The 72,089-nt window shown below is 35.5% G+C and overlaps 2 protein-coding genes and 1 long non-coding RNA gene across 4 annotated transcripts in view; 2 read left to right on the top strand and 1 right to left on the bottom strand.

The window, feature by feature from the left end:
- LOC129232472 (ADP/ATP translocase 3) overlaps positions 1 to 13,633 on the bottom strand; it is a 52,707-nt gene extending 39,074 nt beyond the window's left edge. Inside the window, exons 1-2 of one of the 2 annotated variants that reach the window (XM_054866617.1) lie at positions 13,409 to 13,633; positions 1,675 to 1,930 (exon numbers count right to left, since the gene is read on the bottom strand). In XM_054866617.1, coding sequence (XP_054722592.1) covers positions 1,675 to 1,930; positions 13,409 to 13,559 — 407 coding nt within the window. In that variant the 5' untranslated portion in view covers positions 13,560 to 13,633. The remainder of the gene's footprint in view (positions 1 to 1,674; positions 1,931 to 13,408) is intronic. The other variant, XM_054866618.1, reaches the window with a different exon arrangement.
- A 13,675-nt stretch (positions 13,634 to 27,308) lies between these two features.
- LOC129232358 (uncharacterized) lies at positions 27,309 to 37,339 on the top strand. Its single transcript, XR_008581342.1, has 3 exons — positions 27,309 to 27,539; positions 32,993 to 33,060; positions 37,253 to 37,339. It is a non-coding gene; the product is annotated as an uncharacterized LOC129232358 (long non-coding RNA).
- A 719-nt stretch (positions 37,340 to 38,058) lies between these two features.
- Positions 38,059 to 50,530, top strand: LOC129232440 (ankyrin repeat domain-containing protein 65-like). The gene is made up of 2 exons (XM_054866586.1): positions 38,059 to 38,134; positions 49,708 to 50,530. The coding sequence occupies exon 2, from the start codon at positions 49,751 to 49,753 to the stop codon at positions 50,528 to 50,530; it is 780 nt and encodes a 259-aa protein (XP_054722561.1). The 5' UTR covers positions 38,059 to 38,134; positions 49,708 to 49,750.
- The last annotated feature ends 21,559 nt before the right edge of the window (positions 50,531 to 72,089 follow it).

Raw genomic sequence — 72,089 nt, 5'->3', positions numbered from 1 at the left:
AAAGAATGATTTGAGGATGCATTTACTATTTTGAAGACTTCAATTTATGCTAATTGAAAATATTGGACACATCAAAATATCGGATATTTTTGAACAATGATCGAGAGTTCACCGTATTTGGTGCATCTCTAGCTTTAATCAAGGGGTACAAACATTCTTTAAGGGGTCTAAGGACCTTTAACCTTCAAAATTTGACTTTTTGGAAAAAATATGTTATGCATATTTTAATTCTGAACAATTTGATACCTTATTTATTACTATACACAAAAAACTGAGTTATCCTAAAAATGCGTAACCTCTCCCCGTAGAGATTTATGTTAACAGCAGCTCTTTAAGCATCTTTTTCTCAGGTGCCGGTTTTTTTCGTTTTGCGTGCATGATATCTCAAAAAGTTTTACATATTTCTGTAAATCTTTTAATGTATGTTCATCTGGTTTATATTTATGACCTGAACCTAAGCTTAGTTACTTTTTTAAAAGTTATTTTTTTGAAATTTTATAAGTTAATATTGAAAATTTCTACAATTTTGGGCAAAAATATTTTTTAAAATATTAACTTTCATTTTTAGTTAAAATTTAGGTTCAGATCATAAATATGAACTAGACAAACATGCATAAAAAGTTTCATGGAAATATATAAGAAACTTTCTGAGATATCATGCGCGCAAAACGAGAAAACCGGCACCTGAGAAAAAGAGGCCTCAACAGCTGCTGTTAACATAAATCTCTATGGGGAAAGTTTATGCATTTTACGATAACTTGAAAAGTTTTTTGCGTATGGTGATAAATAAGGTATCAAATTTTTCAGAATTAATAGATGCATAACATATATTTTTTCCAGAAAATCGAAAATTTTGAAGGTTAATAGGTCCTTAGACCCCTTTGAATAACAGAGCCGTGTCCAAGGGGAGGGTTTTAGGGGTTAAACCCCTCCCATTGAAAAAAAAAAAAAAATCAATGAATCATTAAAGGTTTTTTCAAAATGTTTTTTAAGTTTTAATTAATTTTAGAGTTAAACTCTAAAACAGTATTCACCTTCTTTAATATTTCCCAACTTTAACAATTAATATTTTCCTTAATTGTAGGATTCCCAAGCACCTTTGCATCTAAGTGCTTGAAAAAATGGAATTGGTTGGAGAGTCTAGGAATGCTGTAAGAATGCTGGGGAAAATTATTTAAAAGAATATTAGACAATGATGTAGCCCCCCCCCCCGCCCCCAAAAAAACTTAGGGGCAGGGAAAATGGTTACTTTGCTTACTGTTTTTTTATAGTACGCCTTTAGCGTTGGATGAATTAGTAGTCTCACACAGCAGAAAAATGTTTCTATGCAAAAAAGCATTTTTTTTTAAAATGAAATTTTTATTTTCATTCAATTCCTGTTCAATGTTATTTGATGGAAAAAAAAAAAAAAAAAAAAAAAAAAAGGAAAATGAGGTGGCATAAAAGAAATGTGTGCTTTTACAAAATGTTCAACTGTACAAATAAGATTTCATTAAAAAAAAAAAAAACGCAAAACGTATAATTAAAAAAAAGCCTAGTTATCGAACTAAAATGAACTATTTAACACGCGTAGTTAGTTTTCCTTTGACAACGTAAGTTACAAAGGGAAAAGGTTTCAACCCCTCCCTTTATGAAATCCTGCACACGGGCCTGTGAAGAATCTGTAGTCCTTACCTGGCAAAGTCCAGAGGATAGACAAAGCAGAGGGAGGTTGCTCCTGCTGCACCACCAGAAGCCAAGTTACCCAAGAAGTACCTCCAGAACTGGGTTTTTTTGTCAACACCACCAAGGAACACTTGCTTGTATTTATCCTTGAAGGCAAAATTGAGAGCCTGCGTTGGGAAGTATCGGATCACATTGGCCAAGTTACCCCTCCAGTAACTCAGGAAACCTTGCTCCCTTGGGATTCGGACGAAGGCATCCACCATTCCTGAAGTAGCAAAAACCAAAAATTTATCAAATGTGAAGAATATTGTTTTAAAATATTTATTTTTTTACAACACACTACAATTTGACCAATACATTCTGTAATAGATCACTAAACAAAGTTACAGATACAAGCTATTATCTCTTAAAAGAACACACTGTCCACCTCTGGAAAGTTGAGCTCCGCTGCCCGACTGATTGAACAATTCCATTTGTTGAAATAGGGGTGAGGAAAAATTAAGAATTTGCAGATTTAGTTTGCAGAGTTATTTATTGCCTACTTGACACAATATCACTCAGGTGATAAGTAGCAAGCGGTAAAGGATATTCTTACCAAAAAAAAAAAAAAAAAATAAAGGGTTGTAATGGTAGCCAAACTCGACACCTAACAATGACACCTTTCTAATTGCTCTCCCTTGAAAGAAATGGACTTTCTCAAAACCCCATATTTCTATTTCTCAGAGGTGGACAGTAGCAATGTTTTTAAAGTCGCAAATATAGTAAACATTCATTTATCTTGTCCCTATTAAACTGCATTTTACTAAATCTGGACATCTATTTTGTATTACAGATGATAGTCTGATACTGGACTCGAGCAAAATTTTTTGAAGACCGAAATTTCCTTAAACTATGAGGACTCCAGGATCCTTGGTTTTGGCTTGTACAGCATATATTATAGCTAGACATTATTTTCTGTAAAATTTATTTTAATTCATTAATGTCTTGATCAGTACTATCATTTTTTTCATTATTTCTCAATAGTTGAACATGGTTAGAACATCATTTCAAGACAAATAGGCAGCGTTAGAAATCTTCGTCTGCCAATAGGCATGAAGATGTACTGGTTCATGTATAGGAAATTTACTTTTACATGAAATACATTTCTACATAACTTTGCAGCCAAATATTTTTTTTCAGAAACTCTTTGCAATGTAATATAGAAAAAGTCACCTAAATATAATAATATTTTTTGAAAAATATTAAATCAACATGAATATTAAATTAATGGCAGACATAAGTTGTTCAGATATATTTTGTTTTCATGATAGATCAATAGTTGAACATGGTTAAATCATCATTACAACAAATGCCCTTCCTGCTTTTATTCTTCTTAGAAAGGTTTGTGGAAAATATTAACCCATAATAACACGACTTGAAAACTCTTGTCCGGAGAAAACCAATGTCATAAAAATCAACCAATCAATTAACCTGCAAATTGATGACATGCACAAACAAATTTTTTAAAATAATAATGGGGTAATAGTGGATTCCAATTTAAATTTTCCGACAACAGTGCGAAATTTTTGGAAATTATGAGGATGCATGCTCCCAGCCCTCCCCATACGTAAAAACTAGTTTTAGAATGTGTCGTCAGTCCAACATTTTCGGAAAAGGCAAGCCAAATTTCTTGGATCAAACACCCTTTGTGATTTCTTTGCAAAAACCTCATATGGGAGGAATATAAATTGAAAGTTATAGCTTGGCTTAAACAGCATTAAATTCAGACGCTATAAGAATATAAGTTTTGATCACAGATTAAAAGAAAATACTCTTCCCTTTGTAAGAAAAATTACTTTTCTTTAATGAAGATATACTCAAAAAATTTTTTTGGGAGACAAAGGAAAAGCACAATACAGACCTTGATTTAATCATTGTCAAGGGATTGGATAAAAAAAAAATTGTTAAATCAAGGATATTGTTAAATCTAGGAGCATAGATATTTAATACAGTCGAATACGGACCAGTAGAATTTTTCATTAAATTAGGGAAATCGTTAAATCGAAGCTATTCTGTATATCTGAATGAGCGATATAACAAGGGATTAATATATACTAGTTTTTTTATTGAAGAAACATCCACTTTTATATTAAATTAGACTTGCTGCGATAAAATCCTAACCGGCAACGGGGTAAAAGCTGCAGAAATAAAATACCAATTTTTTTACATTTAAGAATAATTTTTTGAGCAGTCTTTTTCTCTTTAATATGATCACAAATATTCCATTCCTTCACAGTTTTTCATTAGTCTCAATTAAAAAAAACTTCGTTGGAATGTACAGTACAATGAGGAATCTATTTGAAACTTACATTTTAAGTCTTGTTCAGATATATTTTATTTTCATTATGCTTCAATAGTTGAACATGGTTAAAACATCATGACAAGACTTGCATATGCTCCCAAAAACATTTTCACACCCCAAGTACAGTAAAACCGATTATCTAAATAGATTGGGACCAGATTACATTTTGATTTTTTCTGGAAATAGGGTCCATTTTAATTATTGTTCCTATCCTGAAACACCAGGGGAAAAAACTTTTTTGCAGAAATGGAGCTTGAAATTAATGAAATGACAACACTTTTACTTACCAAGTGCTGTACACTCAGGGTTCGAAAATATCAGATATTTTGATATATATATATATCCGATATTTTCAATCAGTCGACTCTCGATATCTCGACTTCGCTGAACTCGAATTTCCGCTTATGTCGAAGTTTTTGGATGGTCCCAAACTTCTGCTAATGTTCTTAATGGTTTTTTTTTCGTTAACTCTAAGTTCACTCCACTTATCTCGAAGTTTGAGACAGACATCTCTTAACATTTATTGCCCTGATTATCAGTAGCGAAACCAACTTGACCGTAAAATGACGGAGAAAATTCTGCTATTTTCACCACCTGCTCCCTTTTGTTAGGGCTTTGAAGACGGGGGCGTAATTGACAAGTCGCCACCTCTTTTGACGAGAGAAAGAGCTAAAATGCACTCGTTCACGCGTTGCTTGTTCACGCTTCGATAAGTTCTTTTCAGTGGCTCTGTTAGAACGAGTACAAAAGGGAGATAGACCAGACGTTGATAAGGGATTAGCAAGAAAGAGAGCACGTGTAATACCCCTGGGTGAGGGCTAAACCAGTTAGTGACCCACCAATTGAACTTGGAACTGCTCACTTGAAGCTTCGCTGATCTCAGCTTTTTAGCACTCGTAGCATTTAGTAAATGATTGCATGCTCAGCGTTTTGAAAAATGAGTAAGAGAAAGCTAAAAATTTTAACTATTGAAGAAAAGGTCGATTTAATTAAAGATGTAGAGAATAATCCTACCGTTAAGAAAAAGGACTTGGCCCTGAAATATGGCATACCGCCGAATACATTATCGACAATAATGTCGAACAAAGAAAAAATATTAGAACATTACGAAACAAAGGGCGGTTCTGCAAATCTTAATCGTAAAAAAATCAAGGAGTGCACATACACCGACATTGAAACGGCACTCTTGAAATGGTTTAAGAATTATGAGCATAAGCGGACTGAAATCCCTGTGAGTGGAATTCTCCTTCGTGAAAAAGCACTTGATTTTGGCAAACTCCTTGGACACATGGACTTTGTAGCAAGCAGTGGATGGCTCGAGAGGTTTAAAGCTCGTCATAACATAGTTTTTCGGAATTTACATGGAGAAGCTAAACACGTCCCGGAAAGTCTTTGTGAAAAATGGAGAATAAGACTTCCCACCCTACTGTTTGGTTACAAAGCATCAGACGTCTTTAATATTGATGAAACCGGATTATTCTAGCGCTGGAGGAAAAATGAGCAAAGATCGCTTAACTGTTCTTGTTGGTGCCAATGCTGATGGATCAGAAAAGTTACCCCTCTTAGTTATTGGTAAATTGAAAAACCCACGTTGCTTTAAAAATGTCAAATCTTTGCCGGTAAATTACAAAAGCAATAAGAAATCCTGGATGACCAGCGAGCCGTTTGAAGAATACGTGAGAAAACTTGATTTGAGTTTTCATAAAAAATCTCGAGAAGTTTTGCTGTTTGTGGACAATTGTCCAGCACATCCAAAGTTAAAAAATTTAAAGTCAATTAAGCTTGAATTCTTCCCACCAAATACAACGGCAAAACTTCAGCCAGCTGATCAGGGAGTAATTCGTAATTTAAAAGTGCATTATAGGAAACGAGTAATTAGAAAGTTCAATGATATTGAAAATAATAAAGAGCATACCAGTTCCATATCGGTATTAGATGCTCTTCGAATGGTTTTTAGTGCCTGGCAAAATGATGTTTCCCAAGACACAATTGCTCATTGTTTTCAGAAATGCGGATTCTTTCCTTCAAGTGCTCCCAATATTGTTGATGAGGTTAACGAATGTTTGGACAACGAGTTCAGAGATGTGTTTCAAGAACAATCATTGGAACTTTCTGACTTCGTAAACGTTGACTCCGAGCTCATTACCTGCGACGAACTTTGCGATGAAGATATTGTTGCAGAAGTAACAGCTAAAGAAGATGGTACGGACAATGAAGAGAAAATTGAAATTTCTGAACATAATGATTTGCCAACAAATGCAGATGTTAGTAATGCACTATCGATTATTCATCGTTCTATTGAAAGTCGGGAAAATGTTCCACAGGATATATTCAATGCCATGAGTAAAATTAATGATTTCATACATAGCAGAAATATTAATTCAAAAAAACAAGCAAGTATAAAGCAATATTTATTAAATGTGAAGTAAGAAATACATTTTTTTATTAGTAATATTATTTTTGCTTATGTTCTTCAAGTTTTACACACTTTTGTATTTTTTTTTTTTTGGGGGGGGGGGGGGCGGCGGGGGGGGGGGGGGGGAAACTAATACAAGTTTTCTCTCCTATCTGAGCATTTATGTGTGGTTTTGTTTAATTACTTTTACAATTGTTTCAAAAGGGAAATAATAGTTAGTTTTCGGTATCTCGAACTTCGGCTATGTCGAATCTTTTTCTTGGTCCCTCGTACTTCGAGAGTCGACTGTATATCTAATATTTCATTTTGCATTTTTTTCAATTTCAATGAAGTTAATTTAGCATTTAGCTGTTTTACTCATTATGTTAGCTATTTTTACACAGTTATAGGATTCAGAAATAAAAAAATAAGCATTAGTCTGTGCAGTCTTAAGATTTTTTTTTGAGCAACCTTTAATATTTAGGCATTTATAATATGAATTGATCTTTTACATTACTAATCATTTTATGAATATAAAATAAAAAAGGAATATTATAGTACTTTTTTATGTTAATGATGTATTAATACATCATAAAAATATAGTACATAATTAGTTATTTTTAATAATAAAAGAACAATATTACTATGATTAACATAATGTTTATATTGAAAATACTGTAGTTGAAAAATAAATATTGAAAATATAGTAATATTTTAGTCCTTCTCTAGTGTGCCAAATAAGGTTACACGTGTTCAAAACTTAATATCAGTCCAACTTTTGCATATTCATCAGATGCCCCATAAAAATTAAGAAAAAACTAAACCAAGTGAAAGTTGAAACTTCAATCTTGTTTCCCAGTAGTTTTAACAAAGAAAAGCCTTATGAAAACCATGGGCCGTAATAAGGGGAAAGATTACTTCACACAGAATTGAAGCCATCCCCCCCCCCCCCCCAAAGTAGAATGAATAAAAAGTGAAATTCATTGAAATTGGTCATTTGTATTTTCACAAAAACAAAACATGTACTAACAACTTCATAACCAAACAAACTAATTTGCGGTGAAGCTTGTGTTTGATTTTGGCATAGAAAGATAAGGTTACTCCTACGAGATTGTAATACAGAAAATCCATTTCGAATATTAGGATCCTTTTGAAAAAAAAAATATACAAAATTTTTTAATATTCAATATTGATCAAAATTTCAAGAATTTTTCTTTTAAAAAGTATAAAAATTATAATCCCAAGAAACAGTGACACACCAATGTTTAGCTATTAGTTGCTCTTTCATCTATTATATAAAATATGCTATGTTTATCAATGTTAAGTAGTCAATAGCTACCAGAAGCCTATCTAGGATTTTTTTTTTTGCTACCTAGTTTTGTGAAAGTATTGCATCATTCTATTTTTATGAATGTTCTTTTTTTATCAGTATTGTTTTTGTGAACTTTTAGAGGCATCTTAATTTTTGTAAAAGTGAAATTTTAGTTCAAAAAGTGTAAATGTCATCTAGTATTACTTTTAACAGGTTTCGTTTTTTGGTTGGGGGTGAGCTAAAAACCTAAGAAGTACTAAAAATACCATACTAATTTTAGCTCAATGGGCTACGTAATATGTGTACAATATTGGAAATTATGAGAAAAACAGTGCCCCAAAATATGTTAAAGGATTGTGATGATATTGCATACACTTTGGCGAGAAACAGCTAAAAATTAGTTAAAATACCACAAAAAGGTTGCTATTTAAGAGATTGTTCATATAAACCTGCTTAGAATTTTATTTTAAGAGTAAATTTTGTTTTAAACAGAGAAACAAGTTTTATATTTTAAAATGCAAATTTTGATGTTTTTGTGAAGCTACTGATTTTATTACTTGATTTTTGTGAAAGTACCTATTTCAAAACAAGATTTTTGTGAAGGTACCGAAAAACGGTAGCAAAATCAGCCTGTATTGGGCCCTGGCTACTAATTTTTAAAATAAAAAGAAAGATTAAAAAAAAGTCCCCCTTTTTTTTAACGAAGAAAATCATACCCTGCCAACTACGATGTTACACATGTATTAAAACACTTAAAGTTGAAAGAAATATAAATTTCAGCTAGCGATTCCAAACTTAACTTTCCGACACTCTTACGAGGGGCTTGCCGTCGAAAGAGTCCTACAGTCCTGCCGAGTACGGGGCCATGCAGTATAAATCTCGGATTCGACAATCTTAAAGACCACGAATTTTGAAAAACTTTTCAATTTAATGATTTTAATAAAAATACAAATGAACTTAAATTTCTTTGCCTCTTCACAAGGCACAGTAAGCATCATAAATGCAAAAACTTATACCCATGGCAGAGGCAAAGAGATTGCAATTTTCAAAGTTATTTTAGAATTGCATTTTAGAGCCCTACAATAAACTTATTACTAATCACAATTTATATAATTGAAGCAAAAATCAAACCAACGATTTAGATTTTAACGTTTCGACTCTCATAAATTTGGCTTGAAAATTTATCGATTTTTATAGGATTGAAGAGATTTCATTTCTTTACCCTCCAGAAAAGCATAGTAAGCATCAAAAATCAGTCGATTCTCATATCAGATGCAAAGATATTGTTTTAATGAAAATGAAAGCATCAAAAATGTAAAAACGGCAAATAAAAGAATTTAAAGCAAAAAACAAATTGTACTTTAACAAGTCTACAAGATCTTACATTTTTAATAATCATCGACATAATCAAAAATTTGGAAAAAAATAGGATGTGGGGTAGAAAATACTCTAACGAAAAAATAGAGGCATTCCGGCAAAATTCAATATAACGTAATCACTCAAGTCGGATTGGCGATAGAAAATCTAGTTAAAACCTAAAACTACTTTAATAAAGTTATATAAATTGAAAAGGATATCTAAATATTGAACAATTTTTTTATTCATCATTAAAAATGTTTTTTCTAACCGAAACAAATTTTCAATATTTACAAGTAGTGAAATTTTCAAATTTTGTGCAATTTTTTATCACTCATATTTTAGGTTCATGAATATTAACCACTTATTCATAGCATTGAGAATAAACTCTCCAATAAAACACTTGGAAAGTCAGCCACAGATGTGTACCCCTTTTGATGCTGGGGGGCATTCCGGTTGAACGTTACAGAAATCTGGCAAGTCTAGTTATAACTGTGTGCTCAAAAGAGTTTTTTTCTCTACAGAATAAAAAAGGTTGGTTAACTAGCTTTAAACTGTTGAACAGTAAAATTCCGTTATAACAAATACAACGAAATTTCAGTTTCAACGAACTACGCTTTCAGTTCCTATTTAACTGCCATGTTACATTATTTGAATTCCATTACAACGAACGAAAATTGCGGCCCCTTGAAGTTCGTTGTAACGGGATTTCACCATTTATCTCTTTGGTGCACTATCGCTTTCCGAGGAATACTAAGGGTACAGAAAACATTTTCATTTTTACCCCTGGCTTCGAAAAACTGGAGTTTTTTTTGCGCATGAAAATCCACTTAATGTGTTTCAACTTCACTTCTGGGAAGAACTTTGGAATTATTACTAGAGACGTACCGAGTACTCGGTAACTACTCGGTACTCGGCCAATTTGCCGAGTACTCGGTATTCGGCCAAATTCTGATCAGATACTCGGTCAATACCGAGTAGTTGCAAAAAGTTGAATGATGTCCAAGACAGATACTAAAATTTATAAAAAAAAAAACGAACAAGCATTATATTATGCAATCATTTACAATTAAAATTTAAATTTTGAGAATAATGAAGTTTGTAATGATTCAGTGGAATAAATCTTTATTTTAATGTCTCCAAAGTTAATAAAACTTATTTATTAAAAATTATGCAAAAAAGGTAAGTATAGAAAATATGGAATTTTTATATTAAGAATGAATTTTTGCTACAAACAAAAATTAGTTATAAAAAATATAAAAATACCTTTGCTTAAAAAATAAAAGGAAATAAAACAACATTAAAAGCAAAGTGCAGGAACACTGCAGACACGTGTTTTGGTGTTACAAGGAATTTCTTTTTCAATGCACAAAATGGGAGCTCATGGATTTAAAGACAAAACTCGGATTTTTTTGTCGTATGTCTTTACATTCTTTAGCTCACATGTTATGCACTGAAGAAGACGTTCCTTGTAATGGGGGGTCAGAAACACGTGTCTGCAGTGTTCCTGCACATTTGTTTTATCTGTTTTTAAAATTTATGTTTAGCGGACTAGAACTGTAACTGATTGGTATACAGTGAAACCCCTCCTAACGGACATCCCTCTTATGCGGACAATTTTTAATTCCCCAGTTCCTATGCGAATAACATTATTAACCCCTGTCCTGCAGACACCTCTCTATTGCGGACAAAAAAAAAGTCCCGTTAGTGTCTGCATTAGAGGGATTTCACTGTAATTTGTTTTAATTCCAACTTGATAAATCATACTTTTTATTTATTTTTAATTTTAAAAATATTTTTTTTTGTAAAATTTTTGACACAAACAAAATTGTTTATATAATGCGTAATTAAATTTCAGCAGGAATTTAGTTTTAAAAACTATTATAGGGACAAGGAGGTCTATACTACTATTCCAATAAGTTCAAAATTCATCATATGTGTGTCGGTGGTCCTTCTTAAAACATAATTGGTACTTTGTAACTCGGCCGAGTAGTGAAAGGCCGAGTACTCGGTACTCGGCCAAAGTGCTACTCGGTACGTCTTTAATTATTACCAAAAAATGTCTCCAATTTCAATAACTCTTTTATTAGTACACCAAAATGCAGTATATTATGTGTTATGTTATTTTCAGAATTTCTATTTTGAAGGCGGAGAAAATTTTATTTGCTTGTAATGCTGTATCCATGTCAAATCAAAATTCATTCAAGTTATATAGTTTAATTAAAAGGTGTCAAATCTTAAACAACCTAGGTACGTATGTAGGTATAATCAAATCTGGTCTAAATGAGGGTCCACTGTACTACAAATAGTTAACACTAATTCAGTACATTAGCCCAGTAACTACATACAGAACTTGGGATTGCAAAACCAGTTGCAGGGGTCTGGCCAGAGGATATTTGGGTCCGTTAACGGACCCTTCACAAAATCCCGATGAAACAAAACGGACCCTTCACAAAGTTCTGATAAACAAGATCGGATCTGTCAAATTGTTTATTGAAAGAGCAAATCTGAAAGCAAAATAACATATTTCTGTGTATAAACCGATAATTTTTGGATTTATAAGTTTTGAACGAAATTCTGTGCTTTTTAAGAGTGTCTTGAGTCAAAAAGTTGAATGCTGAACCCTATTCTGAATTTTATTTCATTTATTTATATTTTTGTTACAATTATTTTAAGTACTGTACAGAAATATATCTAGTATAATTTAACATAATGTAGAATGGTAGATAAATATTGATACTTGAAAGAGCGATGCCCCCCCCCCCCCCCAGCCAAATATCAGAAAAAAAATCCAGAATGATTTTCTCGACGTAGAAGAGGAAAACACTCAACTTTAAGTTTAATGCAGTTTGTGCCATCTCTAAATTCTAAAATTTCGTTTTAATAAAAATTTTTTTTTTTTGCGAAATTTTTTTCACAAAATTAATTCATTTTTCACAAAAAACGGACCCTGTGAAAAATCCTGGACAGACCCCTGAGTTGATATTGGACTGAAGACTATTTTTTTGCAATAATGAGAATGTTTCAGCAACTACAAGCCTCCCACCACCCACGTAAAAACTTTTTATCAATGCACATAAAAATCTTCAAAAAGAAAAAATTTCATTTTTTAAATAAATTCAGTTTTGGAAGGTGTTGTCAGCCCAAAATCTTAAAACCACACACTGTTTTGGGCTAAAACTTTCCAGCACTTTGAAGTCTAAAAGTTTCAAGAATAAAACTAGACAAATTCCGAGACTATCTCCCCATTAATTAAAAGTCAATTCTGTGCTTACAAATTTTCCCCTAAGTAGTTACATGGAAATCGGAGCTTGCTAACACTATTAAATATTCAAACCAGAAATTGAACAGCAATAATATTTTCGAAAAATATTGTTAACATTTCACAAAAATTATAAAAGTTTTCAAAAATCGAAATTTCATATTACATTTTAGTACCAGGGATTTTAAGGATTGTAAGTTGTCTTTTGCAGTAAGTGAAGTTTTGCTTACGAGATGAATTTTACTCTTTTTTTTATAATCTATAAAAAAAATCTTAGAGCATTTAAATCTCTTAAAGGAGTGTAAAAAGTTAATATGGTGGTTTAATTCAGACATTGATCAAAATGGTACTTTCCCTCCTGGGTATATATTATTTTTCTTTAAAAATTCAGATTCCAATAAAACCAGAGTTTCTAATTTGGAATGTGATAATTATAAGTCATATCTCGTTATTTCCAGCATAAAATAGGAAGGAGCTGTATTCATCTAACAGTTATTCCGTATTTTAATTGGGGTTGGCACGATTTTGCCGAATGTGGGAAAAACCGGTAAAAACGACGCAACAGGTGTTTCGTAGTGAAGTTTCCAGAAGTTAAAAAGTTTCAAACGGAATGTGTGGAGGGGGGGGGGGGGTTATCGAGAGTTGATCAGGCATTAACCCCTTTTCCACCCCCATCCTTTACTTCACAAGGAGGGAGGGGGGGGGGACAAAATCTGAAGAAAAGTGGAATGATTTCTACTTCAGAGGGGAGGCGAAGGCCACGTGTACATCACGTGCTTGCACTGCTCAGATTGTTCCGCTGTAAAAGAATCTTATTGAGAGCGTTGAAAATTGATTCGACAGGACAGAGCTAAAAATCCACTAGGCAAATTCTAAAATAAGCGGAATGCAATAATTTACAAAGCAAGGAAATATAACGGAACATTTTAAAAGCCGATGCTTATTGAGTAGGTTACACGCACCAAAATATGCAAACTTTCTGAAAAAATACAATTGAGAACTTAAATTTATTACCGGTAGAAAAATTTAATTTGGCCAGCCAACATGGCGGACAGAAGGGTTAAGTAAATGACCTACCTTTGTACTGTTTGTCGACGGAGATTTGTTTTGAAGCATGTTGGACTTGTAATAATAACTTAACACGTTCAATTGGTGCTACGGCAGTCTTGGAAATAGCAGCAGCTACTCCACCAGCAATAAAATCCTTAGCAAAGGACACTGGATCCATTTTTTTAGCTGATGTAGTAAGTACTGCACGTGAACTACGAGCACACGCAAGGGAAAAGGAAGTTCGGGAAGAATTGTGCCGGTTTTATGCACCGCTGGCGCCAAATATAGCAACCCTACTTTTAATAAGTATCGTAGCAATTTACAAATATTTTACATATTTAAACAATTTTTTTGATTTTTAGCGTTTCTGACGAGGAAATTAAAATTCTATGCATCAGCCAAATATCATATTAAATTATATTTGTTACAAAAAATCAAGATCGCATGTAAATAGTATATTAAATTGTAAAATTTAAATATGCAGCGAAACAAAGTATTTTTCAGATTCCTAAAGTTGCAATGAAATTTTCAACTTGAACCACTTTTTTAGTCAAAAACATTTTTTAAAATCCTACTTTGACACACTTCCTACAATATGTTCGAAGTATCATCATGTATTTTTTCTCCTTTTTTGTATTTGAACATTCAGATCACTTTTTATCCCAATAAAGAGCAAAATTCTGCCTCAAATTAATGAAAAAACTATTTCAAAAAGCGGAACTTTTAGAGCTGAGAACATATTTGGCGTGAATTTTTTAAGCGATATGTTTATAAATATGGTAAACGAATAAACGAAGGGAGTTGCCAACGTTGAACTTCGGAAAGCAGTGTTTCAGCACAAGGCTCGTTTACAAAAATAGATATTTGCAAAAAGGATTTTTTCATAAAACATTTATTCATAAAGTAGCTTTTTTTAAATTTCATGAATTGAATGTGAAATTGATATCGAGGTATGGGGGAAAAAGAAACATGCCTTTTGGATGAAGACAATCGCATCTGGATCCTCCATAATTCATGATAACCTTATTATTTGGTTATTCGGGAAAGCTATCAGTTTTTAGTGTACACACAGTCATTTTTATAATGTTTTTCATATTTAAATCTCACTTTTCTTGATATTTATAATTTATCATCTTCATTTCTTTAAAACTCAAATTCGTACTTCTAGTTACTTCTACTTTTACTTTGTTGTCACGTTTCTCTTTTTTTTGTATTTTGTTTTTTAAAGATTTTACGTGGTTTATCTTTACCTTCTTCTTTGATGATGCATTGTGAGTTAGTCAGCATGTATAAGTAAAATCTCTTTGTTTTCATGTTAGAAAAAGAGCTGCGGCTTTACATGTAAACGAAAGATGCAACTGCATTGCGAAGCTCGTTCGGCTTGCATCGTTTATCTGAATTTGATTTCTGTCTAACTTATAAATATACTCTGAGCAGGGGCGTGCACAGAAATTTTGGGTCCCGTCACAAGTGACTTTTACGGGCCCCCTTCATATTGTTTACCTCTTTATTTCACCTCTCATTTAAAAAATATTGGGTCCCCTCCAGGCTCCGACCAACAGGTGTCCCTTTTCTCCCCCCCCCCCAATGTGCACGCCCCCTGACTCTGATTTATTAAGTTCACACAACAAAGAACGAAATGAAGTTGCTTGATGTTTTATATCTTTTCTGTTGGGTCAAAGGTATTATTTTAGTTTTGATGTTGGGACTGCCATGCAGTTTTTGTAGAGATAAACTTCTTTCAATTTTAGAATTTTGTAAGTCTGGATTCCCCCCCCCCCCATAAAATGTGGTTATCCATACGTAGCTAGTTTTGTGGCTTACCAAAAGCACTTTGTATGCCCTCAATCACTCACACAAGGGCAATTCTATGATAAGGTCAACCAGATGATCAAATTTTCGAAATTAAAATTTCGAAACAAATGAGGTGTCATTTTAAAGGTAAAGAGTTGTATATTTTAAAAAGCCTGTCTAAAATTTGATCACCTCAATTATAAATAAGTTACAGGAGGTTAAACTAAGGTCAACATCTGGAGTATTTTCAAACCATATTTGGCGACTCTCAAAGAAATTCTGTTTTTTCCAAAACATACATACTAATATTATGAATTGAGATGAATAACCATTTAAAGATACAATGTGTTGCTGTTGATGTTGCAAAAATGTGTCAAAATATAATTCATTTAGATTTGTAAAGGAATTTTTCTGGGGTACATTAAGTGTTTTAAATCCGACACCAAAATGCGCAGTTAATTATGCTGAGCCAATAATTTTAAAGCTACATACATGTATTTTTGGGTACAAAGTAAGATTTTCAATCTCATTGACGTAACCTATTTTCATTTTGTATCAAATGAATATTTTTTACTAAAATCTAGGACGTAAAATTTTTTTAACGTCCGACACCATTTACGTCCGACACTGTTACATTCCTTTAAACAACACATGTTTTCAACTTTGTTTCTCCTTTTTTTTGTCTTTAATTTCAAAGTTAAAGTAAAACATGCATAAAAAACAACTAAGTGAATTTACTGTATAAAACATTTAGGGTTGATAGGGGTAAGTAGGACCCCTTTTGAGAAAAGGTGTGTTGAATGAATGTAATACAGTTGATTAAGATCAATTTTGGCAAATTTGCGAAAACTGTTAGTGGAAAAAGATATTGGAAACACTAAATGACCACATCTACGTAAAGTTGGCTAAGGAAGAACCATTATCAACATCCAACCCATATATATCTCGATGGTTTTCTTTCAGGTAAGTTTCACAAATAACTAATCATCAGCTTTTGTAGCTGAACTATCCATTCCTACTAAGTCATCATAGTTGTCTTGTATTTCACTAATACAAATATTTCATCAGAGTTGCTTTTGATTTTCAAATCCTCACTGTTATGCGAGGAACCACGTACCCCATAAAGTGGGGACTTCATATAGCAAAATTTTACAACGTAAGTGGGCCCCTCCTCTAAAGCAGTTTTTAACAGGGTTGGCCGAATTGGACCCAATTGGGTTGGACCCAATGGGGTTTTTTTTGAAAAAACCCACTTTAAAAAAACCATTATTTAACCCACTTTTGGGTTTTTTAAAATTTTCTGAGAAGTTTTTAAAAAAATAATTAATTTAAATACTTTTACAATTTAAACTTCTTTTTTATTTGTTCTTCACCACCACAGACAATGAACATAAAAAATGCACTTTGAACTTTAATAGTATTTCTTAATTCTTAAAAGCATTAAAAAAAATATTTGAAAGATTTTTAATAAATGTATTTAATTTTTTTCTTTAACTGGTCAATAAATAACTCAAATTATATTGACCAAGTCCTGTCACGTCTGATTTTCTCAATATTTGTAGATTGTACAGAGGAAACTAATCTAGTTAAAAGGCTTTCATGTGAATTATTTTCTGCTAACCAACACGTCATAAATCTCGAATAAACACAAGGTATATTTTTTAGAAATAATCGGATTTTTCAAACGGTCGACAAAAAACAGAACGGGTACAGTATTTTCATTATCTTACGAAAAGTTTAGTATTTCTTACTCTGTACACAGAAATAGAAATACAGGCAACATGAAATTCAAAGAAATGTCTTGATTAAGCTGGAATTTCGTAAAAAGGGATTTAAACTACTTGAGGTTCTACAGTAGTTTTGCATAACAAAATGAAATACAATAAAGTAAAATGCAAAGAAAAAATGTAGTAATTAAAAACAAACAATAGACTTTATTACTTGAGAAGTAACTTTGCCTTAACTGTTGGTAATAATAAAAATTAAAAAACCTCAAACTTCACCATTTTTGGGTTTCTTCGTCTTTTAAACTTCTCTTCAGAAAACAATAAATTTTAACTAGTTTTCCAGCTTTTTTTACCCAAAGACAATTTTTGCACTTTGTCCATATACTTACGCTACAATATGCTACAAGTACCCCACATTTTCCCTAAAAAAAGACAAAAAAAAACCCACACTTATTTTAAAAAACCCAACTTTAGTTGGGTTTTTTTGGCTTTTATTTAAAAAAACCCTGGGTCCATGGGCTTTTTTGAAAAAACCCGGGTTTTTGCCAACCCTGGTTTTTAATAATACTTTACTCAAAAATTCTGATTGCAGTATGCACTTTAAGTTAAACTGTACATGAATGTTTAGTGATCATAAAAAAATAAATGCTGAATGGGAAACACTTCTTTGAAAAATGCAGCTTAAACTTGCCAAAAAATATTTTTCAGATTTTTTTTTTCTGACCTAGAAAAAAGTTCCATGTAACCCAAATATATGCAAAACTAATCACTGTGATGAACCATGACATGATCAATGTAAAAAAGTATAAAAACCATATGGATTATGGATATCTCAGTCTTTGGGGTGACCCACTTATCCCAGTGTCGGACTTCCCCCCCCTATCAACCCTACTTTTGAATTTACTTGGTAAATTTTGTTTCAGTATATGTAACCTATAATTTACATATTTATAACTGTAATCATTGTTATGTATTTACATTTAAGAGCAATAGTTTACGTCCAATGTGAACAATTTACTTCCGACGCCGAAAATTTACGTCTGACACTAAGCTAAAAATATTTTTTAAATAATTGTATTCTTTATAATATCATTTGAAAAACTGGGAAATATGCTTCAATCATAAGTATACTTTAGAATTATGCTGTTTTTAAAATTAAAATGTGAGCCACTTCACAGACTTTTAATAATTTTTAAGTGAACAATCAATTTTACTATTTGTGTGTTTACGTCTGGACACCAACTCTTTAAATATTTTTAATTTATACTTTAGGGATCCATTTTGAAAAACTAACATGATTTTTTATTCAGTGGGATGTAGTAAGTATCTTGTAAATAAATTTGATCATTTTGGAACAGTTTATATTTGGTAAATGAAATTAAAAATGGGAAATTTTTCTTCGTTTTTTACCTCTGACACCATGGAATTGCCCAGTTGTGTATGTATGCGTGTGTGATGTGTAGGATATGAAGGCAACCTGGAGACTGTTTCGCTTAGAGGAGCAGCATTGGGAGGGCCCGGTCAAGGGTGGTGCTGCAGAGGAAAGCGGGGGAAAATAAAAAGCACGGACGCCATTCAACAGTCAAATGAAAACAAAAAGCAATTCGTGATTGCTCAAAAAAAAAGAAAGAAAGAAAAAGGGGGAAAACTCCAAACAAGCAGAAACGTAAAGGTGAAGTAAAATTTACCCTTCCACTGGTATAAACTGTAGTGGCATAACAATAATAGCATTAATTATTTAATAGAGTTAATTATTTTCTAGTAAGCAGTTTTGATTTTCTTTCTCCCTTTTTCTTTTTTTCTTTTTTTAACCCTTTCAGGGGCGCATCATTAATTTTTGAGAATTATGAAGAAAAAACACCACAAGTAGGTTTATTTGATCATCTAGACATAGATTTTTCAGTTTAAAATTTTTTTTGGCAACTTTTTTTGCTGGGGGGGGGGTGTCCCCATTTGTTCACACCCCCGACCTGGGGAAGGACAAAAACATGTTTACACATGTAAAAATGAATTTGAATTATTTAGAACAATATGATTGAGTACCTCAGGTAAAATCAAGAAAAATGATTCACTCTTTCAGCGCTAATTAAAAATTTTAAAATCTGAAACAAAATTCCAATTTTGGGGTAAACGAAAAATTGAAAATTTGATGATTTGGACAAGAAATTGAGCCTATGAAAAAAATATTTTTTTGTTATTCTGCCATCTCATTTTGTTCATTGAACTCAAAAGAAGAGGACTCAAGTGATCTTGATTCAAAACATTCGGAAAAAAAGAGGAAAAAATTTATAAATTGGTGGTTTCACAGAGCGACCACCGCCCCTGAAAGTGTTAAAGGGGGTGGGGGTCTTGGCAACAAAACTGACTAGGGGTCTGCCGTGGCTCTCTACGGCCCTGTCCACCAAACCGAATATTCGTTTTTCTTTGCCGAATATGCAATACCGAATCCTAACTGAATATTCAGTGCATCTCTAATTGTGATTGTGGGAAAAGGTTTCTCCGGATCAAGTAGCTCCACCTACTGCAAAGAAAAATGTAGATCGAGCAGATCTGTCCGGCAGAAAAAATAGCCTGCCTTCACCTTTCCTCCAGATCAGTCAATCTCAACCTTTTCACTACCGAGAACCACTTTGTACCCTCCCAAATCCATGCAGACCACATTCCATAGAAATAATATTTTCATAAAATTTATATTAGGTAAAATGATATGAATTCGAAAGTGCATGTGCATTGATGTTCACTCCCAAATCCAAGATTCAGGACGGATGAAAAGTCTACAGTCTACAGTCGAATCCCGACTTGCACGAGGGATGCGTTCCAAGACTTCTCGCGCAAGTCGAAATTTCGCGTTGTAGAAAAGGGTATGTATACAATTTTTTTTGAAACATACCAAATTCTTTTAGACACTTAAAAACAACCCTTAAACTGCTTTAAAGTATTCCTCAACTATACATTAAAGTTTCTTATAATAGGGAAGTTTTCGATTTTTCGATTTTATTTTTATATGATAGAGTTACATGTGTGAACATCATAGGTGAAACATTTTTTGCGATACGATAAGTAGTTTTTTTTAAATTAATTTTTAAAGTTCAAGCACTTGTGACGTCAAATGGCAAAGGAAGTGACGTCATGCGCTCTTCCGATAGGGGAGAAGCCGAAGGTCACGCGTTCGACTTCGAAGACGAAACGTAAAAGGCTTATCTCCTCGCATTTAACTCCTTGTGTTTCTGGAGCATTAAACCTCTCATCCTCTCGGAAATATTCGAATATCATCATTAATGTTACATGAGGAAGATTATTTAGCTTGTGCTTTAACGAATCCGGCCTCCATAGTGTGTTCAAAAGGATGATTGAATTTCTAAAAAATAAAAATATCAGCGCGCTCAAAATGTCCGTAGCGAAAACAAGGGATCTTCGGCGGAAGGCTGCCCATTAGTGCCCTGTGACGTAGGCTCGTGACGTTTCAGAAGAGCGCACTTTTGCGTGTGGATTTTTAAAAATTCATTAAAAATCAACCACGGTGTTTTAAAATTCGGCGATGGTGAATTTTTTAGTTTTGAGGGTCAATTAACAATATCCAATAGCCAAAATATGAACATTTAATAGGTTGCAACTTCCCTATTTAGAACTGTACTTTTACTGTACTTAAAAAATAAAAAAGCTGCTTCATTCAACCAAAAAAAAAAAAAAAAAAAACTTAAGATGCACAAAATAAATGATCAATGGCAGGGAAAGACATAGAATAAAGCCACATAGTACGTACATCTATTATGCTCATTGTCGTGCTACCGTCAACGTACTTTTTAGTTGTTCAGGCATCTCGAATATCTTAAACTTTTTATTACCCGATTTAATTTCCTTTTCATTAGATGTACGTATGTATGCGTACCATTATTTTATTCCTTCAACAAAACTTGAAATTCCCTTCTACAAATTCGGAAATGTCTCAAAACTTTAAGTTTCGGGCCCCCCTGGCTGCAGCATCTGCATTAATGTATTTTTGAAGCATTTTTCTGAATCGTCGAGCTTAGGCAGGGTTGTAAGAGTTTCGGTCAGTGGTGGTTTTAACCATGGAAAAAACTGGTTTAAACCGGCCGAGATAAAATCAGTTTTATCCCGTTTTGGCCACTTTGGTAATTATCAAATTTTAAATGAAAACCAAATAATTTATTCAAAAGAAATGCAAAACAAACCATAATCAATCATCTTTCATTATTTATCTAAATAGTATGTTTTACAGTTTTTAGAAATTACAGCATGTTTAGAAGATAAGGTTTACATGAAAAATATGCAGTAACATTAAAAAAATAATAGAGTGAAACATTGTAAGTTGAATAGATAGATTTTAATTCTCACACACAAATGTACGAAGTATTTCAAGTAATTTTGAAGAATAAATGAAAGAAAAAAAAATTATTTTAGAAACATATATCGGCATTTTTTTAAAAACAAAACTAAAGGTACAGTGGGAGAAACACTTTTGAAAATTAAAAAGCAACACTACTGAAAAGTTGCTATATTTATGTTACAGGCGTTTTGTATTCCTTATGTCTTTTGTTTTAGTTGTGAGTAATTTCAGTTATTGGTTTTGAAGAAAGTTGAAATTTGTTCACTACTATTGTTATACTAATGTAAATTACTTCACTAATATTATATTTGATTAACTAAAATTGCTGTGCTTAATTTTAAAACTTCCAATTAACAGATTTATTAGTTGCAAAACACACATCTCTAACATACATACAAATCCGAAGTGTAATTTCATGTAATTTAGTTTTAGGCAGTTCTATGGTGGTTAAATCCAGTTTTGGCCGGTTTTAGTCAGTGGCCTGGATAAAATCAGTTTTGTCCGGCCAAAACTACAACCCTGAGCTTAGGTAACATCCAACTCACTGAAGACAAGTCAGAAACACTCCTAAGCTAAACTTTGAATGAAAGCAAACAGATTTCGGGTGTGAACTGTATGCAAAACCCGAAGTTATGATACCATTTCTAGATTCAAAAATTAATACAAGAGAAAAAAAATTTCCTATGAAAAAAAAAAAAAATATATTTCAACATGTTGAATGTCATACAAAAAGAAAAAAAAACATGTGTACAGAGATAGATGTCAATAAATGCAGCAGCTTATCGCAATGCAAATTTTATACAAATCTTTGTCTTCTTTTAGGGATTCCTCAAAACTAACATAATTGAAAGCTACAGAAAACTAGTCCATCAAAAACGTATATCATCGAGCAGTATTCTGTTTACGGTTTCTTTTTAAAAAATTTGTTTATATATTATCAATATTGTATAAAGATTATGCATTCTAAAAGTAAAGAATTGTAAAAAAAATATAATTCAGCCGGATCATACCTTTGACTTTAATGATAAATATACAAAATAAATTATTGATAATTAATTTTTTAAAAGCCCATTCTGCTTTGTTTATTTTTCTCCTTCAACTATGCATGTTTCTCCCATAGAGAGTTTGTCAATAAAGGTAAACATACGATGATATAAGTTTTGCATAATAGTCCCACTCAAAGCCGAAAAAAAAAAATATGTGGCACCGATATTTGTCACAGGACCACCTTGTTAGAAGCCCTTTTTTGTCAATATGTGCCAAAATATTACTGCTAATTACATTTTTAACATGTGTGCATATAATTTGTTTTTAACTTAATACCTCTTCCGTTAGCCCCACATCATACTCTCTGATACAGTGCTGCCAAACCTATGGCCCACACATCTGATCCATGTGGCTTGTTATTTTAAGTCAGTGGCGACCAAACCTACGGCCCGCTAATCTGATCCGTGTGGCCCTACGTTTTGTTTAGTGCTACAAATTGAAAAGCACAATCAGCGACAATGTCACAAATCTGGGGTGCCTTCTGTCTTTTCCTTTGCGAAATATTTTGAAATTTTATGTGTTCTGGCCCGCAAGAATGTTTTTAATATGAGGTGCAGCCTCAGGCAGAAAAATGTAGGGCCCCCACTGGTTTAAATGATACAAATCAAGGAACATGTTTTAATAACAATGCTTCAAAATTGGTGGTTAGCCTTGACTAGTGGTTATCAAAGCCTGACTACAGATAGGAAGGCTTTCGGTTTGAATCCCGACTTCAGCATGGATGTACTTTCTCTTTCTTGTACTTTCCCTGTGTTAATGCGCTTTGTGCTTTTTTTAATTGTGCTGAATTAATTTTGTGTATAATAAATATATTATGAATGGTCGAAACCACGCAAGTCAAGCACGAAATATAACAATAATGAGTTAAGAATAACATCAAAAGAATTAAGATGAGCGAATTATCCATTCTACATAGCGTTTGTTTGTTTATCAACAAGCTAAAAAATCAACCAATGAACAGCCGAGCTTGCGAAGTACTCTTCACGTGACCTTATCACCCCACGAAATTCGGAGGGTAGTTGGAGTGATAGGAGAGGGACTCCGCTTGTAAGTCTGAACGCCCTGGGAGTTACTCCAGGTGACAACTTCCAGTAGCGCTGAACGCAAGGAGTCACTCAAGTGTTATTACTCAGAGTCACTCGGGACAGAGGTCTGAACGCACCCTATATAGTACAGTAAAAATAGGGGTCGGACCCAAACATCCAAAAAAAAAAAAGCTAAACCTGGTGCAAATTGTTTATTACCCTCCCAATAAGAACAGGTAAAAAGTCCCACCCCATTGTGCGTCGGGTTTCGGGATGGGGGGGCATCTAAAAATTGCTATTTTGAGTATTTTTCCAGAATTTTTAGAGTAAATTTAAAGTGAGATTATGTTATACTAAATTTAAAAGCATGAAATTAAAGGTGTTTGATCCCCCAAGAGGGATGATATAACCCACCAATGCTACAGAGCCCCCCTATCCCCGTAAAACGAAGCAGTATCCCCAAACCCCCCTCCATACATTTCATATGGAAACATTATTTTATGCTAAGTTAAAGGTAGAAATCAAGTGTGTCCATCCTCCAAGAGCGATGGTGCACCTCCTCTCAAAGCTACAGTACCCCCCCCCCCCCCGCCCTCCCCAAAAATAAACCCTCAACCCCCCCCCCCCAACCCTTTTATTTCAAGTAGAAGTATTATTTCATGCAAATCTAAAACGCATTAAATCGGGACTTTCCACCCCATAAGAACAGTAGTTCACATCCGAAAATGAAATTATATACTAAAATATTATCCCCCCCCCCTCTGATGGTGCACATTTTATTAAATGGCCAGAAAATTGACGCTGCACTGTTTTTTGCTTTCAAATGATTTCTCCTAAGCTTGTAACAAAAAGTCTTCGTTATCAAGATGTTTTTTGAAATCTAGATCCTCAGCAAAATTGTAATTGTTGTAGCTATGTCTAACACAGTTTGTGCATATAATTGAGCATTTCAGTCCACTTTCAGGCTTTTCAAACATTCACTATATCCAATGAACCCCTTAGAGCAAGTACAAGATTTGAGACGCAGAAAGTCTTCTAGAGCAGAAGGCTTGGTTGTTGTAATAGTACGCAGATTATATTTCGGTGGTGCTTTCTTTGCACCCATCAAAAATGACACTAGCTTTCCCATACTTTCAAGTGACCTATACACTGCACTGCTGGCATATTTCCTTGAAGCTTACATATCATTACCAAAAATATGATCAAGCAGGTATCTTCCATCTATTACAAATGAGGCAGTGAGAAGCAAAGGGATGTCTGGCAAAATTAAAAATTTGGAGATAACCAGTACAAATGGTTGGTGAACCTCTCCTCTATCTTGGGGCAAGAAATGGTACTAATAGACCTGGTAGTTGTTTCTATACAGCATGATTTAGAAAAGAAAATCAATGAAAGCCTATCTTTGGTTCTTATCTTTAAACGCGTTTTATTCAAAACTTGAAAATGTCCACTTACATCCCTTATTTGCTTCTCACTGCCTCATATATGACACCCAGCTGTTCGTTCTGTGATGGTGGATGAACCTTTTGCTTCAGATAATAGCATATTAACGATACAGGATTTCTTTCCTTCTGAAACCAGATTCATCGAATACTGATGAAGGATCAGCGCATAACACGTACCAGAAGTTTTTAGCAATTTGTTATTCCATCTTTACTGTTCATACCATTCGGTGTAAAAGATAGTTTGGGCTTACACATCTTTACAGATAGTAACTATCCTCGTAACAGAAGCTAAAGACATAACTGCTTACCTCCTTTACAAAGAAATGCCACAAAATTGTTTGCCTTTAATGTCCTTTGACGTAACTACCCGAACGTTAGAGGTCTCATTGCAACTCACCTTGTCATCAGCGAGCAATACCACTACCAACTTGAGAGGGAAGAAACCTCTGGGGGCTTTAGAAACGGATTGTGATTTCCAAACTGGGAGACAAAAAGGTGTAAATATTTAGCATTCTATTGTTGTATTGCTCATTGCTCTCATCAAGACTTGTTCTATCGTTAAATCACTATAGGTTCTAGAGACCACCTGAATTTGTCACTGCGTTAGATCGCTGGATCGCTGATGTTTTAGCTGATGTTTGATGTGATCAAATTTTTTTTTATCGCATAATGCACTCAAAAGTTTCAGATAGTGTTGCAAGTATATGTCGGCATATTTAGCATAATTCACATAACCAGTTTGCAAATGAGAACCCCACTGACTTAGAGGGTGCAGAATTGCAGCATTACCCGTCTCACTATTGGCAATTCCGGTTTGTCCCACCCTTATGGTGATGGCAAAAGATTGTAGAAAAGTTGAAGTAAGTTAATCAAGAAGAGGTAGGGAAACTTTGGTTAATTTGGACTTTTTTTATGCTGCACAGGAATTTTGTTTTCCAACGCTCTAAACAGTTTAATAACTCCAGTCACAAATAATTTGGTTACTGAGCTCGCTTAGATCTTTTAGAATTATCATTCTGACATTACCATATCATTGTGAGGCATTTAGTACTTCGGAAAAGTTTAAGTCAGGGAAATTTTTTCGTGAACTTCACTGCAATAGTTGATTTTAGACTGTAAATTCAGGGTCCCCCCTCAAAGCGATGGCACACCCCTTAAGTGTGACGGAGTACCCATCCAGAATAAAAGTCCTCGAAAAAGAAAGAAATACCCCTTGAAAAAGCTGCCTTAAAAATTCCAATGACGCAAAGCTGCTCCATGGACCCCCCCCATTACCCCCCACCTGTGCACCCCTGTTAATTAGATTTTTTTCTGTGAGAGTTTATTGTTTTACTATTACAGAGTGGTTTCTGCGAGGTTTCAGAATTTTTTTTAAGTAATAGAAATTATTTTTATTTAAATAGAGGATTATTTCATCCCCCCTTCCCCCCAAAACCCGACGCGCAAAGTGCTGGGACTTTTTACCCCTTCTTGCTGGAAGGGTAAGAAGTAATTTGCAACAGGTTTCACCTTTTTTTTTTGGATGTTTAGGTCAGTGGCGTAGCTAGACCCGACTTTCGGGGGGGGGGGGTTACTTCTTTTATATCTATCTATCTATCTATCTACATATATATATATATATATATATAATCGCTTGGAATTTTTTCCTTTTCTTCTTTTTTTTTCTTTCTCTTCTCTCTTCTTTTTCTCTTTTTTTTGAGACTAACGTTTCGGGGGGGGGGGGGGGGGGTTGTCCCCAAAACCCCCCCCTTAGCTACGCCCCTGGTTTAGGTAGAGTGTCGGATTCGGGGCCAGAGGGTCTGGAGTTCGAACCTCGATGGTCGAAGACCCACCGTCGTCATTAAAGGGGACTGGGAGACGTTAAATATGCTCGTGGTCTCAATGTCCTCCAAGTGAAACGATACCTCTGGGGGTGCTAGTACTAGGTAGCTATTAGCTCCTGGACTAGTTCTAAATTTTCATTAACTGTTCGATCCGGTGATGGTGCTGCCATCTATATAAAATAATGGAGGCAAGGCACTTAGTATGCAGTCCTCGACATAAATACAGTTGTAGTCAGTTGTGACTCTGAATAGGAATAGGAATTTGTCATTTCGCTTATTTTATACGATAATCCCAATATGTTTGTTTTTTCTGCTATGGTAAAAAAAATATTTTTTTTCTTTTCAAAAGTTTTTTTTTTTATTTTGTTAAAAAAATATCTTTGCTGACTACAATGTGTCATAATTATTGAAGAGGAAAAGCCCTCTGTGCAAATATCCTCTCTGTTCTCTTTGACTGAACTACTTAATGTACTGTAATGTAGCTATGTAGCTTGCTTTTGCGTGCATCCATTTTTTTTTTGTTGTTGTTTGGAAGTGGTCTTGTCTCTCGAAAGCAATTAAGTACGGATTCAGAGCTTTAAAGTAAGTACTTTAATCAATTCTTTTTTCAAAGGAGTGATTTTTTTTTTTGTTTTTTTTTTGACTCGTTCGTATCCAATGAAGTTAGAATTGTTTCTACTCTTTACAAAAGTTGATTTGCCCCGTTCACTTGGGAGAAGCAAAACAAGCGGCGCGCTTTTCATAATTAACTTTCTCTCATTTATTGCTGGTAATTGGGTGACTTTAAGGTTGTATCATTAGTTTTTATGCTGTGGATTGGAAAAAAGATATGAAATAGCTCGACTGTATGGACTATGAATAACTTAAACATTAAACGCATGAAGCGGTTATTTGATTTTCTTCTTTACTTAGAGCCAAAAGTGTTCTTTCAATCTCTGCAGAATCAGATGTAAGAATTTGTGATGCAATGCATTTATTTTTATGCATTGAAACTTTTATAAATTTATAATTACATATATTTTATGAAATATATGTTCATCATGCTTGATGGATATTTTAGTACATTGACATTTTTAAGGGTTTTCTTTAGTAATTGGCTACAAGTAATGTCTGTAAATCAAATCTTGACCATTCATTAATTCATACAATAAATGTATACAAAGTTTCTGGATAAAACCAGAAAAAACAAAATACTTTGTACATATTCGAAGGTTTAAGACTTTTATTTTATTTTTTAAAACTAGTTCGAATACAAAAAAAAAGAGGAATCTAAATGGTTAAAATACAAGCATAAATCATTCTTGATGCAAAGGATTGTTTTTTTTTTTTCCTCTCTTACCCAAATTTGTATAAAAATTCAGGGCCGAATACAGGCTGATTTTGCTACTGTTTTTCGGTACTTTCAAAAAAATCTTGTTTTGAAATCGGTACTTTCACAAAAATCAAATAATAAAATCAGTAGCTTCAAAAAAACATCGAAAATTTCACAAAAATTTGCATTTTAAAATATAAAATAAATTTTTTTGTTTAAAACAAAATTTACTCATAAAACAAAATTTGAAGCTGGTTTATATGAACAATCGCTTAAATAGAAACCATTTGTAGTATTTTAACTAATTTTTAGCTCTTTCTGGCCAAAGTGTATTTATGCAATAATCTTTCAACATATGATTTGGGAAACCGTTTTTCTCATAATTTCCTATATTGTACACAGTACATAGCCCATTATGCTGAAATTACAATGGTATTTTTCGTACTTCTTAGGTTTTTAGCTCCAACCCCCCCCCCCCCCACCTCCCCAAAAAACGAAACCTGTTAAAAATAATACTTGATGACATTTACACTTTTCGAACTAAAATTTCGCTTGTTCTACTTCTCTTTTACAAAAATTAGGATGCCTCTAAAATTTCACAAAAACAATGTTGATAAAAAAAAACTTTCACAAAAATAGAATGTTGCAATACTTTCACAAAAATAGGTAGCGAGAAAAAAATCCTGGATTGGCCCCTGAAATTGAATAGTATGACATAAATGAGGGGAGGTGGTGTAGAATTCTCAACCTTTTCATTTGCTTATTCAATATGACAGTTTAAAATCAGGGCCCATTACAGGCTGATTTTACTACCGTTTTTCGGTACCTTCACAAAAATCTTATTTTAAAATCGGTACTTTCACAAAAATCAAATTATAAAATCAGCAGCTTCACAAAACTATCTTTGAAAATCGGCACATTCTAGAAACAATATTAAAAAATCGAAAATTTTACAAAAATCTTTATTTTTAAAATAGAAAACTTGTTTTTCTGTTTGAAACACAGTTTACTCATAAAATGAAATGCTAAGATGATTTATATGAACAATCGCTTAGGTAACAACTTTCATAGTATTAAACTCATTTTTAGCTGTTTTTTGCGAAATTGCATTTACGCAACATAGCATTGTTTTGGGGGATGATAATTTCCTGAATTGTACACAGTACAAAGCCTATTTAGCTAGATAAAATGGTAATTTCCCTACCTCTTAGCCCCCCCTCCCCAAAAAAAAAACATTAGAAATAATAGTAAACAACATTTGAACCTTTCTAACTACCATTTATATTGCTCTAATTTTCTTTAAAAAAAGTAGAATGTGCCTTTGAAAGATCCCAAATACAATTCTTATAAAAAAACTTTCACAAAAATAGATTGTTGATACACAGTACTTTCACAAATATAGGTAGTGTGAAAAAAAATCCTGGATTTGCTCCTGAAAATAGAAAAATAACCATTCAACTTTTATGGTTTCCTACACAACCTTTTCAATTTATTGTTGGATTTACAGTCAGGGTTGCTATTTTGTCCACTTTTTTGTTAAAAGTCGGGTACGCCCGAAGAAACTGGATGAAATGAAACACCAACTGATTATCCACATATAAATTTATTGTTATGGTGCAATAAAATTAGTATATAATTCAAAAACATTTTGTATTATGAATTAATCATTTAATTAAAATAGAATGATTGTCATCTTTAGACTTTAATAAATAAAAAAAATTAATTACACATAGGTGCAACTATTTTAGATCATAATTTACTTAAAATTAATAAAATTTAAGAATGTGAATAAGTTATTGGGCAAGATTACAGTATAATATATTACAATAGTAGAAATTAAATTTAATAGAAAAGTCAAAAGAAATGCTTGGAGACATACATACAAAACGAAAATTTTTAATTAAAAACATTTTACTGTTATATTTTACGAGTTTTTATTGGTGTCACCCCATAGCAAAATATTTATGTACTCTGCATGTTTTAATGGATATAGGTATGTTATACAAATTACTATTTTTGTAGGGTTGTGGGTACTCAGAACAGTGTACCGGAAGAGGCTATAATGAGCAAGGGGGTAGATAGCTTTTAAATGGCCATTAATCTTTATTGTAGACTAATAAATTGACTAGGAACAGCCTAGCTGGTTTCAGAACCTGTTGCTGATCATCATATTTGTATTTGTGTTACAAAAACAGCTTTCATTTCATGTCAACATTTCCTTTATTAATATCAAGTAGTTTTTTTTTTTTTGTTAACTATGATTTTAATGTTTTGAGATACTCCAACCTTTAAAAACTTTTTATTTCTACTTTTTAATTTTATAAATGCATTTATCATGGGCAATAAACCTCCACATCGCAGATAAATATCTCAAATGCACAGCTGATATGTTTCTATAAATGCTATTAATATGCATTATAACTTATTAACACTCATTTGATTTATTTACACATTTACATAAACTTCAACTGATCTTAATTTTTTCATTTTCACTTTAAAATCTTTTTCAATCAATTTTTTATATACATATTTATTAGAGACGTACCGAGTACTCGGTAACTACTCGGTACTCAGCCAATTTGCCGAGTACTTGATACTCGGCCAAATTCTGATCAGATACTCGGCCAATACCGAGTAGTTGTAAAAAATTGAATATTGTCCAAGACAGATACTAAAATTTATTTAAAAAAAAGAGCAAGCATTATATTCTGCAATCATTTACAATTAAATTTTATAAGTCAAATTTAAAGTTTGAGAATAATGAAGTTTATAATGCTTCAATGGAATAAATCTTTATTTTAATGTCCCCAAAGTTAATAAAACTTATTTATTAAAAATTACGCAAAAATGGTAAGTATAGAAAATATGGAATTTTTATATTTAAAATGGATTTTTGCTACAAACAAAAATTAGTTATAAAAAATGTAAAAATACCTTTGCTTAAAAAATAAAAGGAAATAAAACAACGTTAAAAGCACAGTGCAGGAACACTGCAGACACGTGTTTTGGCGTTACAAGGAATTCCTTTTTCAATGCACAAAATGGGAGCTCGTAGATTTAAAGGCACATCCGACAAATGTCAGATTTTTTTGTCGAATGTCTTTATGTTCTTTAGCTCACATGTTATACACCAAAAAAAAATGTTCCTTGCAACGGGGGGGGGGGGGGGGCAGAAACACGTGGTCTGCAGTGTTCCCGTATATTTGATTTATCTGCTTTTAAAAATTATTTATATTTCGCGGACTAGAACTATAATTGATTGGTATACAGTAAATTCCTTCCTAACGGACACCCCTCTTATGCGGACAATTTTTAATTCTCCAGTTCCAATGCAAATAACATTATTAAACCCCTGTACTGCGGACACCTCTATATTGCGGACAAAAAAATTTGTCCCATTAGTGTCCGCATTAGAGGGATTTTACTGTATTTTGTTTTAATTCCAACTTGATTAATCGTACCTTTTATTTATTTATTTTTAATTTTAAAAATAATTTTTTTTTTTTTTTTTTGAAAATTTTTTTGACACAAACAAAATTGTATATATAATGAGTAATTAAATTTCAACAGGAATTTATTTTTAAAAACTATTATATGAACAAGGAGGTCTATACTACTAGTCCAATAAGTTCAAAATTCATCACATAAGTGTCGGTGGTTCTTCTTAAAACATAATTGGTACTTGGTAACTCGGCCGAGTACTCGGTAACTCGGTACTGGGCCGAGTAGTGAAAGGCCGAGTACTCGGCCAAAGTGCTACTCGGTACGTCTCTAATATTTATGTATGCTATTTTTATATTAAAATAGTACTTGAATAGGAAGAATCTATATAATTATTTATTATTTTCAAACTTCAAATTTTTAACTAAAAACTTTCAGTTTACCAAAAATATGGACGAAATGAACAAAAAATGACATTTTGTCCAGGACGGTTTTTTCCGGGGTGCACAAAACAGGACAACCCTGTTCACAGTTGTGAAGAACAACTGCATAAACTGCAAAGTTTTTTTCCTGTGCAAAAGATTATGATGCAGAAAAAAAAAAAAAATAAAGTTCAGCATTTTAAGCAGATATGTTTTTCTTTTTTCTTTTGTCCAATAAAGTTACTGTATTTTTGAATACAGTAGAAGACCGTTATAACGCCATCCTATATAATGCAATTCTCTATAAATTGCACTACTTTTCAGAAGTAAACAATAAGTTTTGAAGTTTACAAAATCCCTCTGCTTTGCTTTGCAAACATAAAAATTGTTAGGCAAATTAAATTTCGAAACAGTTTTTCATCTTTCCATCTTAATTCAAAGTTTTAAAATGAAAATTAGTGTTCACAGTAAAAAGAAAATATCAGATGGCTCTTGAAAATGCAGCTGTTATGCAAACCATGAAGCTGGCAGAAGGGCAAGATAGCTCACTTTCTTTTGATTGTGAAACATATTTATTTGTGAATGACTAAATTGTTATATGGGTGCTTTAATACTCATTGCAGATAAAACTCATTCTGAAGTGCTATTATATAGATACATTCTGAATATTAGTTTCAAAATTTGAGAAATGATCTATACAATGCAAAAACCTGTATAACGCAAAAGCTCTGGTCCCAAGGTGTGCGTTATAATGGTCTTCTACTGTATAAGTGATCACCAAATTGGGTACACAATTAGAGAACTTCATGTTCTGAAAGATACTACCTGGACAATCGGGATAGGATAAAGAATTTTGTTCTCACCAATTTGAAGATCATTTGAGGCAGCAAGAAGCAAGGGGGTGTTTTCGGCCAAATACTTTTAATGTTTAAAATAATGTTATGATAAAAAAAAACTCACTCCAAATCATTTTTTAAACCACTGATAATGTACCTTTAACTATTAATGAAGCTTTAAATGTGACCTGTGCTTTGTTTTTATTCAACCGTTGCATCACCAGTATAAATAATTAAGGCAGAATTGGGGGGGGGGGAGGGTAAATAAATGATTTAAATTAAATCCCATGTTTTAAAATCTTGTATCTTTTTTAATGTTTGATTTTCAAGGAATTCATTTTTGAGTTGTTGAAAAATGTGTTTGAATTTATAATGTTTCTTTTTCTCTCAGAAAGAGAAAAAAGGAAATCGAGTACTTCCACGAAAGTGAAAGATCAAATTAAAGTCGAGATGAACTGGGTGAGTGAGACTTTTTGTGTTTTGCTGTTACTCTACCGAAATGAAACTAAATTTAAGGTAACCCAATGTTTTGCAATAAAAGAATAATGGGATGAATTTTAAAATAAACTTTTGTTACCAGTGCTAAGTTTTGTGCACCTAAAAACTCGTCTAAACGACCCTCACCCATTAATGAATTTCAACTTATCAGATTTTTATCGACCACATCAGTCCTCACCAGGGTTGGCTTTTTCCCGTCCAAAACTTATTTTTCCCATCCCGCCGGGAAAAACTGGGAAATACTGAGAAAAAGTGGTAAATACCGGGAAAAAAGTGCTAAAAACCACGAAAAACTTCCAAATAACAATGCGTAAGATATTTTGTCTTTCTGAATCTGATGGTGTAAAATGCAAGTTAAAAATAAATAGTTATTACAAAATTCTCTTGGTTTTAAAATTATTCTGTATTAAAGGAATATAAATAAATAAGAATTATTGTATAAAACATAAAATTTGCTCTCAAAAGTTTTTAACAATAATTAATTTTTTAAATAAATATTTTAGAACATAATAAAATAAAATTCTTAAACTAAAAAATAGCAGGGTCATCAGGAGAAGCAATAAATAATTTGTGTTTAATGTAAACAAAGTTTTTATTACATTTTTAAGTAGACCTATGAAACTTTTTTTTTGAGCAATCACGATTGCTTATTGCTTTCATTTGACTGTTTTTGACGTGCTATCATTTTATTTTCCCACCAGCACCCTCTGCAGCATCACCGTCGACCGGCTCCTCACGATGCTGCTCCTATAGCGAAAGCCGTCTCCAGGTTGCATCCATGTCCTACACACGCACACACAACTACACACACAAACACATACACACATGCATACATACAGACACCCACACATACAAAAACATACACACATACATACAACTACCCACACATTCATGCCTGCACACAGACACAAACACATATGCCTACACACACATACCCCCCCCCCACACACACATTCATACACACAACTACCCACACACTTATGCCAGCACACAGACACAAACACACATGCCTAAACACACATACACATACCCCGTACGCACAAACACACATACCCCCCACACACAAACACACACTCGTGATTGCGAAAAACATAATTTGAATTGAAGATGTCAAAATTCAAATTAATTTTTTTTTCAATTATTTTTATTTATTTATTTATTCTTTTATTTACTTATTTATTTTTTCAAATGTTCGGTATCCCCCCAGTTTCGCCCGACACACAATTTCGTTCCCCCGTTTTTCAGTTTCAGTCATACTTTTTAAAATACTAGAGGAGGCAGGAAATTTTAACTGTCGGCGAAACTGGAGGTGAACCGCATATACCCACACACAAACACACACGCCTACATACACACACTTGTGATTGCGAAAAACATAATTTGAATTCAAGATGTCAAAATTCAAATTAATTTTTTTTTTAAATTTTGGTTCGGTGTGATATTTACACAGAATGTTTTTTTTTTTTTGCATTATCAGTAACAGTTGTTGCCAGATTCTTGTCCACTCTAATGAAATGTTTCACAAATCAGTCGAAGACAGGGCCGGAAGTGGAAGTGTGGAGGCCCCTAATAAGGGTTCGAAAAAATCATCATATTTTCGAAAATATCCGATACTTTGATATATATCCAAATATTTTGATGTATATGTATATGAATGATATTTTCAACCCGTGAAAGTTATGATATTTTGTAAAAATTTTATTGTGGGGGCCCTTTTGTTGTGGGGGCTTCGGGGCAGTAGCTCCACCTGCCCTCCCCTAAATCCGGCCCTGGTCGAAGACATTTCTATCTGAATGCATTAGAAACACTGCAAAAAGCATCTAATGTGCTTTATTACATGATGCTAAAACCCAATGTGTAAGTAGATGATGAAAAATTGACCATTTTTGTCAAGTTTCTTCTTTTTTTCTATCTTCCAAGCTATTATTTACTTATAACTCAATTTTGATACTTTAAAAGATTGTTTGGAATTGATGTTTTTAAAAATCAGCTTTTCTCCATGCGGGAAAAACATAGTATTTCCCAGGACAGTAAATACCGGTTTTTACCATGGTATTTACCGGTGGTGGGAAAAACCTTGCCAACCCTGGTCCTCACAAGGATGGTTTGGATGCACAAACTCTTAGATATTTCTTTCCCACTTCTCGGCAAAAATTTCGAAAAAGAAATAGGAACATTGTCATTAAGCAAATTTTTATGACATTAAAAAGGGCTGTCCTCTGAACACACACTTTGGATTTTAAAGCCAACATTTTCAGGCTATGTTTGATTAAGTTAAGGTGGAAGGGGTGTATCAGAGATTTAATTGGGTCATTAAGATTGGTGGTTCAAACAGCAAAATTTTCCAAAAAGTCCTAAAAATGCAATATTAAGCCTTCTTTAGTCTTGTCAAGGAGCTCATGGCATCCTTTTGGATCTTCGTTTTTGAGCCATGTTTAAATTTACTACTCGGGGCAAGAGCCCTGAACTGAAACCGGTAGTTCATTCATGATTTTAATTCGAAAAAAATGCTGTAAAGGGGGAAAATTACAAAATTTTAGTTTGTCATTCATATATGTTTGACTCTCAGGGGAGTCGCAATTTTCCACTGTCTCTCCACGCATCTGCGATTGTTGAAAACAGAATTTGTTGTTTGAAATGCTTGCGGGAGTATTTAATCAGTATAGCTTTTTTTAAATGTAATATATAAAATACGTCTTCGTTGTTTAGGTCTATAAAAGCTTAAGGGCTTAACATTAGTGGCCTCCCTGGGCCCCGAGTGCTCCTTTTTGAAGGCACCCTTTCATGCTTCAGGAGGGGACCATTTCCCTTCCCTGTATCCATGCCTGATTACCGGTTCTGTCACAAATTTTACAACCAAATGAAGCATATGTGTAAAGAGTAGATAATAATGAACATAACACTTCAGGGTCCCCCGTACCTACCACTATGTGTGGTTTAAACGGTTGGATGGGGACCTGGAGACAGCTGTGTTAATCGGTGAGTTAATACATTGTATATGTCGTACAAAATGCATGCAATAATACATGAAATCATATTCCGACAGACAGGAATTTTGCTTACACAATTTTAAACTCACATAAAGATTAATAATAATAATAATAATAATGATAACAATAATAATAATAATATTAATAATAATAAAAACATACACACACATATACACACATACATATAGATATGGATATTTATATATATATATATATTGTAACGGATTCGGTGCGACTTCCACTTTCTTGAAATGAAGACACAGTTCTTGATAAAAACACAGGAAATTTATTTACACTATGTACAGGAAAGATCTTCAACAACTGCTAAATTATTCATCAGCAATTAAGCAATTATCACACAACACCGTAAACTCAATGTTTACACACGTATTTACTTCCAAATACGAAAACAACACAGTGAAATGCCTCGCTATAAACAGAGCAAAAATCTTCTCAGTTCGAAATATCAATCGAAACTAACTGTTTATCCATCGCTAACGCTTATATAGACACCGAAAAGAAATTTCTCAAATATTCCACACGCTTCTTTCGGCTTCCCGAAATGCGTAGACCGTTATCAAAAGAAAAGAAAATAGGGGTCGTATACTTTAGCCGAATGAAAAAGGGGTTGTATATTCATTACGGGAAACTATTTACAGGTTACGTTACTACAATAATTACTATTTACAGGATTTGTAACAATATATATACACATTAGACAGGGTACACAGCTATACACCATTGAATGGTGGTAGCAAATCAACAAAGTGACACAAACAGACAATACACTCAGCTACATTCACCAAAAACAAAGCCAACAATCATTAGATTGTACAGTGTAATAGGAGACATGCAGAAGGACAGAATGTCTAAAGAGGCAACCATTAGATACTAAAGCTGTGGGTAAATAAAGATAATAATGGACAATGAACCAACACAATGTTCCTTAACATTATATTTTTCTTAAACTATGTTATGCTGTCGGGAAATCGGCACTTACTTTGATAATTGAGCATTCAAAATTCAGCATATTTATTCGACTTATTATAAGTTATCTTGTGAGAAATTCTTGAGGAATTTTGCTTGATTACTACATGATGCACTGCACACCTGCTAGGGTCGACCCTGTCCGTCCTAAGAACCCTGTGTTTCCTCTGTTTCAGGGAAGTAGCTGTGGAGCGAATGGTGAGCTGCCATCGACGTCCAAGCGTCAATTCGAATATGGGGAAGGACAACGTCCCACACGCAAGTAAGTTGTCTGTTGTTGAAAGGAATTTGTGCTGTCATTCATTTAAAACGAGAAGGGAAGCCTTCCCTGTTGTGTCACATTTGGAGATGTAAAAATAATGGATATTTAAAGGTGGTGGGTAAAGCAAAAAAAAAAAAAAACATCCTTGGGAAATTTGGGAAAAAATAGAAAAATTGAATTTTTTGTCAAGTAAAATGTATTTAACAGCCATAATTTCTTAGAAAACATTAAAAATAGTAAACGTTAGATTAATAGAATCAATGTTATTTATTTCTTTTTAACAGAAATACAATAACACCAGATTGAGTAATTCGTTTTGATGAAATTTTGTGTGTGACAAAGTTGATCTGATCATGGTTTAGTGCCGCATTCTAATGAATTAACTAGTTTAATCATTTGATATTTTGAAGACTTTCCTTAATCCACACACAAATTGTTATTTAGTGTTTCAACCCCACTCCCTGTCGAAAGCCAGTCTTGTGTAAATTTCGTTCATTTGAATACTTAAGGGTGTTCTTAAGTCAAATCACAAACTCAAGTTTTTTCCACCCCACGATTCTCTTTATGATGATCATAGGGTGGGGAGAAGAGAAAAATATTGAACATTGAACTTTTATTCATTGGTCGTCTTGATAAAGAGTGTTATTATCTTTTATTGAGGTCTAAGCCCAGGAGATATTATAAAAGATTGTAATTTATGAATGTCACTTATAGTGACCACAAGAAAAGTTGAAATCTTGCTGATCCCCTTGAAAATTCGCAGGTTGCGTCAAGTTTGGTGCACAGGAACTCAGAGGTAGTTTTTACATCAGTCTTCTGTAATAATAACTTTTGGGCGGTGATTAAGAACTGCTCGTATATTACGCTTTATCACCAGTGATGTTTTCCGATGGCGAGGGAGTCACAATCTTCCGAAAGTCCACCATGCTACATCAAAAAATGGGGAGATGGTATTGTTGGTCTACATTTAGTGTACCCATCTAACATGCAGCGGATGAGTCGTACAAACTGAGTCGTAGCACTCAGTTTGAGAATCTCTGAGTTAGGTAGTACTGCCATTATTTGAGGATGTTTCAAGATTTTTTGCTTGAAGTTGTCTTAGTAAAACATACCATGCTCATGTGCCCTTTCCCCTACAGTCTTAAAAGATGGAAATTAACATCTGAACTTCTAGAAGTAGAAATTGATGAAGAAAACATGAACTTCATCCAACATTTTTTTTGGCAATTTTCTGTTGAATCCCCACGTTATGCCGGATAATCTGACATGATCACACGATAACCCCCCAATCGATGCCGGATATCCTGCAAAAATCCGTTGGATATCCCACCCGATGTGGGCTGGCCGGGATACCCGATAGTAAAGGATCGACCGGATATCCGGTGCACTAACAATGGGTACGATGTGCTCTACATGTGGGGCGATAAAAGTACTTCCTGCGTTTTAGATTTTAATTCTTTTGCGTCTTTTAAGTACTTTGATGTTTTTGGATACCGGAAATTATTTTGACACATGCTACCTCTGATTAACCTATTTCAGGCTTTATCAGCAGGACCTGATTACCGCACAGGCCTACTGGGCCTGGCCCCAAATTACTCAAAGAATTATGCATAGCATTATAACTATACAAAAAATACACACATTTTTAAAATAATAGCCTTTAGGGGGCCTCTAAATTATTGTGGGCCTTGGGGCTCACTTTTAGTTAGTCGGGCCCTATTTATCAGCACTCATTTTGAAAATTTCATGCTTCCAGACAGTCCTAACTTTTCCTTTAAAACATTCAATTTATCCACGAATAGTTCGTGGGAAAAAAAAATTGTTAAGAGACCAATTGCTCTGTAATTTTTCCACATAAAAGGTATATTCCAACTGTCATTTTCCAATAAAAATTGAATGTACTATTCATTTAGGGGACCAGCAACAAATTGAAAAGACAAAAAAAGGTTTTTGACCATTCTTCATTGTAAATATCTGAGAATAAGCTATAATCTTCAGAAATATGTTAACGAACTATGTAGAATTTAATTTTAAACTTTCGTGATAGTATCTCTTATGCCCACGGAGATATAACCATTTCTTTCAAAAAAGCAAATTTTTTTTGAAAGATTTCTACTCATAACACGCAGAGTTTTACGCCAACCGTCACTAAACTTTCAGAGTATTTGACAGCATACAAAAGAAACATAATAACAAAATTTGAAATTAAAATATTGAAAATTGGTTGAAATATGAACGTTTAAAGCAGTTGAATTTTTACTGCGCATGCGCAAAAGATATCAATTTATAATCTTCATAATCCAAAGCCCAGATAGATCCTGCACCTCGTGATAAAATTCCATCTTTAAAATTTAAAAAGTTATCAGCGATCTAATGAGCCAAGTTTCAGTAATTCTTGGATGGGCGATGCATCGTATGGGATCGTTCGCAAATAATTCGTTTTTAACAAGAATCTCTCTGCACGATAACAGTAGGCTTGCCAGATTTCTGAAATGTTCAACCGGGACACCGGAATACCCCCCCCCCCCATCGCAAGTATTCAAAAAGGAATCACGGATGGTAGTGGACTCAAGTAAATTTTTTGATTACAGTGAAATTTTCAGAAACTATGAGAAACTCAACTCCCATCCCCTCGTAAAAAAAAATTAGACATATTCAAACAAAAGTTATTGAAAAAAATAATTTCTAAAGTTTTTTTTTTTCAAGACATTTTTTCAAAATTTCGTATTACAAACACCCCTGAAAGGAACACACCCCTGGCTGGTTTTTGAGGGTAGTTCATTCTTAATGCTACGAAGAAAAAGAAATTATGTGCCTAAACCTGGGGTAATAATAAATGACACAAGCAGATGAATTTAACCTTTCTTTCATGTTAATATTTATTAGTTACTCCAGTTTAAAGAAATACTTTGAATGAGGAATAAAAACTTAAATGATATTTACATATATTTTTCACTCGCTAGGACTTTTTTTAGAAAGTATATTTTGGTTTTAATGTTGTTGTAAAAATCTTCACAAGCAGATTCGATATTGATTTTACAAGTCTATGTTTCAAATGACAAAGTAATTATCCAAAATAATCCTTTACAGTTAATTATTTTTAGACTTTTTGGGTGATCTAACCAAATTTGTCTTTCTCGGGACCTGATGTAAACCTGCTGGGACACCAGGATTTTGCCTGAAAACCGGGACTGTCCCGGTTGTAAAACCGGGACGTCTGGCAAGTCTGGATAACAGGAAAGTGTTGCCGTTTTCAGAAAGACTCCCCCCCCCCCCATCATTTGTCCGCGTCCAAGAATTATTGAAATTCGACTCAATCTTTGCTAATAATAAAGCTGAATGTCCCTCTGTCTGTCAGGATCTCTGGGACGCGCATAGCGCATAGACCGTTCGGCCGATTTTCATGAAATTTTTCACAAAGTTAGTTTGTACCATGGAAGTGTGCACCTCGAAGCGATTTTTCGAAAATTCGATGTGGTTCTTGTTCCAATCCAATTTTAAGAACAAAAATATCATAAGATGGACGAGTAAATTACGGAGTTATCATAACGTGGAGCCGTAACATGGGTACAAGCCAATTGGCGAGAAAATTCACCATACATTATTTGTAAATAAACAGGCGAACCAAAAGACCTTTTACTTTTCTGTTACGGGCAAAGCCGTGCGAGTACCACTAGTAACTTTATAAATTTGAAAGATATTTAGCTGTAAATGTATCATGAGTTGAAGGATCCACTTGCGCTTTGGATTATGAAATGCCTTTATTTTAGTTCATGGAGAATTTCCTAAAAAGCTAAAAAGTGTTTAAAGTGTTTTTAAATGATAGAACTTGTATTTGTACTTAACTTGGTAAATGATTCCACTCTCCTGAACAGGCTACTTGAATGTTTACCCCTCTGTGTCTAAAGAACCAACTGTGACTCACGTGTTTACCTTTGGAAGCCATATGAAGTCACAGTGTGAGTGTTGAGTAACAGGTTGCTTATATGCTGGTGGGAAAAATAGTTTCAAAAGTTTTCATGGTTGAAAATCTGTGAGAGTCAAGGCGAAAATTTTCGTAAAAAATAATTAATCTGAAGCAAAATTTCTTAAATTTTCATCCAGTTGTTGTAAAATACATATATGGGTCAGTCTTCAAAAAGTGTAACTTTTCTGTCACACGCCTTTTACAGTAAAAACTTTTAAGGAACAATTTGTTTGAAAATGATTTTTAATTTGATCAAAAATATATCTATGTAAACCTGCCAATAATTTTTTAATAATACTTTTTAATATATTTTTGGTTCACAACATGTGAATTCTCACCTCCGTGGCATGTCACACACCTTGTGTGACTATTTTTTGCTTACTAACGTGTTTAATTAAAAGTATATGTTTATTTATTTATTTTTTTTCCCTTTCACAAGTGTCTCAAATGCTAATTAATTAAGTACAATTATTTTTTAATATTGTGTTTTAGTCCATTTTTAAGGATAAGTAGTCATGTCACAGGAAAAACTCACCTCCGTTACCTAAACACAAAATGCCATTCCTCATTGACACGTGGCACAGTGGGGCAAAAACGCCAAAAAGCGCTAATAAATGGGTTTTGAACCTCTCTCGCTTATTTGCTTACACAGGCATGTTATAATGGATTTTTCTCGATTTGTTTGAGCTCAGAGGGTCCAAAGATCGCAGGTTTACGCAGCTAATTCCTTTTCAGGGTCTTCCTACAGGCCATTAATGACTAATTAATATTAATTTCTAAGAGGACATAAGAGGACATTTTTTGTAGAGTGTTTTGAAAAAAATAACTTTGAATTCCCAAGTTTTCGGTGCTGATCAAAATCGATTTTCGGTTTGAGAATGTGATTACTCATTTTTTTTTCGTTGTATTACTATCGTTGAACACGAGAGAAATTTAATATACACGCCTTTAATAAGAAAAAAAATTATACACTGCTCAAAAGCAATTTTTGTAAATGCCCGCACTCATGGTTCTTCAACTTTCTAAAGGTTCCCTTAAGCTTTGTAGTGGACGAAGGGCTCTAAAATTCTAGTTCTGATTGCCTAAGAGGTAGGTCTGTGCAAATTTATTAACCCTCAATCGGCTGGTTATAGGAAAAAAATGACACTTATAAGCACTTTTTGGCGTTTTCGCCCCACTGTGCGTGGCACAGTAGGGCAAAAACGCCAAAAAGCGCTAATAAATGGGTTTTTTTCCCTATACTAAACCCCAATTGAGGATTAATAAATTTGCACAGGCCTACCTCATAGGCAATCAGAACTGGAATTTTAGAGCCCTTCGTCCACTATAAAGCTGAAGGAAGCCTTTAGAAAGTTTACGAATCATGAGTGCGGGCATTTACAAAAATTTCTTTTAAGCACACACAGTCTATATATATATATATATATTTTTTTTTTCCTATTAAAGGCGGGTATATTTAATTTATCTCATGTCCAACGATAGTAATAGGATGAAAAAAATGAGTAATCAAATTCTCAAACCAAAAATCGGTTTTGATTAGCACCAAAAACTTCGGAATTCAATTTTATTTTTTACTTCCTTTTACAAAAAAGGAAGTATTGTATTCGCGAAAAAATTTTCACTCAAAAATCGCCCTTAATTTCCATTTTGCTCACCCCCAAATGAATGTTGAGTTTTTTTTTCGATTCGACCACATGCGGAAAAGTGCCTAAGAATGTATAGACACGCGAAATATCCATTTTGACCATCACCGAGGTAATTACAACGACTTTTCTCGTGACGTCTGTATGTATGTGCGTATGTGCGTATGTATCTCGCATAACTCAAAAATGGTATGTCCTAGAAAGTTGAAATTTGGTACATAGACTCGTAGTGGGGTCTAGTTGTGCACCTCCCCTTTTGGTTGCTTTCGGATGTTCCTAAGGGGGTCTTTTGCACCTTTTGGGGGGGAAATCATTGTTAATATCAATGCAAACTTAAGTGGTGTTACAATTTGGCGGACACTTGGCGATATATCGCCAGTCTTTTGGTCGCCAAGTTTTGTCGCCAACTTGGCGACAAATTTGGCGGAGGTTTTTTTTTTTTTTTTTTTGGTTTCAATTTGGCCATTGTTGGTGATATTTAGAGAATAAATATTGAATCACATTAAAATAGCGAATAATGGGGAAATGACATTAAATTGGAGTAAAAGGAAGTCATGTGATGCACACATCAGCTCGTTTCAAAACACTCTACAAAAAAAAAAAAAAAAATTTCCTCTTATGTCCTCTTAGAAATTAATATTGATTAGTCATAAATGGTCTGTAGAAAGACCCTGAAAAAGAATTGGCTGCGTAACCCTGCAAACTTTAGACCCTGAGCCTAAGCAAATCGAGAAAAATCCATTATAACATGCCTGTGTAAACAAACAAGCGAGAGAGGTTTAAAAACACTGATAAGCGCTTTTTGACGTTTTCACCCCACTGTGCGTGGCAGTAGTAACATCACATTTTATTTTCCATGATATGAGCGATCCCCCTTGTTTATTTTGAGCTATATAGTTGAAGTTGCGAGATTTTTGTCGAAAAACAAAAAGATAGATTTTGCTTCAAAAACTTAGTGTGGTTATCCTGACTTCTCACCTCCGTGAACTTGAATTTCAGGGATGCAAGGACGGATACAAGGGAGGGGCGATGGGGGCGATCGCCCCCTCCTTGAGCCGAGAGACAGGAAATTTCTTCATGTATATTTTCAATACTGAAGTTTCAAAACCGTACTTTTACATAATATTCGATGGTGTTAGAAGAAAGGGAGCTTTTTCCAGGAATTCTTCCGGAATTGAAGTCTTTAAAACGCAATCGTAGCACATCTCTTATTACTCTGGGGATAGGGGCACGAACTTTCTACAGAAATATTTTGGAAATTGAAGTTCCGAAATCTCAATTTTAGACGATAGATGATATTAGGGATAGGTAAACGAGGGGTTCAATGCACTCCTTCGAAAATTTTTAGAAATTGAAGTTCTAAAGAGTAAAGAGCGAAAACAATCGCCCCCTCCTTGAACATTTTCTGGATCCGCCCTTGCAGGGATGTAAAAGTCAAAAGTGTCCCCCCCTCATAATGTTTGTTAAGCAGTTTTTGTGAGGATCCTTTAAAATGTTTGAAAGAAGCTAAAGTTGATTAATCTTCTTTAAAGTAACTAAACCTTATGTTCTATTTTACTCCAAATGTGATGGTAAAATCATTGAGAAGGAATAGATGGAGAGAGTGCAACCCTACTATCCCGATACGGCAGCAGTACCATGTGACCTGGGGAGCAATTTCGAGTTGACCGTAACCGCTGAAGAAGTTTCCATTAGCTGAAGCCATGCATGATAACAACCTTTAACTGTAGAAGGGAAAAATTAGATTTATAGTAATAGTTCAGTATTCTAGCATTGTAAACTGTGAGGAAAAAGCCACCCCAGAAGGTCCAGTAACTTTTCCCTAGCATGTACGAATGTTTTTCACTTCTAAATAAAGAAAAAATGACATTTATATGCATTCAACGAGTACATATTCCACAGTTGCCTATAATTTTTAAATTTTTGCACTTATTTTACCTATAAAAGTTATGAAACATTGTATATCTTGCTTTCAAATAACATTTTAGTTCCATAAAAACACTTTATACTTAACTAGTAATTATTTTAACGCCTCTTAAGCATTTTGTGTACATTTGCTTTCTTGGCGAGTATCTTCTCGCCAAGCTCCCGTGAACAGCAGATGCGCAAGAATAAAGATTTGCTATTTTTATGTTTCAATTTAAATACTAGTATGCCTGCGTATGAAATCATTTCAAAACATTGATTACAATACATATGAATCCATAAATTTTCAGTCAATAACAGAACACTTTAAACTATTTGTACATGCCCGTCATTTCAGGGAATAAACATCAAAATACCTGAAAAATGCAATTGCATTTTTCAATTTACTTTAAAACTCGGAAAGAAGTGTGGAGAGGGAGTTCGAATGATAGGCCTGTATTTGTATCCGTTATTTATTTATTATTATGCGGTAAAGGAGTTGGAGCCAGAGTTGCTCTGATTTGTAGCCCCCACTTCATAATAAGCGCCGTCTGAAAAATATTTAATGCCAAAAGAGCGATTGTGTGCCAAAACGCGACTACTTCCCAGCCAAACATTGGGTCCCAAGCTTTTTTCACTGAGACATTTGCTATGGCTCCCTCCATTAGTATTCCTTCTCAATGAGTAAAATATATTTTAAGCTCCTTAACTACTAAATCTTATGTAATATCACCAAAATGGTATAATAATGCTCTGTATTACTTTGAAAGATTATTATAATGATTTAACAAGAGCGTATCAAAATAGAGAAATCACTTTTTCTATCAAAGGAGTGCTAATGAAGGAATCGTGACATTTTGTACCCTTGAATTCGAAATTTGTGAGCTTTATGTATTTTTCTGCACCGACCTCTGACTGCAATATTGCCCTCCTAACAAAATCAAAGGGATTTTATTGAAATATATGTTTTATGTGTGTGTGCTTTTCGTTTTTTAGTTTTTGCTTATGTTCTAAAGAAGTAACATAAAATGTTTTATTGATGTAGTTCAGTTATTTTCATCTCTTCGGGAGGGAAACAGTCCCCCCCCCCCTCAAAACCGCAACTGTTAACAACTATGATATAAATGCTTCAGCAATATTTTACTGAGTAATGATCTTTTAAACGTTTTTTCTAGCTCTAAAATGAAAAGTAAACATAAACACTTTTTAGTTACTGTATCAATCCGCATGACAAACAATGATCGAGTAACCCGCGTGTTTCAACGATGAAACTCGCGCCACGGCATGATCATTTGATAATATGTTTCGGTAGTGTTTAACACATGCAGGGAAAGCTTTATTGTGACAAGGCAGAACTCGATCCGGTGACTAAGGGGTCTAAGGACCTTTAAACTTCAAAATTTTCGATTTTCTGGAAAAAATATATGTTATGCACAGTTTAATTCTGAACAATTTGATACCTTATTTATTACTATACGCCAAAAACTTTTCGAGTTATTGTAAAAATGCCTAAACTTTCCCCATAGAGATTTATGTTAACAGTAGCTGTTTAAGCCTCTTTTTCTCAGGTGCCGGTTTCTTCGGTTTTCTCGTTTTGCGCGCATGATATCTCAGAAAGTTTCTTATATATATATCCGTAAAACTTTTAATGTATGTTTATCTGGTTTATATTTATGACCTGAACCTAAATTTATTTATTTTTTTTTAAATTATTTATTTATTTTTTTGAAATTTGGTAAGTGAATATCGAAAATTTCCAAAATTTTGGGTAAAAAAATATTTATTTTTAAATATTAACTTTAACTTTTTAGTTGAAATTTAGGTTCACATCGTTAAGATGTATCAGACAAACAAGCATGAAAAGTTTTACGGAAATATATAAGAAACTTTCTGAAATATCATGCGCGCAAAACGAGAAAACCGAAGAAATCGACACCCGAGAAAAAGAAGCTTAAACAGCTGCTGTTAACATAAATCTCTGCGGGGAAAGTTTACGCCAGACTTGGATAAAATGAAAAGCTTTCTGCGAACACAAATCCTAACAGGAAAATTTTTCTGCAAATAATTATTTTGCCTAACTCACCCGTGAATGAAGAAATAAATTTATATTCAAATATGAAAGCAACAAAAAAAAAGTGCTTTCAATTATTTAATATTATTTTTTGCAATAACATACAGTTTGTGCTTATTTTTCACCAACTGGAGAAAACTTCCAAAACCATTATTTTTTTCACACATGGGCTTTAACAGGCTTTTGGAGAAAGGCTTTAGCAGAAATAAACTGGGATTAAAAAAATAATTTTTCTTTTTTTTTTTAAATTAACGTTAGCAGTTTGAAAAAACATTTCTGCAGAGCCAAAAATTTTCTGCGAACACCGATCGCGCGTTCGTCTATATTATGCAAGACTGGTTTACGCATTTTTACAATAACTCGAAAAGTTTTTGGCGTATGGTAATAAATAAGGTATCAAATTGTTCAGAATAAAATTATGCATAACATATATTTTTTCCAGAAAATCGAAAATTCTGAAGATTAAAGGTCCTTAATCTTAAAGGTCCTTAGATTTAAGGTCCTTTAAGGTCCCTAGAAGATTAAAGGTCCTTAACTGTTTTACTGGTACCGTAAAACGGGATGAAGCGGATCTTTTTTTCAGGTCTTTTTTAAATTTACTCGCAAACAAAAGTATGAAAAAATCTGGAAAAAAAATACATAAATTCTTACATTCCTCCTAAATAGTACTATCCAACGGAAATTATTCTACATTAATAATAACAATTTTTATTTAATGTTAAAGAGTGATCACCATATGATTTCTATAATACAATAACTTCTTCTTTATACAGGGGTTAATGAATTCCGTTTTTAAAAAACATACTGTATTTTTGTAGTTATATTTGCATGGGTGGGTGTTCAGTAATATACAAAAACGAAAGATAAAATGAACACAACGAAAACGAAAGCATATGGCATGGCATATATCACCGACGATCTTTTTAGGTTTGACTGCAAAAACAGCATTTTCTAGATGTTGAAGATTGTAGTTACGTTTTGTCGCTGATCCGAGCATTTTTGACATACTTGCGCGGCATGATCCATTCCACCCCACTGGTGTGCCTGTTGTCACAAATTAGCCTACAACAAAATATTTCGATTTAAAAGTCAGATTTAAAAAAACACTAGTTAATAAGGATGGCTTTTCAGATATCACAATAACTCTTTCATGTATATAAGTCACTTACCTTTTTGTTGACAATAATTCGATTCAGATGTAGTTGAAATCTTTGTTCACTGCTGTCACAAATCTTGTAATACAACGAATTTTGGGGTTATAACACAACAATACAATTATCGGAACCTGTAACGCCATTTTGAATTCTTCAACTACTCCCGCATAGACGCGAGCACGTGTTACCTTGAAAATAAAACCTGTGATCCTTTTCATCCCACCCGATTCACTTCACCCCGTTTTACGGTAAGACTTTCATTTTTATAAAACGAAGAAACCAAAACAATGAACGCTACCTACTGGAGTTTAGGATTCATTCACTGGTGTTAAGGCTTAACATTTCATCAAACAAAATATCACCAAACAGGCAATGGCTTCGTTCAAATTTAGAAACATCTTTCACTCGTCACACCTTGATGGGCGACTTTCTAGTTGTTAGTAAACATTATTTGAAAAAATTTTAAATTGTAGTCAGAACATAAAATTATAAGCTTTAAAATGAGAGGTAAATAATGGAATTTGATAATAAGGAAGATTTTGCTTGGTGACTGAAATACAGGCTGGAGAAATAACGTATGAGATGTTGTATAAAATACATGTGTGAGGGGGTCCATCACTTGTAATGCCTCTGGGCCCCGAAATCCTCGATCCGGCCCTGGTCATAACGTGGACGAGCAAATGGGCGAGAAATTCATCATCCATTATTTGTAAATATACTGGCGTACCAAATGACCTTTTCATTTTCTTCTACGGGCAAAGCCGTGCGAGTGCCGCTAGTGTTGAATAAAAAGGTTTTTACCATAAGCTAATAATAAGAATAGACCGAGCTATAGCAACCCTTTTGCTGCTCATAAACCAAACCATGTGACTAGTGGATATCCTAGCAACAGCGGGCGTTGATCGTCTGCTACGATCAACGCCCGCGAGAAATAAAATAAATAGAATTGATGGAACACGGAAGAATGACCTTTTATGGAGTCCGATTTGTAAATTTGTTATTTTAAGTTGTAATTATTTTATTAATATAGTGAGTTTTTCGTTTAGATAGTATTGTGCATTTTCTTTAGTCAATTTCAATAACTCTCCAAGCAATTACAGATGCAAGCGCCCAATAAGAATCGGCAAACGGTAAGATTTTTATCTACAATTTCAATTTAAGATACCGATTAGCACATTTTTGCGTAAACGCAAAACGTTTACGCCATTACGTTCACGCCAACGCTGACGTAGCAGTTCCGAATGAAATAAAAGTTACTGAAAACTGTGATCAAAAACTAATTAATAATGTCAAAATAATGCATAACTAAAAGAAAAACAGTTCAATCTCTGCACCTGGAAAAAAAATTATAATAAAAACACATTACGTCTTAAAATACATGTCGTGTGCCAAACTATAGATAATGTTGCCATCTAGCAACCATGCTGCCAAAGTTTTCGCCAAGCCTCCCACCAGTCACATGATGTATCCATGAACCAATTTTTTCATCAGCAAATCTGGGAAAGCTCGGTCTACTCTTATTATTAGTCTATGGTTTTTACTGAAAGTTCTTCCGTTTGCTGCTCATAGATAAGTCACTTTCATTTTTATAACAACCGAATGTGTGTTCACTCTCTCTCTCTCTTCCAGGAGACGCCGGCCGCGACGTGCGTTGAAGACGGAAGGGGACGGAATGACAGCGTTGCATCATGCGGCAAGGATCGGAGACGCGGAGAAGATTAGGACACTGCTGGAGGCTGGATGGGACGCGAGAGCGAGGGATCGATCGGGACGGACGCCCCTCCATCACGCCGTGGGCTCGGGGAGGAAGGCCGCGGCAGAAGTGCTGCTGGGGGCCGACCCCGAATGCGACGGGCCTGACTTTCATGGCCGCCGCCCCCTGCATCTGGCCGCGAGAGCAGGCCTCGTGCCGACAGCCAGGGCGTTGGTGTCGAGGGGTGCGCGTCTGCATGCCAAAGATGTACTTGGATTCTGTCCCCTGCACTACGCCCTGGCGAATGGACACAGCGGTGTAGCCAGAGTGCTGCTGGCGACGTACGCCTGGAGGGGCATCGCGATAGATTGGGAGGAGATGGAGCTCTCGCAGGAGGAAGAGGAGCGCGGCGTCCGGCTGCTCTCCGAGTGCGAGGCCGAGATGCGGGAGGCCCGGGCGGAGAAATCGAGGTTCTCCCTCCTCGCCCGCCGACCCCACTGCCACCTGGCCCGGCGCCTCTCCGACGAGGCGATCCGGCGGCTCTCGGACAGGGATCTTCTGATGCAGGACTTCCCGCTTTTCGGCGACCTCCTCCTCGTCCGGCTGGGGGAGGTCCGGGAGAGGAGGGCCCTGGAAGATCGCTTCCTGCGCTGCTTCCCCCTCCTCTGCCCGCCCCTGCCCCCCACCTGCACCGACGTCCTCCTCGCGTGCCTGGCGGACGACGACCTGAGGCACTTCGCCCGAGCCGTGGAGCTCTAGTCCCGAAGATATTCCGTTCGAGTGCCTCACGATGAGGGAAAAATAAAGATCACAGGACTTGAACTTTGCTTGAAATGTATGAATATCTTCTGTTAGAATACAGAAAGTGGCCGAGGTAGTTTACCGAACCTTGTTTGCTGGATATGTAACTCAGGAAGATTTGTTTTCCTAAAGAAAACCGTTTAATAGCTTTGTACATCATTTGCGAAAGTGTATCAATCACGTAATAAAAGGAATATTTTAGCCTTTAATAAAATCTGTTTTCTTGTACCATATTAGCACGAACGAAAGGGACACTTTTACTGCAGAAACAATTTTCACGCACTCTTTATGACCCTGGTAAAAAATGCAGGATGACGTTAACATGGCTCGATGCAGAATAGGCCTCTGCGTACAATTCACCAAAAAAAAAAAAAAAAATGGAAAATCGCATTGTTTTCTGCTTACGTCGGTTTGGCTCGCAGGTACAGATTTATAAATGCATTTTTTTTTAAGTTTTGGTGTGTACTCGCAGATTTTGTAACCGACATCTGTTTATTTTATTACTGGGGGCAATGCCTAAAATGACAAAAAATTACCTTATAAATTAATGCATTTATTATTTTACTAATGTATCTAAACGTTGTTAACAAGCATGCAGCCATTTAGCAAAGAAAAAAACCCCACCTGTTTCGGAGCTGTGAGGAATCTTTTTTGAATGCAAAAGATGTGAGTAAATGGCACAGAAGACTGCGTTTGTCGGGTGTCTTTTCGTCCATAGGCTCGCATTTTTGTGCATTCAAAAGTTTCCTTTCGCCTCCATACATACAACAATGTACGTACATTCACATGTACGTACCCAGTTATTTATTTAATTATCAGTTTAACGACAAATAGTGTAATAGTCTCTTTGAGACAAGAACCTAAGCTCCCTCTGCAGGGCCGACGCTAAGGGGGAATGTGCGGGGTGCTGCCCCCCCCCCAGTATTTTAGAAGTGGGGCCGCCAATTTCCTTTTAGCAATGCAACAAACGAAGAAAAAGAGAACTTCTTCGTTGTTTAAAAAAAAAAGAAAATAGTAAACATAATACAGTGACAAAAAGTATTTTCTGTAAAATTTAAATGAAATATGTTATCTTAAAATGCAATTTAGGAACGTCCATGATTCTCTTTTATTGAGATTATCTAAGTAAGGGCTGCGGAAATGTACGTTTCAAACATTTTTTAACGCAAAAAAAAAAAAAAATAAATAAATAAAAAAAAATAAATAATAAAATAAATAATAAATTATTAAATAAAAACAAAAAACCCGACTGCGTAAAAACCAAAAAAACTAAAAAGAAAAATGTGTAAGCCCCAGTAATTTAGAATGTTATTAAGTACTAATGAATAACTACACCGTTGAAATAGTTTTATAACCGTACACAGGTAAGACAATCATAAATTCAAAAGCAGAATAGAAGCATCAACAGTCGGGGCTCATGCCTTTCCGATTCAAGGAATCCAGTAAAATTTGAATGGGCCCCGACTGTTGATCCTTCTATTCTGCTTTTGAATTTATGATTGTCTTATCTGTGTACGGTTATAAAACTATTTCAACAGTGTAGTTATTCAGTAGTACTTAATAACATTCTAAATTACTGGGGCTTAAACATTTTTCTTCTTAGTTTTTTTACCATGATAGATCTACCATGTTGCAATTGTAAGGGGCTCTAAGGACCATAAGGCTATAAAGATGATTCAAAATTGCAGCCTTTTTTTAAAACTTAGTTCTATGATAGACAAAGACTTAATAAACTTTTAAGAGCTATCAATATTTTGAAATTTACCAAACTAAACAATGAGATGGGCTGGTCATCTCTTGAGAATGGAAAATGATAGAGCTGCGTTGACGGTCTTCAATGCAGTCCCTTTTGGACAGCGGCCAAGGGGTAGACCAAAAACGAGATGGGTCGACTGTGTGGACACTGATTTTGAATTCATTAAAATCAAAAACTGGAGGTCAACGACAAAGAGGAGGACAGCATGGCGGGATCTCCTGAAGAAGACCAAGGCTCGTAAGGCCCAATTATGATGATAATTATAGATAAAAGGGTCCCCAAAAATATATTTCAGCGGGCCCTTAAGCCCATAAATCAGCCACTGAAAACTGATCTGCTGGTAACTCTGAAGTAATTTGAAGTGAATATTTACCAAATACTTGAACCACCTAAAAAGGTAATTGTTTTTTATTCACAGTAATTATTATAATTGGCTAGAATCACATTGGTTTTCTCAAGACGTGAATAAGTAGAGAAATTCTTAATTTCTTAGAATTCCTGGACTGCTAGCACTTCGTATAAGCAGAATTGTCATTTCGAATTTTCCCAGGGTTTGAGGAACGGGGGAGGGTGTTTACTCAATGCAAATTTGATTGCAAAAACTACAAACCCTTGTATGTAACATTAATTTTTCAAAGCTAGGGGTGAGGCAATTGACCTTCCTAAATGACAGGCCTGCTTATAGGAAGTTTAAATTTCGACGGGGTCAACAGAGCTGCCTGGGGTAAACGTAACTTGGCAGCTTTGTATTGCTGTGATTAGGATTTGCGTAGCCTTCACAATATTCCCAGGTTAGGTTTGCCCCAACTATGGTGGGCCAAGCTTTTAATCTGAGTGATATGTTTATGAAGGGTTGGCAACCCCTAGCTGACAAGGGGTCTACAGTAACTCCCAAAGGTCACCGAATTTAAATAGTAAAAATTAATGTCATTTAAATTGAAATATGTTTCTTATTTCATAATTTTAAAAATTTTATATCATTGGCAACCTAATTATAATTGAATCAAATTTATTAATTTTGAAAAAGAGCATAATGAGTTGTCAAAATTTTCAACTTCTGTTCATTACTTCATAAAAAAGGGTAAAAAACAATGTGCACTATTATTTATTTAAACTTTTAAGAGGTTTAAAAAGTTAAATTGAATTCTAAGAAAATACTCAGCAGACAATGAAAAAAGGTTTAAGATATATACTTTTTGTATAAGACATAGGAAAATAAGAATATTTTTGTACAAAAAAGATTCTTGGGCTCTCAAAGCCCTGTCGAGTCAATGAAGTTTCAATGCCATCAGAATATTGTAACGGATTTGGTGCGACTTCCACTTTCTTGAAATGAAGACACAGTTCTTGATAAAAACACAGGAAATTTATTTACACTATGTACAGGAGAAACCGTGAACAAATGCTAAATTATTCATCAGCAATTAAGCAATTATCACACAACACCGTAAACTCAACGTTTACACACGTATTTACTTCCAAATACGAAAACAACACAGCGAAATGCCTCGCTATAAACAGAGCTAATACACACACTCAGTTCGAAATCTGAATCGAAACTAACTGTTTATCCATCGCTAACGGCTTAAATACACCGAAAAGAATTTTCTCAAATATTCCACACGCTTCTCGAAATGCGTTGACCGTTATCAAATTTTATCAGTGAACAAAAAGGGAATAGGGGTCGTATATTTTAGCCATATGAAAAAGGGGTTGTATATTCATTACGGGAAACTATTTACAGGTTACGTTACTACAATAATTACTATTTACAGGATTTGTAACATTGCCCCCTTCCTAAGGACTGCACGTCCCGGGCAGTACAATCCCCAGAAAGGGTGCCAAACTTCATCACATGTTCACAAATATACACATTAATTAATAACTAACAGATACAGAAAATACAATAATAACAAGAAATATTACTAAACATTAAAAGCAAAAATTATCTACAACTTTTATGTTATCAACCATGGTTGTTTACGTAATACTCATGAACTATGGCCATAGTATGGGGCTAACCGATCATAATGTACAACCCTAGGTTTTGCATTAGGTGATTTTTGGATCCTCACTACGACGTCATTTAGTCGGTTAAGGACTTTGTAGGGTCCATCCCAATGCGACTGCAATTTAGGTGACAGACCTTTCCGTCGGATGAGATTCCATAACCAAACCTTGTCGCCTTCGTTGAATTCATGTCCAGTAGACCTTGTGTCGTATCGGGTCTTCATCTTCTCCGCCGCGATGTTGATTCGCTCTCGTGCGAAGTTATGAACGTCTTCCAACCGGGCCTGGAGATCCTGGATGTACTCCTCAGGCGATGCAGGCGCATCCGGAGGACGACCGAAGACGAGATCACAAGGTAGCCGAAGCTCTCGTCCGAAGAGCATCTGAGATGGGGCATATCCGGTAGTCTCGTGGACAGCACTGCGGTAGGCCAGCAGGAACAAAGGTAGCTTCTTGTCCCAATCCTGTTGATTTCTGGATACCATAAGTGAGAGATTATTCAGGATTGTGCGGTTAAATCTCTCCACCATGCCGTCCGATTGTGGGTGTAGTGGTGTTGTCCTAGTTTTCTCAATTCCGAAAATTTGACATAGACCCTTAAACACAGCAGAGATGAAATTCCTCCCTTGATCGGAATGAATCTGCAAAGGTGTTCCGTATCTCGAGATCCAATGTTGGACTAGAGTCTCTGCTACGGTAGTAGCCTCTTGATCTGGAATGGGATATGCTTCCGGCCATTTGGTGAAGTAGTCGATGGAAACAAGAATGTATTTGTTCCCATCAGCAGTTCTTGGTAGAGGACCCAGGATGTCGATCCCAATTCGTTCGAAAGGAGCTCCAACGTTGTACAGATGTAGCTTCCCTCTGCTTCTTTTCTTCGGTCCTTTACGAGCAGCACAGGCGTCACAAGAATGGCACCACTTCTCCACGTCATCCTTCGCCTTGCTCCAGAAGAAGCGCTCCCGAACTTTATTGAGAGTTTTCAAGACACCAAAATGTCCTTCAGTCGCACTACTATGTATTTCTTTCAGAACATCTGAAATCCTGGATCGAGGAAGTAGTAACTGCCACCTAGATGTCTTGCCGTCGTCAGATTCCCATTTCCGGTGTAGCACGCCGTTCCGTAAATGGAGTGAGTTCCATAAAGCCCAGTATCTTTTTGTTGCAGGACTGAAGATGGAAACGTCCTGCCAGCTAGGGCGTCGACTGTCACTTTCCATGAACTCTAAAATTGGTTTTATGTCGGGGTCTTCAAGTTGATCTTTTCGAACTTGGTCATCACTCCATGGATCAGGTTCTGATGATGTTGGAGTCACTGTCACCTGATAGGCGGTAGGGCTAGTCGTTCCATACTGTTTCTCGATTCGGGAACAATAGTGGCAGTTCTCAGGACAGGGTCTCCTTGATAAAGCGTCAGCATTACCGTGAGATAACCCTTTTCGATGCTTGATCTCCATGTCATATTCCTGGAGCCGCTGTATCCATCTGGCTATCTGGCCTTCCGGATTTTTGAAGTTCAAAAGCCAAGTTAATGAGGCATGATCTGTCCGAAGCAGAAATTTTCGGCCGTAGAGGTAATGATGGAAGTGTTCTACAGCTTTCACTATGGCCAGTAACTCCTTTCTGGTGACGCAGTAATTTCGCTCCGACTTTGATAAGCATTTGCTCCAGTAAGCGATGACATGTTCATTTCCGTCAATTTCTTGGGATAAAACAGCTCCTATTCCCTCGTTGCTCGCATCAGTGTCCAGGATGAAGGATTTTTCAGGCTGAGGATAGGCGAGGATAGGCGTTGATGTTAAAGCCTCCTTCAGTCGTAGAAATGCATCTTCGCATTCTTTGGACCATTCAAACTTTTGCTTGCTCTCCGTCAGCTTATGCAAAGGTCGTGCAATGTTGGAAAAACCCTTCACAAACTTCCTGTAGTACGTGCAGAGCCCCAGGAAACTTCGCAACTGATGGATGTTTTCGGGACGACTCCAACTCCTGACCGCAAATACCTTCTCTGGATCGGTTTGCACACCCTCAGAAGAGATGATGTGACCAAGGTAGTTCACTTCCCGGCGGAACAAATTACATTTGGACGGGCTTAACTTCAGATTGGCTTCCTTAAGCTTTTGCAGCACCTTCCTAAGATTTGCCAGATGTTCTTCGAAGCTGCGTCCCACGATGATGATATCGTCTAAGTAGACCAGACAGGATTCGTAAGAAAGTCCTCTTAACACTGTCTCCATAAGACGCTCGAACGTAGCTGGTGCATTGCAGAGGCCGAAGGGCATCACTTTAAACTGCCATAAGCCTTGTCCAGTTGTAAATGCTGTCTTTTCTCGGTCATCAGGGTGTATCTCAACCTGCCAGTAGCCGCTCTTCAAGTCCAGGGTCGAAAATCACTTGTGTCCGGAAAGAGTGTCCAAGGTGTCGTCTATCCGTGGAAGAGGGTAGCTGTCTTTCTTGGTGATTTCATTCAGCCGTCGGTAATCGACACAAAATCTGGTGGAGCCATCTTTCTTTCGGACCAAGACGATGGGAGAGGCCCAAGGACTGGATGACGGTTCGATTACATCATTCTCCTTCATCTCTTTCAGGAGGGTCTCAACCTCTTCCTTCTTGGCGAACGGTAGTCGTCTTGGATGCTGTTTAATAGGGGGGTGTTCTCCAGTGTAGATCCTATGCTGCGTTAAATTCGTCCGGCCCACATCCTCCGATGTAGATGAAAACAGATGCTTGAAGTCGTCCACCAATTGTTCCGCAGCAGTTCTTTGATCCTTCGATAAGGGTGCACTCCCAATTAACTTCGATGTCAAGGACTCAGAAGACACAGTCTCGGGGGAATTGATTCTTCTAATGATGCAGTTTACGGGAGTACAAGTTGCTAACACTTCGCCTTTCCGGATATTCCTTGGCCTTTCACTCACGTTGGCGACTCTCACAGGAATTACATCCTTAGAAAGGTCCACAAGCGTAGATGCTACCAGTACTCCTTTTAGGCTATTGCTTAGGTTAGGGTATTCAACGAGTCCAAATCGAAAACTATTGCTTTCTTCAAGGGAGCCAGGTATTAATGATTCTGACCTTGAGGGAATCGATAAATCTGTTTGAGCTATTATTTGATGAGCGGATTTTACATCACTTTCTGCGGGAAAGACTGCTATGTCTTCTCTCGTCGAGTGCAGCTCGTTAGTCTTGAAATCGAGGTTGAAGTCATACTTCTTTAAAAAGTCCAATCCGAGAATGAAGGGGTCTATGATAGCAGCAACGAATGCGGTATGATGGTAAATGGCATTTCCAAACACAATTTCTAAGTTCACTTTACCTTCAATCTCGATCTTGTCACCTGTCACAGTTTGGAGGGTAACGCAGGGCGGCGTCCACAGAATGTTGAGTCCAAATTGACGAGCCACATCTGTTCTAATGATCGTAACATTGGCTCCAGTGTCAATAATCAGTTCGCAGGGAAACCCGTTTACATATGCGTAAACAAACAGTCCATTACTGCCGCCACTCGTCGATGAAATCTGGAAAACTTTAAGATGGGGCTCATTCCAATTTGGCGACCTCCGCCCCGCGAGATTGCCATGGCTTAGTTTTCCTGGACCTGCGAGGGAGAGGTGCTCTTCCCTCTGGTTTCTTGGCGAGCTTCACAGTTTCTTCGCAAGTGACCCTCGCCGCCACATTTCCAACACTTAAGTGATTGTCCATTTTGGTCCTTGGGAGCCGAAGTCCTTTTGAGGATTCCTGCAATTTCTTTTATTTGCTTTTCCAGTTCAGCAAAGCGTGACGAAACCGGATCAGGCTCATCAGTTTTGACGCCGCGGATCGAATGGCGATCCTTGCGGGTTGCTTGCTGGGCGGCCTCCAACTTCATCGCATACACAACAGCAGAATTCAGGTCTTTGACATCCGCCATCCGTAGAGCTTTCTGGATTTCCGGATCTCGAACCCCGTCGATGTAGTAGTTGAGTGCCAGGTTGTCCCGAACATCCGCAGGACAGTCGCAAAAAGCAAGATGAGACAGTCTTTCGATGTCCGCCGCGAGCTCTTGCAGGGTTTCTCCGGTTCTCTGGAAACGGGACTTCAACTGGAGTCGGCTGAAATCTTTCTGGCACTTCTCACCGAAGCGAAGCTCCAACGCAGATGTGAGGGCGGCGAAATCCAGGCGCTGGCCGTCCGGAAGGTTCTGAAGAATGTCCGCTGCGTCACCTCTCAGGGATGCTGCAAGATGGCAGGCCTTGGTAGCAGAGTCCCATCCGTTCGCTTCCGCCACTATCATGAACTGAGTTTTGTAAACCTGCCACGAAGTTTTCCCATCAAATGTGGCAAGTTTAATGGACGGTCGAGCAACCGATGTGGGAGCGCCAAACTGTACAGAGCTGCTTTCCGCGGTCGCCAATCTCCTTTCCAGGTCTTTAAAGATGTCTTCTTTAAGTTGATGAAATTTTCTATCTTCTTCTTCCAGTTTATTTTCTACAGCATTGCATCGGCCTTCCACGGAACTTAATTTTTCTTCAAATTTCTCTTCGATAGCATCAACTCGATGCTCTATCTCATTAAATTTATTTTCCATCACAGTCTTTACCGAAGTAAGATCGTTTTTAATTTCCTCTTGGTTAGAAACTAGGTCATTTTTCAGCACCGTTAAATCACTTTTCAATTGGTTTTGATTAGCCGCCATATTATTTTTTAATTGTTCTTGATTAGCTGCCATATCATTTTTTAATTGTTCTTGATTAGCTGCCATATCATTTTTTAATTGTTCTTGATTAGCTGCCATATCATTTTTTAATTGTTCTTGATTAGCTGTAAAACTTGCAGTCAAGTCACTTTTTAATTGTTCTTGATTGGCTGTAAAACTTGCAGTCAAGTCACTTTTTAATTGTTCTTGATTAGCCGCCATATCACTCTTCACAGAGGTGATTGCGTCAAGAAGTTGTTTTAATTGTTCATCCATTGCGCGAGTAATCACCATAAAAATAAAGTCCTAATTCAAAAAAGTCTTTATGAAAAAATGTCCAAAGTCACACTTACTCCAAGAAAGTCCAGAAGAAGCCCCACGTTGGGCGCCAATTTGTAACGGATTCGGTGCGACTTCCACTTTCTTGAAATGAAGACACAGTTCTTGATAAAAACACAGGAAATTTATTTACACTATGTACAGGAGAAACTGTGAACAACTGCTAAATTATTCATCAGCAATTAAGCAATTATCACACAACACCGTAAACTCAACGTTTACACACGTATTTACTTCCAAATACGAAAACAACACAGCGAAATGCCTCGCTATAAACAGAGCTAATACACACACTCAGTTCGAAATCTGAATCGAAACTAACTGTTTATCCATCGCTAACGGCTTAAATACACCGAAAAGAATTTTCTCAAATATTCCACACGCTTCTCGTAATGCGTTGACCGTTATCAAATTTTATCAGTGAACAAAAAGGGAATAGGGGTCGTATATTTTAGCCATATGAAAAAGGGGTTGTATATTCATTACGGGAAACTATTTACAGGTTACGTTACTACAATAATTACTATTTACAGGATTTGTAACAATATAAATATGCAAGACCAATGTAAGTTTAATAAATAAAATTGGATTGGTTTTCGACAAACTAAAGCTTTTGTAATTAAGGATAGTAGTGAGGTGATAGTGTTTCTAATGTTATCCTTATGCATAAAATGTAGTCCTCTTTTCAGAATTTTGCTACATAATACTAAATATCGTGCATAAAGATTTGGGCACATCCAGATGGTATCGAGAAAGAACAGATGTGTCCCCTTTCAAAAATAAAAAACATTAAAAAAAACAAGATATCTTTAAAAATTAATTGATTGATGGTTATTTCAATTTCAAGTTTATACTGACGAGTTTGGCACTAGTAAAATTAAGTGCACCTTCAAACATTTATACTGCAGTGGACAGGTAAATGGCAGTATCTGCAGAAAGTAGTTTTCGAGATAGTTGAAGCAACTTGTTTTGTATTCAATACCCTGATTAGAAAACACAAGAGCCCAACCAAACCATTAGAGATCGACATACCGCCTATACAAAAAAAATTCAATTTGGTGGGCCGCTTCATTTGATGTCAAAAATCGAAAGTCTGAAGTATATAATGAATAACCCTCAGCTGGTCTCAGGTGTATTAGAGATATGGTAATGCCCCCTTCTACTATTGGTACATAAAAAAACCGACTGTCATTGCAAAAGTCCAGCGTAGTGGGACAAATCTTCTAATTTAATCTAGCCTAACTTTAGTCTACTCGAACATTACACAAATTAAATATTTCTACAAAAAGAAGTGAAACCCCACTATAAACAATCTGTAAAAAACTAGCCAAGTCTCGATGGAGCTGCTTGTTTATCTCTAAAAAGTAATAAAATCTAGACAAAGTCATGACAAGTCTAAGGTTCCTTACTGCGATTTCTTTATTATTATAGTTAATGTTGTGTGACTTGGCCGTTCAAGGTTGCACAAAAGTACAAAACCAGGTGCTCCATGACACCATTGCACCAATCTGTCGCCAGAACCGCTACCCAGTGACGGTGGAAAATTGCCACTTGGAAAACGTGTAAACAAAATTTACTTGTACCCACTAATGTATAAAGAATGTTTAACGGTCAAGTCACACAACATTAACTATAATAATAAAGAAATCGCAGTAAGGAGCCTTAGAATTGTCATGACTTTGTCTAGATTTCATTACTTTTTAGAGAAAACAAGCAGCTCCATCTCGAGACTTGGCTAGTTTTTACAGAATGTTTTTGGTGGGAATTATATTACTTTGAAAATTTGAGATGCATTTGAATAAAAGTTTTGTTCAACAATGGTCTAATCAGCAATGAATTTCCAATTGAAGGCTCATCTAAATTTTGGCATGAAATTAGTTAAAAACAATTATATTTCATGTTTTAATTACCTTGGAACATTGAAACAAATTTTGTCTGATGCAGAAAAATTAAAGGCTTTCGTAGATATTTTTAAATAATTTTTGCAAGCATTTTTTAATGTATTTTTAAAATTTTTCCTTTTTTACATTGTTGGATTTATGCCATAATATTGAATAAAATCGGAGGAAACTAACAATTAAAAGAGTTAATTAATTAATTGAATATTGCATTGTCGTCGGGTCTGAGGTCGAGTGCCAAATTTCAAAAGAATCCGATCGCAGGAAGTGGGCAAAATTTGAGCTGCAAGATTCCGTTAAAAGATACTTACATAAGTACATACAGGTGAAGCTAATAAAAGCGTGTTAAAAACACTTTGAATGAGGAACAAAAAAATTGAACAATATTTATATGCACTTTTCATTGGCAAGGATTTTTCTTAGAAAGTGTTTTCGGTTTTAATCTTGTTGTAAAATTCCTCACACGCTAATACGCGATAGAAATTTTTAAGTTCGTGTTGCAAATGACGAAGTAATCATAGACGTCTGTCCCTTCTTCCCCTCTGTGCGCGATTCCGGCTTTTGTTTCTGTACGCATTCGAATATAAAATTCCTGATATGTTAGGGCCTGTTCACATATCGGCCGTCCGTTCCGTCCATCGCGTTTTTTTCCTCTCGAAACAGATTTTCTTAGCTGGTTGCCATGACAGCAAGCCATCTTGGACGGGACCGGTTTCGATCAGAAGAACCTTGATATCTGACGGCCGTCAAAAGTAGAACGGCATTTCATTGGTTTCCGCCAAGCATCGCGCTCTTCTCTCTGGCGGGTGAATTCAGTCACGTGATTGATGTACGCACGGCGACCGTATGTGAATGCTACTCTGCTTTCGTCGGCAGTCCGTCACGTCAAAAAACGGGATGGGCGGGACGGACGGCCGATAAATGAACAGACCTTTACGCATTCACAGACGCCAATCTACCCCAAGTAAGTAAAATATCTTGTCTCCGTATTTCATAAAGGTTGACATGCAAGAAAAATCATCTTGGATCTAGCTTCAATATATCTCGGAAATTCCCTCTAAGGTATTGGAAAATTGTCTTTTTTCACAGCTTTCACGAAGTTCTTCATTATTCCCAGCAGAGTGAGCATGGGTGGAAGCAGATATGGGTGGTTCTACTAGAGGCTGATTTTGGGTATTTCTTTTCCCAGAATTTAAATTTCCTGAAATCCATTTCGATTTTCATTGTCGTGAGATTTTCTATCCCAACCTCGGGTCGAAGCTTAGAAGAATCAGTCCCTGGGGGGGGGGGGGGGTTTATCTGCCAAGAAAAAAGAGCATTAGTGAGAATTCACCATCCTAATTGACTCTATCTTGAAAACTAGTGCTAAGCTCAACTTTTTATGATTATTTTCGTGTTTAGCGAGGCAAAATACTTCGGAAATAACTTTTTGAGCCAGATGCATTTTCGGTGTTGAGTAGTGTTATTGCTACTATCAGTGAGGACCGTTATGCTTTCGGCAATTTTCAAGAATGTTGAGCCATTTAGATTAACTGTTCAAATTTGATAATCCTCTCTCAATGTAAATGGGAGTATAAAATTTCTGAGTTTAGATTTGAAATTTGCTCAAATTCAAATTTTGATTCAATTCTGTCGATTGATTCTTGGTTATGCTCCAGTCTAAACTGTAATTTTAATATAAAATTTAGCTACTGTTCTTGTTTTCTGGTCAATTTTTTCAACTTCATTCTAGAAAAATAGGGAAAACAGCTAGAGTTATTTTTGTTCTTTAAATACATTCCTGAAGACAATATTGAGAAAAAAACCCCACTCTGCATACATAATTAATATTTTAACTTCAAAAAGAATTTCCAATTACCACCAAAATCGTAAGAGCCTCCAACATCGAGCGGCGGAACGCGCTTGCTCCGGCAGCTGCCTGAACGCAGTAATGGAAGTTACGGGTTCAACTCCCACCGGTGCCCCGGGTGTTATTTCCTGCCTTTTGTGTTGTAACTCTTTCCTGTGTGTCATTCCAAGGGCAAGGCGCTCTGTTCGTCGTAATCTGATGTGTAAGAAGTCGCTGTACAGTAATTTGATTCAACAAAAGTGTTTACCTATCAAATCTCAGTACAGGAGCCTGTAATCCATACTGAGCGCGACCCCAGGTGGCGGATAGGGGAGTTAAGGCCCCTATAGTGGAGGAGCCGACGCGCCCGCCATTTTGGAGCAAACTTGATACAGTGCTTCGCAGCGATAGCATTGCTGCTGATGTTTACATTTCTTTCGCACATGTTAAATTGAGACAATTGGGTGGTTGTTCTGATGTTAATTGTGCAAACAGCTCCAATAGAGGATTTCAGTTCTTCAGATTTCCTGCAGATGCAGAAAAAAAATAAAAAATAAAATAAATGGATAATAATTAAGAGCCCGCGAAGTGACTGGCAGCCTGGAAACGACGCCAACTGTTTCCAAAATTTCGCCAATGTTCACCTTCGCTCTCCGACTCTCTCGTTCCCTATTTGGCGATTGATTGCCAATAAATATAGCTTTCCCTGTTGTACGCTTGCTCCAAAATGGCGGATGCGTCAGGACGAATGGGGTCCGAATTTGCGGGGTTCTACTGTACATCTTCTCGGGGGTGGAAGGAATATTCATTCCACATCACCAATCTCTTTGATCAAAGTGCCGAGAAGAAGAAGAGGAACACAACTTTTCGTTCTGGCAACCGACTGATTTGTTGACTTTAATTTAGAACCTTGTCGCTGCTAGAAAGCGGTGTGTAAAAATGATTTTTTGTTTCGTATAGGTGTGAATACATTCCGGGAATATTATTCGCCGTCCCGCGTTGAATTTGGATAGTTAGATCATGAAATCACTCATTGAACTTATGCGTTTTCACAGCAGATGGACATTGCTGAAGGCGCATGTCATGGAAATAGCAGGTAGGAATTTGATTTTATACATGCTCAGGGCCCGACTAAGGTTTTTGAAGACACTGAGCACGAAATTTGTTTGGTGCCCCCCATCCCTTGAGCATATTTTATATGGAAAAGCAGTAAAATATCTTGATGCTTGCGTATTAACCTATCTGTACTAAATTTGGTGGTACCTTACATTACAAAATGTATAGGTACATTATGAAAAATAGAAGTGACATAGTATTACGACAACTAAACATGATAATATAGGATGTCTTCAGTAAGTTACTTTCCTTAAGAACTCTCTAGCTAATAGTAATAAGTAACTGACTTAAGAAGGGCTTCCTTAAGAGGCTTTCCAACCCCCAGCTCAGAGTCACTTCCTATGCCAGGCTGATGAGTGCTAATAAGCACGAAACTGCAGTCCTCGGCTGGAATTGACTGAGCTGGCGGTGTATTTCATGAATGTAAGATGTCGTCAAACTTTACCTGTTGCAGTAAGCCCTTAATATCAAAATTATCTATGGTGTAACCTTAATAGTGCTGTAAATATAGAACGAGCTCGGAGTAGTTTTAGGGTTTGGCGGCAGAATTTTTTTTTCTTCTGAATTTAATATTTACGTCTTGCTATAGTGCGACATGGAATGAGTCCAAAATCAAAATTTTACCTACAGATTTGGTGCCACCAAATGTTGGTGCCCTGGGCCCGTTCTCTAAGTGCCTATGCCTTAATCTGGCATTGTACATGCTGGATGGCGTCTAATGTAGTTTTACGTCGCAAGTGTTACTACTAAAAGCATTGTTACTACTAAACAACTAAAGCAACTAAAAGCTAAAACAACTGCAACTAAAAGCAACTAAGGGGATTACGAGCGCAGCTACTTTTTTTTAATCACTTCGTACTTCATTAGCCATACAGAGAAGGTTTTAGACTCCATGTTAAAAAAAAAGTATCAACAGATTAATCTTTTTAAACATGAGAAGATTAATTTCATGTTTTTTAAATTTGTGTATATGCTTAAATATAGTGCTTTCGTTTCTAAATCAATACTACTTTGTTCTTTATACTTATTGCTATTTTAGTTTTATGGGTAAGGAAGAAACTCGATTTTTAATCACGTCAAAACATTGAGCTATAACACTAAGTGTTAAGCTCAATGCGTCAAAAAGATGTGTTTTAAATTCTTTCACTTAAAACAGAAAACAAAAGCAAGTAACGATTTTTTCTAATAATTATTACTGACCCAGGCAACGCCGGGTATTTTTGCTAGTATTATATATGCGAAAGTTTGTCTGTATGGATGTATGGATGTATGGATGGATGTATGGATGTTTGTTACTCTTTCACGCAAAAACTACTGAACGGATTTTGATGAAACTTAACAATAATATAGCTTATGCATCAGAATAACACATAGGGTAGTTTTCGTCTCGTTATGGGGGGGGGGGAACCCTCTTAGGGGGGCAATAAAACACAATTTTTGTATAAATTCTCTAATATTGGGATGAAAAAATACTTGCACATATTTACATTATATGTCCATCGAAAGCTCTGATTTTTCTGCTGAAGATGGCACCTGTTCGAAATTTCTAAGTAGAATAAAAAACGAGCTATGAGCTTTTTAGATCCATGTTCGAAGGCTTTCCTCAACTCAATACAGTATTTAGTGTATCATCTCAACTCCCTGTCGATAGCGACAATTGTTGTATTGTTGACTTTCTTTGCTTTTCGTGATTGTTCAAGGCTTTTCTCAAGTCAAATCTTAAAGTAAGATTTTTGCACAAGATTGGCAAATAATACATGATTTGGCTGATGATTTTCCATTTAAACGAAACTTTAATGTAATTAATGGTTTTTATTATTATTTATGCTAATTGAACACTTACTCATTATCCAAACAACCAGCAGATCGCCAAAATTTTTGCAGAAAGATTTCCGTAGCTGATGCATTTGGCAGTTTTTTCAACGTTGCTGTTTTTGAAGCCGAAGACTACGTCATAATGTTTCTCAGCTTTCACCATGTAAACAAAATATCGCCAATCAAAGAATTTTCAAAAGACTTTTTTTACTGTGTTAAATAATCCGGCAACTAAATTAGGCAAATCCATAAACAGCACAAAAACTTCCATTAATTTTCCTTTTTGCACAATTTCAAACAATCGCCAAATTTTATTACTTATTTCGGTAACATTTCGGATGAAACTGTTTAGCGCCATTTTATGGTGACCAAAAATATCTCAGAATCTGGCGACGATATCTCTGTAACGAAAATTAATATATCGTTTTACAAAGTAAGGAAAGAATGGGGGAGCATCATCGAAGGTATCCCGAAACGACTTTCGCAAATTCGGTAAAATCGCACCAAGAGCCACAATGATTGAAATTTCCCGAAATAACTAAAGCAAGTATAAGGGGATTACGAGCGCAGCTACTTTTCTTTAATCACTTCGTACTTCATTAGCCATACAGAGAAGGTTTTAGACTCCATGTTAAAAAAAAGTATCAACAGATTAATCTTTTTAAACATGAGAAGATTAATTTCATGTTTTTTAAATTTGTATATGCTTAAATATAGTGCTTTCGTTTCTAAACCAATACTACTTTGTTCTTTATACTTATTGCTATTTTAGTTTTATGGGTAAGGAAGAAACTCGATTTTTAATCACGTCAAAAAATGTGTTTTAAATTCTTTTACTTAAAACAGAAAACAAAAGCAAGTAACGATTTTTTCTAATAATTATTACTGACCCAGGCAACGCCGGGTATTTTTGCTAGCATGTTATAATATGAAAAATTTTTGAAGCTTGAGGGTATATATACGCTATACATCTAAAAAATGTTTGAGAGTACTTAGGGCGTATATGGTGTATATCCTATGGAAACACCACTGGTCTTTTCTTTTGTGCGCTGTTTTTTTGTGTGGAAAATGAAAATTTTAATTAGATTGGGACTCAATAGACAAAATCTTAATATATAACAATCAATGTCCAGAGATAACATATATATATATCAACGCACAGACAATACCGCTGAAACCTCAGACTTGAAATTTGGCAGGCATGTCCACATGATTACGAAAGTATCCACAGAAAGGATTTTTCGAAATATCAATTAGTTTAGGAGAAATTAATTAAAACCCCTTAATTTATGTGAAATTAAAACCTGTCATTGAAATTTAAATCCCTTATTTTCGGAGGCTTTCCTCTATTCAAATCATTATTCAGTATTTCATCTCAACTTTTGGTCGATAGCGAATTTTAATTTTGATATCGTTTTTGTTTTTCACGTGATTCTTCGAGGCTTTTCTCAAGTCAAATAATAATGTTTCTGTCTTTTGCTTTCATTTTTTCAAAACTAGAAACGAAGTTTTTAAGAACATCATCACAGGCGGACTATCCATTTGAATTTAGAAGAGTGCAGTTTCCTGTAAAGTTTCCTTTGAAATAACCGTTATTAAGTCACAAGGACAGACATTAAAAGTAGCAGGGATCGATTTAAGAGAAGACTTTTTTTCAACACGGCCAATTTTATGTAGCTTGCTCCAAAGTCAGTTCATCAAGCAGCTTAATTATTTCAACACCAGAAAAAAAAAACAAAATGTTGTATACAAAGAAGTTCTTGCTTAAACATAGGTATAACAATAAAATGTGGATGGCCTGTGTTTGCAAAGATAATAAATACTTTAAAAAGATCGTTAATAACAGTTAAAGATCGGCTAAGGACAAGGTCATATATATAAGGAGTCCAGGGGGCCCGGGATCCTCCCAAAATTAGAAAAAATTATAGGTAATAAGTATTTATTATAGGGGAGTTTCGAAACTAGGTGCACCAAGCACTGTTAACCCCTGCTAATTCCATTACCCGAGCAATGCCGGGTACGGGAATGCTAGTTATTTATAAAACGAGTGGGGCGAGGCAATATCTTCAACTAACGAGGCACCCCGATAGGAAGTCACTGTGACCTCCCAAAACTTGACTAATTCGGAATATTTTGTCTGACTATTCGACAAAGTTATCATCGTTTGAAATAATCAATTATCCAACGTTTTGAAGCACAAAAAAAAAATGCAATTCGCATTTTTTTTTTCTACTTCAAAACGTTGGATAATTGATTATTTTAATTTTCAGCACAAATGTACTTATTCGTTATTTATCATCGTTTGGTTTGTTTTGATTTCGCTTAAAGAAGCAATTCCTAGTTATTTTATAAATGTTTTGGTTATTTTTTTACGTGAGACTTTTCTTATGCGGTCCCTATAAAAAATTTTTTTAAAACTATTTTGTGAATACTATTTTTATAGCTGCTCGTGAAGCTTCGAACGATTTTTTCTGCGGTCACTATCGACCGTATAAGAACAGGTTTGAGTGTATATGGGAGATGATACTTTCTTTGTACGCGATGCCCCGTAACACCTACAGTCTTGGAACTTGGTACAAAACTCGAACTCACCCCTTGAGATTGCGCCACGGATCCCTGTTTCTAAATTTCGACTAAGTTTTGTTTCTATTAATTTTAATGCTATAATTTTACATATGTCATCTAAAGGGGGGTGGGGAGATGTGAAAATAACCCCCTTTCTTACGCTTTACGTCGTTCGAAAAAGCTTGTAGATACACATAAAATTGCATGTTCCCAAATGTGCAACGGACGAATGTATAAGTGTAGAAATAAAAATATTGTAAGTTTTCTTCAAATTTTCAGTTATGATTATGGTTGAACTTCGACATTTAAGCAAACACTAGGGCACATAATCACTAATAGCATTTTACTGTAAGAATATTTTCGTGTTGATACGAACAACATCTTATAAATTGCAACATAGTTTTGATGGTCTTGTAATCAGAACCTAACTTTGCTTAGTGCAGCTCAAAATTGTTGGCACTTGGCCTTGGACGAGTTCAAATAAAACAAAATTGAAATGAAGACAAGCATGGGTCGATATTATCAAGCGCTGGCGAAATAAGTTTCTGTCGTGAAGCGGCGTTGCATGGCTACAGTAAGAAATAAATTAATCTAAAAACTAGGGCCCAACTTCCATATAAGGTGCACATTGGGAAATGCTTGATTAGCTTTTCATTTTTTCAGTGCCAACAATGCTGAGCCAAACTTAATTCGAAAATTCGTGCAACTAGTTTTACCATCTTTTAGAGTTCAGTTCAAAACAAAATCGCCTCCAACAGATAATCGTGTTCTGATATTTTGCGGATAATATTAAAACAACTACTGCACCAACACGGATGGGCTTTTGATTTCAATCGCTGGACAAAATTAACGGTATAAAACACATTTTATTTGGTTGGAAATATGAAAAATTTCAGTTTAAACGATTCACATTTTTCCATACACACAAACACCTTTGACTCCTTGTTTAAAAAAGACAAGGTCGAATATTTTTCTAACTGATCTCGTACAAGGAAATTGGTTCGTTCAGTTACGGCAGATTACTTCAGACACTCGTGACGTTTCTTTTATGATGGCAACACTGATTCACCACTGAACATAAAACATTTAAACTTGTTTGCACGCTAGGCATTCCTTGGAGTGGATTTCTTTTGGCTGTTGTTGTTGTTTCTGTTGGGGCGACTTTTTGTTTCTTTTATGATGGCAACACTGATTCACCACTGAACATAAAACATTTAAACTTGTTTGCACGCTAGGCATTCCTTGGAGTGGATTTCCTTTGGCTGTTGTTGTTGTTTCTGTTGGGGCGACTTTTTGTTTCTTTTATGATGGCAACACTGATTCACCACTGAACATAAAACATTTAAACTTGTTTGCACGGTAGGCATTCCTTGGAGTTGGTTTCTTTTGCTGTTGTTGTTTCTGTTGGGGCGGCTTTTTGTTTCCTCTTCATTTTCAGATCCTACGCGTTCCCCACGAGTTGGAATCCAGCTCATTCGTGCAGCATCACTGTGTCCGAACCGAGAGAATTTCGATGCCAAGTTTCCCACCAGGTGGCGGCACCTGAGCTCTCTCGATGCGACATTGCACCAGTAACTTTATCTCACAGAGAGCAGCATATTCGTCGGCGTGGAAGCAGACGATTTTCTGCATCTTAAAAATTCGGGGCCTGGAGCCGGGTTTGAACCCGCGACCTTGCACGTAAGAGATCAAAGCCCAACCTTGTAGACAACTTTGTCATTTCTCTTAAGGTACAGGAGCTGGATTTCCGACACTTCCAGTGGGGGTAGCTCCTCCTTCAGATCTGGTGATCTATTTTTATAACCCCCGAGCTGAGATGTTATTGGCTTTGAGTTGGTTTGAGGATTTTGTTTTTCCTTTTCTTTTCTTTCTTTCTTTCTTTCTTACTTTTTTCTTTTTTTTTTTCATATTGTCTTCTTTATCTGATCAGTATATTGTCTAAGAGAGCGTTTGTTTAAATGGGGAAAGATATGTTTCGCGAAGGTGATGAATTGAGAAAGCAACAGCAAAGTTTTTGAAAAAATTGGTTGAAACTTTCTTTTTGTCTTTGTTTTCTTAGTTGTTTGCAACGTTTATTTATGTTTTGTTGGATTTCTTGCCTTTTTCTATAGAATGTAAGTTCAGCATATTTTTCTGGGGATGTTAAATACATGGGTTCGTCATTGATAGGCTTTCTGCTTGGCTTTGGCGCCGTTTTTGTCATTTTCAAGAAATAAAGAAAAGATTTGCCAGGGTATAGTTCAACAAAGCCATTAAATCGGACATTTCTTGCAGTTGCCCTGTTCATTTTGTAAGCTGCCTTGTCTTTAATAAGTATTCCCTTTACAGCTTCCGTGGACTGTTCTTGGTGAGGTTTAGTGGTATGTGGAGTTTTGTGAGATTGAGCAGTAGGTGTATTGATGTCCCCTTTGGCACAGTTTCGTAATTGTGGTTTGTTTTCATGGTCGTTGTCATTTTTAACTTGGTCATCAGCGCGTAGCAATCTTCCACGGTCGAAAATTGGGTGGTTTACAAATTTTTCGTAACGCCTGTGGAAAAAAAAAAAATAGAGAGAGAATTAATTTGAGTTTTGAAATTTTGAATTCAAATTATGTTTTTCGCAATCACGAACTGCGACAGGACCCTACTCATTGGAGTTATTTTTCTCCAAGCCTGTCCCTCCTCCTGGGCGGTTACGTGCGCATAGTTGTGTGTGTGTGTGTGTGCAGGCTTGTGTGTGTGCGTAGGCCTGTGTGTATGCGCGTAGGCGTGTGTGAGTGTATGTGTGTGAAGTCGTGTGTGTGCAGGATTGTGTGTGCGTAGACCTGTGTGTATGCGCGTAGGCGTGTGTGAGTGTATGTGTATGAAGTCGTGTGTGTAGGATATGAACGCCGCCGACCAGGAGAAGCGGATAGCTCAGGACCGGAGGAGCCGCGCCTGCAGAGGCCGGTGGGCGGTGGTGCTGCAGAGGCCCCTGGTCTTCTGCTTTACTGATAGGACGGGAAATTGTTTTCCCTGAAGGTACATTAATTCTCTTAAAGTGGGAGGAGATCATCACCTTTAACCATGCATGCCCAACATCCATACCTGCAACATGCCTAGTGACTGAATTTTTGCATGTGCAAACCAAAGACATTTTAAGGGGTGTCTGTGGACACTCAGAACGAACTTTCTGTTGTTTCATTCGTAGAAATATTTTGCACCGCTATTGAAAACCACAAAATGCCGCACAGAAAGTTAGTCTTGTCAAGTTTTGACTTTGTATTTCTGTTAAGTGAGGAATAAAAACAGGGGAAAATTTAAAGATTATAAAAAAGTGATAACAATAAACGAAGACGCCGATTAAAATATCCTACTTTTTTTACATCTGTTAAATGCAAGTGTGCCGGGACATTGTGATTCTGATAACATTAAGCGAATGATAACATTAACAGTGATTACAATAAGCGGCGCCTACTGTGTAAGTATGTGTATATATCTATATACATACACACATATATATATATATATATTATTATTATTATTATTATTAGCAATGG

Source organism: Uloborus diversus, unplaced genomic scaffold (assembly GCF_026930045.1).
Source record: "Uloborus diversus isolate 005 unplaced genomic scaffold, Udiv.v.3.1 scaffold_12, whole genome shotgun sequence".
Taxonomy (NCBI): domain Eukaryota; kingdom Metazoa; phylum Arthropoda; class Arachnida; order Araneae; family Uloboridae; genus Uloborus; species Uloborus diversus.
This window is presented reverse-complemented; position numbering and strand designations above follow the sequence as displayed.

Excerpts from the sequence above, each read along its gene's own strand:
- LOC129232440 (XM_054866586.1), top strand. The coding sequence starts at position 49,751 with ATGACAGCGTTGCATCATGCGGCAAGGATCGGAGACGCGGAGAAGATT.